The 70350-nt window shown below is 42.4% G+C and overlaps 6 protein-coding genes and 1 pseudogene across 8 annotated transcripts in view; 5 read left to right on the top strand and 2 right to left on the bottom strand.

Annotated features, from left to right (window-relative positions):
• rgs7bpb (regulator of G protein signaling 7 binding protein b) overlaps positions 1–1289 on the top strand; it is a 5319-nt gene extending 4030 nt beyond the window's left edge. For both annotated transcript variants that reach the window (XM_024382271.2, XM_024382270.2), the window contains exons 4-6: positions 1–84; positions 306–376; positions 477–1289. The exon at positions 1–84 is cut by the window's left edge and continues 61 nt beyond it. In XM_024382271.2, coding sequence (XP_024238039.1) covers positions 1–84; positions 306–376; positions 477–568 — 247 coding nt within the window. In that variant the 3' untranslated portion in view covers positions 569–1289. The remainder of the gene's footprint in view (positions 85–305; positions 377–476) is intronic.
• Positions 1290–5711: 4422 nt separating this feature from the next.
• Positions 5712–11301, bottom strand: c7b (complement component 7b). The gene is made up of 17 exons (XM_024382272.2): positions 11133–11301; positions 10986–11047; positions 10818–10893; positions 10568–10709; positions 10236–10383; positions 9889–10027; positions 9658–9786; positions 9312–9555; positions 9087–9200; positions 8701–8867; positions 8363–8591; positions 8009–8180; positions 7776–7863; positions 7525–7657; positions 6875–7063; positions 6642–6738; positions 5712–6521 (listed from the first exon to the last, which is right to left on the bottom strand). Exons 1-17 carry the CDS (start codon positions 11136–11138, stop codon positions 6218–6220), a joined length of 2439 nt encoding a protein of 812 aa, XP_024238040.1. The 5' UTR covers positions 11139–11301; the 3' UTR covers positions 5712–6217.
• A 2769-nt stretch (positions 11302–14070) lies between these two features.
• Positions 14071–39877, top strand: LOC112220395 (growth hormone receptor-like). Its single transcript, XM_042302364.1, has 9 exons — positions 14071–14355; positions 24568–24660; positions 32089–32230; positions 32459–32625; positions 33319–33497; positions 37430–37574; positions 37694–37784; positions 37903–37972; positions 38135–39877. The coding sequence occupies exons 2-9, from the start codon at positions 24579–24581 to the stop codon at positions 39038–39040; spliced, it is 1782 nt and encodes a 593-aa protein (XP_042158298.1). The 5' UTR covers positions 14071–14355; positions 24568–24578; the 3' UTR covers positions 39041–39877.
• Positions 39878–40056: 179 nt separating this feature from the next.
• LOC112219827 (coiled-coil domain-containing protein 152) lies at positions 40057–43047 on the top strand. Of its 2 annotated transcripts, none has more exons than XM_042302025.1 (7): positions 40057–40213; positions 41094–41162; positions 41297–41361; positions 41504–41639; positions 41982–42109; positions 42422–42517; positions 42680–43047. In XM_042302025.1, the coding sequence occupies exons 2-7, from the start codon at positions 41105–41107 to the stop codon at positions 42803–42805; spliced, it is 609 nt and encodes a 202-aa protein (XP_042157959.1). In that variant the 5' UTR covers positions 40057–40213; positions 41094–41104; the 3' UTR covers positions 42806–43047. The 2 variants fall into 2 exon arrangements, with proteins under 2 accessions (XP_042157959.1, XP_024237099.1); XM_024381331.2 differs by lacking the exon at positions 40057–40213 and adding an exon at positions 40524–40653.
• A 6429-nt stretch (positions 43048–49476) lies between these two features.
• LOC112219720 lies at positions 49477–51089 on the top strand (annotated as a pseudogene).
• Positions 51090–52621: 1532 nt separating this feature from the next.
• Positions 52622–54226, bottom strand: gadd45gb.1 (growth arrest and DNA-damage-inducible, gamma b, tandem duplicate 1). Its single transcript, XM_024381332.2, has 3 exons — positions 53996–54226; positions 53677–53884; positions 52622–53559 (listed from the first exon to the last, which is right to left on the bottom strand). Exons 1-3 carry the CDS (start codon positions 54136–54138, stop codon positions 53446–53448), a joined length of 465 nt encoding a protein of 154 aa, XP_024237100.1. The 5' UTR covers positions 54139–54226; the 3' UTR covers positions 52622–53445.
• Positions 54227–57026: 2800 nt separating this feature from the next.
• LOC112219829 (growth arrest and DNA damage-inducible protein GADD45 gamma-like) lies at positions 57027–59203 on the top strand. Its single transcript, XM_024381333.2, has 3 exons — positions 57027–57831; positions 57960–58167; positions 58285–59203. The coding sequence occupies exons 1-3, from the start codon at positions 57731–57733 to the stop codon at positions 58396–58398; spliced, it is 423 nt and encodes a 140-aa protein (XP_024237101.1). The 5' UTR covers positions 57027–57730; the 3' UTR covers positions 58399–59203.
• The last annotated feature ends 11147 nt before the right edge of the window (positions 59204–70350 follow it).

Below are 70350 nucleotides of genomic sequence, written 5' to 3'. Positions count from 1 at the left end.
CATCCTGGAGGAGCGCTCCTCCTCACCTGTGGACTACCAACACGAGTCCTGGCTGGTGTGCACCGATATTGAAAACATAGAGAGGTATAGTGTAATGCAATATGCTTACACACTCATGGTCTATCATGGTCAACAGAAAGCTCAGGCCACATAGTACTGTTTAAGCCATACATGAATAGGATTATCAACAGATTGGACATTACAAGTTACAGTAGACGTTCATGTTTCAGTTTGTGTGTAGGCTTCCTCTGTGACCATGTAGAGGTGGTAAATGGATTTACCCATGATTCACCCTGTCTCCTCAGGGACATGCGAGAGATGAGAAACCTACTCAGCAAACTTAGGGAGACCATGCCTTTACCACTAAAAAACCAAGGTAAGTAGCATGTGTACTGTAAGAGTGTGTTAAATCATGAAAGATACACAAGATGGAAGGCACGGCACTGTACTCAGGTTCCTCTGTCTGTGTTGTCTAGATGACAGCAGTCTGCTGAATCTCACTCAATACCCGCTAGTCAGGCAGAGGAAGAGGCGCTTCTCTGGGTTCTGCTGCCTGGTGTCTGGCTGAGTCAGTCGGGTCCTGCAGGCAGCAGCAAGGGCAGCACACCAACCCTACACAACACCTTACATGTTATTACTGCCATTTGGGGAAGGAACTTTCTGATCAGTCTGTCTTTATTTTGTAATATGATTATATGTAGAAAAAGCTATTCAAATATAATGTTACAAACTTGCATATTTTGCTATTATATTATTCAAGCTGTCTCTCTTTGTAGAAAAGGAGGACCCTTAGGTCTATAGACGAGCACAAACAGATGTGCCAAACTGATGCCATGAGAGATGCATTATGTTGGTAGACAGCTTTGCCTAATCTTTGCCTTCAGACATCTTCCTCAGAATGTCATTATATTTCTTCACTGTGCGATGCTTCTTTTGCAGTCTTCCATGAAAAGGAAATCTGTCTCCAACTTACTTTTTCCATCACAAGGGCTTTGCAATGCTCCATATCAAAAACACTTCTCATTTCATGTAAATACAGTATATAAATGGTGGTAAATGTTTTGTATGAAACTTTCTTTGAATAATGTAATTATAGATTATCTAAAGATTGAATGTCTAAATCGTTTGCATTGATTTATTTTGATGTCTTGGCCGAAAGTGTACAGCATGAATATTGCTATTTGTACTGTGGTAGATGTGTAGTGTATAGATGTTGTGCTATAGATTGTTGCACGGCTGACAGTATGTATAGGCCATTTTATAATGTGAATAAACTTTTTGTATTTAAATAATCCTTTTTGTCTGGTTTATAGAGAGGCTCTGATCGGTTGTTTCTTGTTGGTTTCAGAGCCCACACATGATGTCCGCTTAAAGTATACTTCACATGAAGGAGACAAATGGACCTATTCTTTGTAGTTGTGGGTACTTGCAAAGCTATAAACTTCATCAATCACAACATGAAACTTTTTTATATTTTATCAGCGTGACCGGAACTCAGTGTTCCACCCATGACCCCTATTTCCACACTCAAGGGAGTGTCAGGGGTCAGAGTTGTGGAGACAACTTACAGCTGGTGAATGTTACTGGAATCTGGAATTTCCAGACACTTCTTCCAGTAAGGGGACAGGATGGAAGGTTGGGAAAGGAGGGTTTGGAAGACTTGGGAACTTTGAACTTTGTGTTGTCATGGCTTACAGGCTGACTACACCGCTCACGTTGCGTGCGCGAGTGTTGCAAAATACATTTAGAAATCTATGTTATTCAATTATTGTACCCACACTGCTCGCGCGCACCAACGAGAGTCTGCGTTGCCAAGGGCTAAAATAGAAGTCAGTTCTACTTGTGATGCAGATAGCGCTGCAAGTCCTGCCTCTCCCATCTCCTCATTGGTAGGTACCCACGTTTCATCTCATTGGTTATACCCACATGGGTGACTGAAAGACGAACAAGGTCGGTGGCGGTAATGCACCTAATTTCTGAAAGTTGCCAATCGCAATATAAAGTCCAGAGAAGAAATAGCCTGGAAGGAGGAGAGATGACTAGAAATGATTCGGTTGACCGTTTTATGTGTGGATTAATTGTCGGAGTAGAGGACCTTGTGCATTTCAGGTAAAACAACAACTGAAATGTTTATATCCCAGGACAAATTAGCTATCAACAGCAATCTATCTAAATAGGACAAAATAGCTAGCAAGTGCAAGCTAGCTAGCTAAATTTCCATACATTTTTAATGCTTTTCGACCTGTCCCCAAATTAATGTAATTGGTTCAGAGTTTGTTTTGATATTTTAATCTGCGTGTTGTGATCGCGTTTGGTGTGGGGGGACAAAATGAATGTATGCACGATGGCGCATGATGGTGCACGCGCACAGCCGGTTTGGGTTCCGTGTTACAGTCTTCAGTCTTTTTTTGTCTTATCTATTAGGCTCGGTTTGTGGCTGATGCAGGAAGGGGGTGTCTTCTTTGACAGACAAGTTAAATAACCAATCATTTGTGAGGGATATATGAAGTCATACCCATAGACATACATTGCCGTTCAAAAGTTTGGGGTCACTTAGAAATGTCCTTGTTTTTGAAAGAAAAGCAAATTTTTTGTCCATTAAAATAACATCAAATTGGTCAGAAATACAGTGTAGACATTGTCTATGTTGTAGAAAGAGGAGTGGGAGGCCCCAGTGCACAACTTAGCAAGAGGACAAGTACATTAGAGTGTCTAGGTTGAAAAACAGACGCCTCACAAGTCCTCAACTGGCAGCTTCATTAAATAGTACCCGCAAAACACCAGTCTAAACGTCAACCGTGAAGATGCGACACCGGGATGCTGGACTTCCAGGCAGAGTTGCAAAGAAAAAGCCATATTTCAGACTGGCCAATAAAAAGAAAAGATTATGATGGGCAAAAGAACACAGACACTGGACAGAGGATCTAGAAGGCCAGCATCTCGGCGTGATAAAATATCTGCATTAAAAGGCACAAAGCAGTTATAAAGAATATGATATATTCAAGAAGTACTAAGCTGAGATCAAGATTATGGTTCAGGGGCCTGCAATTAAAAAAATATTGTTTTAGGATGGAATGTCTGCTCATCCCGGAGCTTTGGGGGTACTATTTAATGATGCTGCCAGTTCAGTCTGTTTCTTAAACTAGACACTCTAATGTACTTGTCCTCTTGCTCAGATGTGGACCGGGGCCTTCCTCTCCTCTTTCTATTCTGGTTCGAGCCAGTTTGCTCTGTTCTGTGAAGGGAGTGGTACACAGCGCTGTACAAGATCTTCAGTTTCTTGGCAATTTTTCTCATGCAATAGCCTTCATTTCTCAGAACAAGAATATACTGACGAATTTCAGAAGAAAGGCCTTCGTTTCTGGCCATTTTGAGCCTGTAAATACTGATGCTCCAGATACTCAACTAGTCTAAAGAAGGCCAGTTGCATTGCTTCTTTAATCAGACAAACAGTTTTAAGCTGTGCTGACATTATTGCAAAAGGGTTTTCTAATGATAGCCTTTTAAAATGATAAACTTGGATTAGCTAACACAACGTGCCATTGGAACACAGGAGTGATGGTTACTGATAATGGACTCTGTACGACGATGTAGATATTCCTGCCATTTCCAGCTACAACAGTCATTTACAACGTTAATGTATTTCTGATCAATTTGATGTTATTTTAATGGACAAAAAATATGCTATTCTTTCAAAAACAAGGACATTTCTAAGTGACCCCAAATTTTTGAACGGTAGTGTGTTTCATTTTCCAGCGAATCACAGGGATCTGGGCCTGGTCGGGTGTTCGTAGTATATATATTTGAGGTGAGTAATCCCAGTTCTGATGTCCAGAAGCTCTTTTCGGTCATAAGAGACTGTAGCAGCAACATTATGTACAAAACAAGTTACGAACAACGCGAAAAAACAAACAAAATACATGGTTGGTTAAGAGCCGACGGCAGCCCTACCCTCTGGCGCCATCATTCCAACTGGAATTCCATTCCAACATACACTTAGTATTACTTTCTTAGCTACAGTATACAGTGGGGAGAACAAGTATTTGATACACTGCCGATTTTGCAGGTTTTCCTACTTACAAAGCATGTAGAGGTCTGTAATTTTTTATCATAGGTACACTTCAACTGTGAGAGACAAAATCTAAAACAAAATCCAGAAAATCACATTGTATGATTTTTAAGTAATTAATATGCATTTTATTGCATGACATAAGTATTTGATACATCAGAAAAGCAGAACTTAATATTTGGTCCAATATTTGGTCCAATATTTGGTTTGCAATTACAGAGATCATACGTTTCCTGTAGTTCTTGACCAGGTTTGCACACACTGCAGCAGGGATTTTGGCCCACTCCTCCATACAGACCTTCTCCAGATCCTTCAGGTTTCGGGGCTGTTGCTGGGCAATACGGACGTTCAGCTCCCTCCAAAGATTTTCTATTGGGTTCGGGTCTGGAGACTGGCTAGGCCACTCCAGGACCTTGAGATGCTTCTTACGGAGCCACTCCTTAGTTGCCCTGGCTGTGTTTTTATTTATCGACAATTAAGTGAAGATCACATGATTGACAATAGGATTCAATTACATAATGACGTAATTGGATTTTTGTTCTGTCTATGTGTCTGTCCAGATAAGTTGTTTGTTTCTAACACTCAATGTGGGGGTGGAGAGAGGCATGATAGTTCCAAATGTATTTGCGTGGCGTGAGAGACTTTTATGTGAGTACTTTCATTTATCAATCTTCATTAAGTCATGAATAATGTAATATTAATGGGTTGTTAAGTGCCTTTTAATGTTAGCTCTACTTGGATTGATCTATGGTTTCCATATCTGTGTGTGCTCCACCTTTGTGTGCGTTGTGTGTATTGCAGCCCATACAAAAACGAGTTCTGCATCTTCAATGTTGAAGTTGGCAGTGGAATGATGATGTCCTATTGTGGTTTCCACCTGGGTTGTTGCCATGGTGACCAGCTCTTCTCCATGAATGTGGGTCCATGTGACAAGGATGTGGTCAGCCTGGACTGGGCCAAGTTCAGTGCCACCATGTCTGCCAAGAGCTCAGTCCAGGAGCCCTGCAACTCTGACATCTGTTACGAGTGTAAGAGCTGCACCGGCAACTCTGACTGGCCACACACTCCCTCTATGAGTCAAATAGCACTTGACCACGTTCAGCTGAAATACCCTTATCTGAAAATAGTTTTAACTAGTTAAGATGCAATACAATTAATTATTTGTCAAAGATAAATTTGTCGATAGAATTTCAACATAGCAAAATCATTCCATGTACATGTTGCTCTTACCCTTTGACTTTGTGCACCCAGAGTCCAAACAATGTCCGTGTGAAGTTCCCCAGGACTGTCCTGAGGGAGAACACATGTTCTGTGTGAAGCTGCTGAAGAACCAGAGCAAGAGGAGTATGGCCCTGTGCTCCATGGCTGCCATCAAGTGTAGAAAGATGGTGTTTGAGATTCTCAATGAAGGCCTGTGTGAATAGTCCACATAATCAGGTCCTGCTGTACCCATCCTCTTCCCATATTCTATCACTCTCTCCTTGTCCATAATACCATAGAGTACACACTACATTTAACTGTAAAGACTAACATTCAGAAGGAGCACGTTTTGTCCCGTTTCAGTTGTAGCTTGGTTCAACTTAATTTGCTAAAATTTAGATTGTTGTTAACTTGTTAAAAAATGTCACTTAATGCAATCAACTCTATTGTGTCACAACATAGCGTTTATTTGAAATTAACAAAAATGTAACCTTTTTTGTCTAATGATCTTTTATTTACAACTTGCAACAATCCCAGTCATCTTCCAGACATTTTCCAGACGTTGACATAACGTGCATTTCCGGTACTGAATGAAAGGTTATAATACATCTTATACAGACGTCAAAAATATGTATTTTCCGGACATTGAAATCAGGTGCATTATAGGTGCTGAATGAAAGATAAAATACACATTTTACGGAAGTTGACAACATTTACAGACGTTGAAATGTTTTTCGTTCATTGATTCTATGGCCAAATTTCAACCAATAAAGGAAGTCCAAAAAAGTTGTCTGAAGTCAAAAGCTTAGTGGCATAGTTCTCTCCATTACCATGTAGAGTAGAAAATGTATAGCTCTACCTTGATGCACACTTTATTAGAATATAAGGGGCTACTCTCTTATAAGTAAAAAAAAACAAACATTACAATTATGGGTTAAGAATCATGTTTTAAAGTGCAGAACAGGCCTTGATGCTGACCACATCAAACTGCTCCCCCTGGCACCTCCGAGCCCCCACCTCACATTCTGACATTGTCACAGCAACAGCACTGTCTGGTAGTTTGACACAGAGCTGTACAGAGGTGTCAAAGCACTCCTCTTGGCAGGAAGTGAGCCCCTGATCCGACCAATCACAATCACTGTCCTTCACCAGCTTGAAGCTCCGCCCCAGACACTGCAGAGCTCCAAGTTGACACATGCCAAATTTACTTGTTCTGCCTGTGTGGAGGGTGGCACATAACTGCAGGGAAGGCCTTTAAAGAGAAAAATAATCAGATTAAAATATCTTGTTTATTTCCAGGGTTGTATATACTTAGTTGTATTACACTGTCAAAAGTCAAGAAATGTGAAAAGACTGCAATTAAAATACTCACTGGCATTGGTATGGAAGCTTACACACACACTGACTCTTTCCTGGTGTTTCCCATAGTTTGCAGTTCAAGCCAAGTGGAGGGGTGGGGCCCTTTGGCACTGGCACACACAGAATAAACACATCAACATTAATATTTAATGGAATGGGATGCCTCCTCATTTAATTTCAGAGCAAAGATGGTAAGAATTTGCTTTCTTGATTCCCATGTAGCAGTTGAATCTCTGGATCTCTTACCTTCTCTGCACCTTATGCTGTCTGGGGACGGAGACCACTGCAGACTGGAGCTGCAGATGATCTCTGCCATGCCCTCTCTCATCATCTCCACAGGACAGGACAGGGACACACTGTCCCCAATTTGATACATCACTTTCCAAGGAGTGCCTGTGACATCATTCTCAAGGGACGGAACATCACATGTTGCACCTAGAATAGAGTTTGAGCAAAGACAGTACAGTATGAAGATAGGCTAAAACTGCTTCTCCAATAGAAATCCCCAATCAAACTTGTTGGCAATGTCATGGCGACGTTGGCTAGCTAAGCTCATGCATAGAAGCTGTGCATGTGCAGTCTCCCAAATCAACGGCACGAAAATGAAAATGGGTCAGCTTGTCACTTTTGCGAAGTCAGAGTAATAACATGTTCAACTACTTAAGACCTTGTCTCAAATCTAGGTTGTGCCTTTACATTTTGAGAAAATTAACATCTAAAGATGAATTGTTCACTTCTCTCATTGACTTCTCAAACCCCAAACTCCAGCCTGGTCTGCTTCGCAAGCGTTCCCGGGAAGTCTTGCGATGTTGCGCCTCTGGGTTTAGAAACTCTGTGGATTGAGTGAGTCAGATCCAATGTCAGTGTTTTAAAAAGTTAACCCTTTGAGTACCTACTCTTGCACTCCAATGGTCCTCTGGTCCAGCTGTTGTTGTCAGTGCACTCAGCCACAGTTTCTCCAGTGATGTAGTGGCCCTCTATGCAGGAGTACTCAATCTTACTGCCTACAAGGTATACATCTCTGGGGCTCTAGATGCAAATACACATTGATGCTTTTTCACAACATACAGTAGACAAATTCACACACACTTCCTTGAAGGTAATTGAATTCTGCAATAGATAACAGGAATGGAAAGGTGACCATTACCAGGACAAAGCCATTCCTCAAGGCTGGCGGGGCTCTACATGCCTTTGGTGTACTTATAGAGAGACCAAAACACTGAGGCTCCATCATCCTGCAGACAAACACACAGTCAACCCCCATACTCTGAAGCAGATGTGGCAACTTTTCAAGTCTACTGAGGTTATTGTAACTGTAGCTACTGTGCTAAGGTGTGCTGTTGTTCACAGCGTATTTGGTGAGAGGTTAAGTTTCCTCACTGTAAATGTTGTAGGTCTGACTCTTCACAGGAAGTATGTTCTGTGGGCAGCCCCACACAATCGAGGCCCCCTCGCCTGGGGGCAGGGTTAGTGCAGGTCCTAGACCTTGATATTTGACTTTGAGAACAAGATCCCCATGACGACCAGCAGCTCCAGCTCCCATGGATCACCCCTTATAAAAGACAAAGCCAAAATATCACATTTATAAGTCAATCATTATGAATAAATGTACAACACCATCATACATTGATCTTAAATCTTGCTGGCTCAGTGTCAGAGGCAAGGGGCCTGTAGGAACAATACAGTGTCAGTGGACAAGTCATTACAGGAAGTGAGCAATTTAGGTTGTTTTACCTGGCTGCTCCCCTATAACAGTGCCACTTTCACAGGCAGGGCCCGAGGTACCAGGCCTGCAGACACATTTACACTCTGTGCCAGTCAGCAGGGGCTGCCCGTTGTTGTGGCAGGGCCGGCAGTGGCAGGGATGCTCCTCTGCCAGGTACTCCTCTGTAGCTCTCTTCAGATGGAGCTTCCTCAGCCCGGCACACTGCACCTCCTTCACCAGCTCATACAGAGGCCGCAGCTACAATATGGATGGACTTGATACAGTATAACATGACGGCATCCCAAAAAATATGATAGAAATTGACTAAAAAGTTTATAGTTATATGAGATATATGTGATTATGCTACCTTCATGTTGATGACCTGAGGGAAGTCCTTGACAGAGCGGGCCCACTGGTCATACATGTGTCCATTGGCCTCGGGGTTCTCCAGGTCCAGGACACTCAGGCCAGCTATGAAGGATGGGTCTCCACCGATTACATTGGTCTTAATAGGCAGCTTGTTGTTGTTATACTCTGCAGACAGGATCATGGTTGACAGAGGTGATTACATACAGTACATTGCATCTGTTATTGTCACTTCAGACCTATTCAATTCTGTACCTTTCTATTCTTAACAATTCAGACTAGTTGATATTTTCTAATACTGTGTTGTTTTTGATTCATTGTAGCACTCGTGGTGCATACCGTGTATATAGGGTTTACTAAGGGTGACATAGAAACTTGTAGACCTACCTTTAGAGGTCTTGAGAGAGTCCACCAGTTTTTCACATGTGGTTTTGACCTTTTTCCTGAACAAGCGGCGCTTCTTCTTCGTAACACACCGTTGGTACTCTGTATCTGTTGTGCCTTCAATCAGAGAAAGAGGAAATCAAAAAGAACGTGTCATGTATTCAATGCAATGAATACCATATTTAACAGTTATGTGTCTCTATCTGGTGAGAAAGGGGTCCTACTCACTGGTCTCTTTGAGGGCCTCGTTGTCAAACTCCAGCAGGGCCTGGTACTGGCCCCCCAGGGCCCCCTCTGACAAGTAGTGGGTGCCATAGGTCTGTAGGAGGGAGCGGTAGGCTGGGTAACTGTACGTGGTTGGGAGGGAGGACAGCGCCTTCCAGAAGCCCTCAGCCAGAGTGACGTACTGGGGCACGGTGTTCTGGAACTGGGCTAGCTCCACCTGATTCTTTATGATCAGCAGCCTGTGAGACTGGCAGAAGAGAGGGACACACATATAAGACCTAACCATCATACTTTACATACTCACGCAGGGCTATATTGTCATCAACCAGCTATAGTCTCAGTGAGTCACCTTGTCTTTGTTGAGCTCTGTGTGAAAAGTGCGGCGATCATGTCCCCATAAGGCATTGTCCTGGATGTGCTTCATGTAGGACCAGGAGCTCTCATAGGCCTCATCGCTGAAGTCATTCTCAACCACCACCTAGGAAGAGATCTCACAGATTGTAGTTGTATTACTTCACCAGTAAGTTACTACCTGTTACTAAACCAAACCTGCAGTCCCATGTAGTATAGTATGGCTCACCTGGAAGGTGTACCTGAGGATACTCTGAGGCAATCTGTAGAAGGTCTTGTGGTCTCCACTGAAAACCTTCCTGCACTGCCCTCCGAAGCTTAGTGTGTTAATGACACCAGACCTGAACTTCCCTGTCAGCACATCATACCTACAGGGGACAATACAAACCTTAACTCGGATACCTATCTGCACATCTTCAACACTGGATTATCACATCAACGTGTTGGGAAATACAGTATAGCCAATGCAAAGTGACCATTAAGAAAAACACAAGCTAAACTCACCACATCAAATTTGCAAGATGTGTTGTACCGTACATGTCATATGATGTTAGTGGTAGAGGGGGGCCTGCCTACCCTTTGCCAGTGTGGTCAGAGTTGGGAGGAGTCTTGTCCAGGTCACACACATAGTGGCTATTGTCAGCATCACAGTGTCTCTCGTCTGTCCCGCCCTCCTCACAGTCCTGGTCTCCGTTACATACCAGAGAGAGGCTCACACACTGTCCTAAGATACACATACAGTACATATGTTGTTGTTGTTTATGAATCATATATGCACATACATACACATCGGTCGCCTGTATGAGATGAAAATACACATACTAAACAATACACTAATTCAGGACAAAGTGCACAAATAGACAAAAATTACTTATTTTTACTGGTTTCATGTGGATTTTAAAAAGTACCTGCAGAACAGCGGAACCTTTCTCCACAGCCTGTGCCCAAGGGACATCCTTTCTTGGGGACACACTCTTGACTCTGAGAAGCCTCCCCAGAGCATGGACTGCCCTGATACTGGGCAAACTCCTCAACAGTCCGTGTGCGGACCTGTAAATATTCAGAAAACATCAATATTAATACATGCAAGTTTTTAAAAAATACCTTCCTTTCTTGAAGTCCATGCAATTAAGTGTGTGTGTGATTGACTGTGTGTACCTGTGTTTTTGTGCAGCCATCGCATTCAGACCATTCCCCATAAAGTCCCCATCTGCAGTTCACAGGGCGCTCACAACTAAGTGGACGGATGGAAACAATCATGTTCAGCTTTTACGTAGAATGGTAAATGTCAACCATGAATGTCACATTCAGGTTCTCAGTACATACCGAATGTGAGGGAGAAGGGAGAGTAACAGAGTCAGACAGGACAGAGTTACATCCAAGTTCAGCTAGGAGAAATAATGACATTCACAAGGTCAGATTGAGTTATAGTAATCATCATTCATGTTGAGAGGATAAGTGAGAACTCCTTACCTTCATAATGTACACCACAGAGACAGACAGGTCTTTTCCTCTGGCCCAGCACAGTGAGCCCAGCTCATATAGCCAGTGAAGATAGAGCTTACTCAACAGCACCCAGAATTCAGGACATTCCACACTGGAGAAACACTCATGTTCTTTCCCCCAGCCAGACAACAATAAGGACCCATTTCCCCCCTCCCTTGCTTGATGCGTAATTAATGGGGGCCTTGTAGCCCTGTGCCAGCAACAAACCTAATCAGTATATTTCTATCCATTTTGCCATGGGCTTTTATTCATTTCTAGCAAAAGTATTGGTAGTGTCAAGGTTTTTGTGATGGTATTAGGTAATACTGCATGTACAATCATGAAATAAATGTGCTTTTCTTCAAACAGCACCTGAACTTTGTTTCTGAGTTGGGAGGGAGTTGCGCAATCATTGTTTTTCCAGGATGAGTCTCTCTGCTCCACACAACTGGTGCAAAGGTCACAAGCCTGTATTTACCCAAGTAAGTAGAGCCAAATTGTGTGAGTTTTTCTACTCCAGTTGCTCCCAAACAAATGTGTATGTAATGTATGACTGACTGTATGATATCAACCAGACACAATACAGCAGCTGACATACTGACATACATCATCCCATACTGAACAAAAACAATTGTATGTTTAAAAAAAAAAGAAGATAATTACCAATTTAACAACATGTCAATTTACACCTATAAGATCTGATCACAGTCAGACCACAATGTGTATTTTAATCATGTACACCTGTCTAAAAATGTACAGGACAAAGGAAACATGTTAAAACCTGGTATAAGTAAGGGCTTAAGTAACACAGCAACATGGATGGTGCTGAACACTTATCCCACAGGACACCAGTACAAGAAAGTATGAAAATGTATGCACTCCTTACTGTAAGTCACTCTGGATAAGAGCGTCTGCTAAATGACTAACATGAGAAATAGAAATATGAATAAAACATGTTTTTACAATATGCACAGTGTAATCACACATTTAGTCCACCAAGACATTTTTAAAAGTTTAAGCTAAAAAAGTGCAGCTAGGTCCAATAAACCCACATATCAGACATGGCATTGCAGTAGGCCTATTCTGAAGCTAGCCTACTGAGATTGCTGTTGTATTGCAGCAGGAGGACATGCTGTAGATGAGCATCAGACATCCTGTTTCGCTGAGAGGTAAATAGGTTTCCACCATAGCTGAAAATGCACTCAACTGGGGCACTGGAGGGCAGTGTAGTATTGCACTTCAGAAAACAGTTCCGAACTAAGGGGAACGATTTCAAAGAGTCCAAAGACTTGTCTTTTTCTTGTATTTCTTTTCTTTTATTATTGTTAACCCATCCACCCTCTTCACAGGACACGTATCTTGTTTGTTTTTACAGCTTTTCTGCTACACATACATTTTACATTGACATTTTACATTGACATTTTTGTACACATTTTGCATAGTCGCATTATATGGGCCTGCAAAGTGATGTGTAATTCCTATTGGAATCAAAGCAGACTTTTTTAATCACCCACAACCTGCATTCAGAATGACTGCCAGGGTAGGGAAGACCATCTCCTTAACAGATACAATAACTCCATCACGTTGGACTAGTTTAGAAAACTGTATGTTATTTATCTTTGTGTAGCATCAAATGTATCAACCAATCAATGTGATATTACAGCAAAACAAGCAATTCGGAGAATCTACCTGCAATAAGGCGTGCTGGGAAATATTCTATATGGTTCTATGTAGAACCTTTCTTGCCTGCCAAAGAATCATTCTCGCCTTCCAAAGAATCATCAACGAACCTTTTCTTCTAAAATGTGTTATTTGGATGTTAAAGGTTTTAGGTAGAACCCTTTGCCTTACAAAGTACCCTTGTCTACCAAAATGGGTTATTCTGATCCAATCGGTTCTTGGTAGAACCCTGTCCATCCACAAAGAACCGTTTTGGGACCCTTTTTTCTAAGTGTAAACAGTACATTTGACCTTTCAGCTTCCAGACAACCTAACAATGACAAATGGTTTGATGAAGAATGCAAAAACCTAAGAAAGAAATTGAGAAACTTATCCAAGCAAAAACAGAGACCGAGAAAACCTGTGCCTATGCCTTCAGCATGTCAGAAATCAACTCAATGGGATTGAAGAACCCATATAATCTAACCACTTCTGGGAAAATTGGAACACACTAAACGAACAACTATACAAAGAGTTATCTACCCAAAATGGAGATGGATAAACCATTTCTCCATTATTTTTGGCTCTATAACAAAGAACAAAGAACAAACAGCATAAACATAGACATGATCAATTACAAATCTTAGAATCAGACAATAAGAACCCACTGGATTCTCCACTTACATTGAATGAACTACAGGATAAAATACAAACTCTCCAACTCAGAAAGGCTTGTGGTGTTGATGGAATCCTAAATTAAATGATAACATACAGTGCCTTTAGAAAGTATTCACACCCCTTGACTTTTTCCACATTTTGTTGTTACAGACATCATTTTAAATTGATTGAATTGAGCTTTTGTGTCACTGGCATACACATATTAAACCCCATAATGTCAAAGTGGAATTGTGTTTTTAGACATTTAAAAAACATTAAAAAACAATGAAGAGCTGAAATGTCTTGAGTCAAGACATACTCAACACCTTTGTTATGGTAAGCCTAAAAAAGTTCAGGAGTGAAAATGGGGTTAACAAGTCAAATAATAAGTTGCATAGACTCACTCTGTGTGTAATAATAGTGTTTAACATGATTAATCACCTGACGAAGCTATGACAACGGTTTTTATTCATGTCTGAACTGCAGGCTATGTAATTTTGGTGCTTAAATGTGTAAATAACTATTTGTAGTCGTGTATATTAAATATTTACCAGCAGGTGGCGCTTTAATGTTGGCTCTGGCAGCTTGAGCGCGCCTAGGATAGACGACCAGACATCCCCCACCATCCTCCGCAGTCCACACTAAAAAAAGCAGCTGCCTGCCAGAGATTTTTAGAATCTCTGTGCAAGACAGAAAAAGCTATGTGTCTTGCTACAAGTTGCAACCTGTTCTCAACATTACATATGTCGAATATGGCCACGTTTAAATTGTGTGTTTTTTTTAAGCCATGAACGTTTTTGGTTGTGGTCTACCAAATGCAAGTATTCCCGTCTTCAGCCGAGACGAGCGTTTCGCCTTTGAAGAAAACAACAGCGATATACAACTTGCTGATACGGTGAGTAGTTTGCATAGATATTAAAACCAGGGTTAGGTAGTAGTATGCAGTACTTTGTTGTTCAAAGAAGTTTATTCAATCTAGTCTACTGCATATGCCCACTTTCGGTTAAATTGTGTGTGTATGGGGAGGTTAAAATGGAAATATTTTAAAGCTTTAAAGTCACTTTGTATATTTTAAAGTCTAAAACACATGACTGTGCTCATAAAATTAAGAATATGATGTTTGTTGATATCTTCTTCAACAATCTGTCTAAATGATAATGCTTCCTCAAATGTGTATGTATTAATGAACATACTAAAATGTCATTACGAATACGTATACATTTAAACACTGGTAATCAAATACACACTTTGGATTGAAATAATTACTTTTCTACTGAAAGGTCTTCTCCCCCTTTGAACAGATTTGACCATTTCCTTTAGTGTAGCTCAGTGGCGATTTTAGCATGTAAATCTTGGTGAGTCAACAACAACAACAAAAACCTGGGGTGCATGCCAGCAAAGCCACTACACAACACTAACCAATACATTAATTTCACTATAACGGTGACAAACGGAGTCCCAACAGCAGTCCCAACAGCAGTCCCAATACCTTAACACTGCTTCACCTGGCTATCAGCGGAGCCTTGTCTGGCAGTGAAACAGTTAATTCAGCCTCTTAGTGGCTGACTTGCTTAAACAAATGTGGTTTCTACTGACAATTGAGATGTACAAACTATGGCATACAGGGACAATGAGCGGATAAGAGGCAATCCGTAATTTCGATGAAGATATTAATGAGCGAGCTAGGGCGGATGTAGTCAATATAACTATTTGTTCAGCACTTTTGAAATGTACAGCTACAGAATTCAGACCATGGGCCGTTCTTACACTGTTCTCCCTGTACACCAAGTCAGAACCGTAGGATAAATAAATGGGGCATATGAAGCAGACAATGAAAGCTCTTACAATATTCAATGATTACATTTCTCAAAAACAGGTTATAGGCTACATGTGCACCACCAGGTCAGAACAGTAGGTGAAATTAAGAGATGAAAATAGACCAAATTATTAGGGTGAGGCACATGCGCTACTAACAGCTTACTACACAACATACACTTAGTATTACTTTCTTAGCTACAGTATACATATCTCCCTGGCATATTTCATCATTTATGCAGCAGCATCAAGACATTTTTGGACTCACCTTGTTGTGCTGTGCTCACTTGAACAGGAAGGTGGCGTGTGGCGGTCCTTCGTGGGCAAATTTTGTCATCAAACCTGTCATCAAAGTCTGGCACTCTCTGGATTTAGGGTGCTTTCAAGACAACTTTGAACTTGAAGAAGAAAAAACATTGAATCATGATGGCGTCAGTGATCTTCAGGTCAAAACTCTAGAAAGAGGCCCAAGTTCCGAATTTACAATTCAGAGTTGGTGAAAGTTCAAAATGTATTTTCCCAGTTGTAGCTTGTTTTTCCCGAGTTCCCAGCTGTCTTGAACTAACTAAAGGCAGATTTTGCAGTTCCAAGTTCAGAGCACAAATCATGCTTCATTGACAGTATGTCCAATGTTGAATGTTTATCATTTTAACTTCTTTACCGTCTCACCTGGCCAACATCCGGTGAAAATGAAGAGTGCGAAATTCAAACTGCAGAATTATAAATATTTTACTTTCATAAAATCACAATTGTAATACATCAAAATAAAGCTTAACTTGTTAATCCAGCCGCTGTGTCAGATTACAAAAAGGCTCTAAAAACTCAGTTTAGCTGGCACGCTTCAGTCAATAATCCACCCAGTTTCCCTCCATCAAAATGCATACAAAATGAATCCAAAACATTACTAATAAACTTTTCCAAACAAGTCAAAAAAAAAATATAATTAAACCTTAGGTACCCTTATACGTGAAATAAACTATACAATTTAAGACGGACAATCGTTATTGTCTTTACCGGAGAAAAATACCAAAGAACGCGCTCTCATTCACACGCTTGGAAACACTACACCCAAAATGGGAGCCACCTAGAAAAACTACAATTTCTGGCTCATTTTTCCAAAAAACATTCTGAAACTCTTTCTAAAGACTGTTGACATCTAGTGGAAGCCCTAGGAATTGCAATCTGGGAGATCTTCACATTATAATAACAGTGACAGCCATTGAAAATAGTGGTAGGCTGAAATTATTTTTGGGGGGGAGATGGTTTGTCCTCGGATTTTTGCCTGCCATAATCAGTTCTGTTATACTCACATACATCATTTGAACAGTTTTAGAAACTTTGGAGTGTCTTCTATCCAAATCTATCAATTGTATGCATATCCTAGCTTCTGGGCCTGAGTAACAGGCCGTTTACTTTGGGCACGCTTTTCATCCGGACGTAAAAATATTGCCCCCTACCCAAGAGAGGTTAAACTAGGAAAAGATATCCTTAATCTTAGATTTGGGACCCCACAGCCACTCCACTGAATAGCAGGCTAATGATTGCTTTGCAATGCTCGCAGTTAGCCTCTGATTCCTTCCAAACCACATTGTTGAATTTGTGATTTCCAACTGACTGTGTAATGTTTATGTCCAATGACTGATGAGCACCGATACGTTTTATCTATAATTTCTCTTCAGTATTTCTCTTCATATGTCAAGGATTAAAAACGATTTGCCAGTAGATTGTTGACTTGATTCATGATGATGACTGCTAGCTAATATTTTAAAAGTACAATGTTGACATGATCAATCCAATCAATGCTACTGTATATATAATGTGATTTGACGTTGTTTTATCTGTGGCTAATACAACTCTATGGCAGTACCCAAGAAACTTGAATTTTCGATCTCTACCCCTAGACTTGGCAGTGATGTAGTGTCCCCATGAGTGACAGAACACTGAGCCAATCATGGCACAACACTCCGTATTTTCTGCTGGCTTGCCCCACCACAGATTTGTGCATCAATATTGCATTTTATAAGCATGTTATATTAAATTAAGTGCCCTTTAATATAAAGCACATGGATAATTAAATACATCTTTAATATGAAGAAAGACTTGCAAAAGAAATGGCTAGAAATGTTTTAACTGTTTTTTGTGTGAAGCTTTCATTAAATTACCCCTCCCTATTGCACACAACAAGCTTCCATTCTCCTTGTCACAAGGAGATTCATTGTTGATTTAAAATGAAATCATCAACCCTGTTACGGTCAACCATGTTACTTTATTTGGTGCCTAATAGTTACTTACTATAGTCATTTTTTCTATCTAACCTCTTGAGATGGCAGTGTGTTTTTTATGAAGTTGAACATGTGCTCTTTATGACAGAATGCTATAATTGGGTGAAATCAAACATTTGTTTTTTTTACCAAGTTACATTTTTCAAAAGCACTGAATTGGTGGAACGACCTGCCTATATTTTTCATAGAGAGGGGAAAATAACTGGAATGGGGCCAGGATGTAGGAGGGATTGATTTCATAAACGCTGGACACAACTCAGCCCAGAGTTGTTGACTGCAGAACAAATGTCATGTTCAACAGTGGACTGTTGACTTTGTCAGGTTTCAAAATGTGGCCGAACAGTCAAATTCAATACCCCCCAGGAAAACCAGGAATAATGAACAAAGTAGACATCATTTTTATAATTAAAAAAAATTATTTTGTTTGAATTATTGTGTCATCCGGGTTTGTGAGGGCTTGGCAGGCAGGGATATCCTTGTCTGACCAGGTCGCCAGGTGTACGGTGTTTCCTCAGACACATTGGTGCGGCTGGGATCCAGGTTGGGTTGTGTTTCGGAGGACGCATGGCTCTCGACCTTCACCTCTTCCGAGTCCGTATGGGAGTTGCAGCGATGAGACAAGACAGTAACTACTACCAATTGGATACTATGAAAAAAGGGGGTAAAAAAATAAGTTATCCTTACTGTAATGTTCATAACCTGGATTTTGTTTATTATATGGGTCGTGGTGTCCGAAGGCCATTCATTTAACATAAAACGATAAATATTTATAAATATAATATTAAATCACTCAACACTCACTCAGCCTTCTTTTGACCCAGAAATATTTGTTTAGCAAACTATTAAATTAAGGGAGTTATTGATCTCTAAAGTGTAAAAAATATCCTTCAGTGTCACTGTCCGGGTTAAAATTCGAATGAAAAAAGGGATTTTAAATGTAGAAATTCATCTTAAAAATATAAATGAACACCCATGGCATAATTGTGTTAGTGCTTGCAACAATATATAGAATAAGGGGTGATATATTGTACCTAAAAAATATTTAAAAACTTGAATAACTTTTGTCTGGACTTTTGTGCTTCATCAATTACATTCAGTATAACAAAGGTAAAAAGCCATTTTAAAGCATATCACATGATGGTAATCATGTGACAGTGTGTGACATCACAAAGAAGACCCATTGAAGACCCTCTAGCAATGTGATGAGGTGAGTAAATCTCAGAAATATTTGATGATTTCACCTTTTCACCGTCTAGTAACATTTGTGACAAAAACGCATGTCCTTCAGTACAACACGGAAAATATACTTTTAATGTTATTTTATAAAATGCTATATATTAAATATGAAAAGTAAGGATAATCTTTATAGGTAAAGGTCATTACTTTATATAGGTGGCCAAGGAACTGCCTGTTAAATATGTTTATGTATGAAATCCGTCCTTCAGTATCATGCTGTTGTCCTTCAGCACAACAAAAGTTTCATGGTATACCACAATGTCACTCATTATGCTGAATGACAGTATCTTTGTTATCCCATGTTTTCACTAGTTACAACATTTAGTCATGCAATTCATATTTACTTGTATGAATACGGAATATTATAATTTTAAATAATTTTATGGCATTTTAAGGTATTTCAAGGCATTATCTTTATACTGTATATGCCGTTGTCTAATAAGAAGAGGGCTGCACAGCACAGACAAAATATTAATGCAGATCCAGTTACTAGGGTGGAAAGACTAGCCAGAAAAAAAGCAAGGTATTGTTTTCATGGTCTCATGCTACTGTCAGCAACAGAATAGGATGTAATAGGATATAAAGCTAGGTGGATAATACTTCATGTTAAGTTGCACTTTTGCACTGTAGTTAATGTTTAATTTCATTGCATTTAAGGTATAACTGATGGATTATATTAATTAATATAATATTACACACGCACACACAATTATGGATAAAAACTGGATTATGAATTATATTAGTTAATAGCTGCTTCACATTTGGGGCACTGAGCATGTACCAGTTTGATTTGAAGTAGTTTGATGGGCATTTTATGTAGCTATTTTGTGTAGGTATCTTGAAATTGCATTTGTGTACCTGCATTAAATAGACATTTACCCGTTACAGTGTAACAATGTATAATTACAACATTAACTATAATGTAATAATCGTGTAATAATGCAACTTAATGCAACGTAAAGTGTTGCCGCAGGCTCAAATTATAGTAAAGGGATTATTATTAACATTAGAAATAAAAATAGTAACAAAACATGTTTGGGAGAGAAAAGGAGATGGAGTTGATTTAACTTTTAAACTTTGATTAAGTGTTTTCATTGTATAGCCTATTATTAATAGACTACTAATAACATTTAATGGATGTGAATCCTATTCTGTGCCAGTGTCATAATGATTACATTTTCGTTTTTTAGCTATCATAGATGAAAGAAGGATGTCAATCCTGATCATCCACCGATCCATACAATGACGAAATCTGATGCTGAAAAAAAGAGAGAAAAGTGGAGATTGAATCAGAGGAAGCGCCGTGAAAAAAATCAAATAAATGAATGTTGTGATGAACTTAACTCCAGTATCAACTGAAGGAAACTCATTATTGTTATTGCTGAAGGAATCACATTTAATCAATATTTGTGGGCCTTCGCGATACGTGTCATTCAGGGTACAGAGACAGAGACAAAAACAAATCTCAAAGGAAGAAGTGAAAGATATTTTCAAATATTTTAGCATTTTTTTCAGTGTAAGGCGGAAAGTTTTTGTAAAAAATCTTCAACAAATTATGAGTTGTACCTGTGACACATCAAATGTGTGCTTATTCAAAATAAAATAATGTCATTTTTTCTGGGTAGTTACATTTCTGCCAGTCTAAGCATGAATATATAACCTTGTGATTATGATAAATGGGCATACAATGACATAAAAAAACACTTAGTGTTATACTGAATTACATTTTACTAGGGCACATTCATACAAATCACAATAAAAATGAATTATTGGCTTTATTCTTGAATATAACTAATGTAAGGGCATAGGTAACACTCCAATGAACATAAGAAAGCTTTTTAGGGAATTGTAATTGCTGTTTTATTTTTTTTCTACTTTGAAAACCTTTTGTCTTTGACCCATATATGTTTTAAACTATTATTAATATAAAAAGGTACATAAATATAAACAGCACATTTTATGCAAAGCTCAAATATTTAGTTTTCTGTCATATTATTCTAGGAATATTTTATCATTGATGATGCATTTCGGTCATCTACCATGTTATGGACCACATTACGGTAATGAGCAAATGAGCAAATGTTACTTCATCAAGAGCAAAAAATATAATTTTGAATCAGTTAACCATCTGAAGCGTTAAGAACAACAAATGAATCATTAACTTCCCACCAATGCCCAGCTCCAGCACATCCCATTCCCCCTCCCAGTACTTAATGTTTTTTGTGTTCTTTAGGAGTTAAGTCTGCCACAGACTTAAGAAGTCAAACCAAATTTGATTTTTCACCGAATACAACAAGTGTAGACCTTACTGTGAAATGCTTACTTACAAGCCCTTAACCTCTATGGGATAGGGGGATGCAAATGTCCCACTTGGCCAATTGCCAGGGAAAACGCAGAGCGCCCGATTCAAATAAAATAATATAAAATTAAAACTTTTATTAAATCACACATGCAAGATAGCAAATTAAAGCTACACTCGTTCTGAATCAGATTTCAAAAAGGCTTTTCACGAAAGCATAAGAAGCTATTATCTGATGATAGCACAGCAGTAAACAAAGAAATAAATAATATTTTAACCCTGCATGTGCTACACAAAACGCAGAAATAAAATATAATATATATACCTTTGACGAGCTTCTTTTGTTGGCACTCCAATATGTCCCATAAACATCACAAATGGTCCTTTTGTTTGATTAATTCCGTCCATATATATCCAAAATGTCCATTTATTTGGCGCGTTTGATCCAGAAAGAAACAGCTTCCAATTTGCGCAAAGTCACTACAAAATATCTCAAATATTACCTGTAAACTTTGCCAAAACATTTCAAAATACTTTTGTAATACAACTTTAGGTATTTTTAAACGTTAATAATCGATCAAATTGAAGATGGGTCTCTCTGTTTTCAATAGAGGACAAGAGGAAATGAACGCTACTTTTCAAGTCTTGCCCAACTCAACAGCGTTACCCTTTTCCAAGATGGCCGTACTTCTTCATTGCACAGGAATGAGGAATAAGGAATAACCTCAACCAAATTCCCAAGACTGGTGACATCCAGTGGAAGTGGTAGCAACTGCAAACAAGTGCCTAAGAAATATTGTTTCTCCATGAGAACCCATTGAACAGACAGTGACCTCAAAAATAAATAATTCTGAATGGTTAGTCCTCTGGGATTTGCCTGCTACATAAGTTCTGTTATACTCACAGACATGACTCAAACAGTTTTAGAAACTTCAGAGTGTTTTCTATCCAAATCTACTAATAATATGCATATCTTATGTTCCTGGCATGAGTAGCAGGAAGATGAAATTGGGCACTCTATTTATCCAAAAGTGAAAATACTGCCCCCTATCCCAAAGAGGTTTTAACCAACAGTGCAGTTCAAGAAGAGTTATGAATTTTGTAAAATATTTTTATAAAAAGTAACACAATAACATAACAATAACAAGGCTATGTACAAGGGGTACTGGTACCGAGTCAGTGTGCGAGGGTACAGGCTAGTTGAGGTCATTTGTACATGTAGGTAGGGGTGAAATGACTATGCATAGATAATAAACAGCGAGCAGCAGCAGTGTACAAAGCAAATGGAGGGGGTAGAGGGGGGGTCAATGTAATAGTCTGGTGGCCATTTGATGAATTGTTCAGCAGTCTTATGGCTTGGGGGAAGAAGCTGTTAAGGAGCCTTTTGGTCCTAGACTTGGCGCTCCGGTACAGCTTGCCGTGTAGTAGCAGAAAAAACAGTCTATGACTTGGGTGACTGGAGTCTCTGACAATTTTATGGGCTTTCCTCTGACACCGCCTATTATACAGTATATGTCCTGGGTGGCAGGAGGCTTGGCCCCAGGAATGTCCATTTCACTTTCACTTTTGATACCTGGAAATATGGAAATTAATTAAATCACATTTCATGATAGCCAAATCGCAATTAGATTTTTTGCCCATATCATGCAGCCTGGTAACTTTACCAGTATATGCAAACATTTGGTGGCACAGAAATACACAAAAGTTGATATCTTCTTCAGGAGATGTGCTTTAAAAATAAGTAGGTAGAATATACTATATTAAAAATAAGCTTTGTTTTTACAGCTTTTTCTTTTGTTTTTACATGTACATTCTACACACATTTTACATACATGCCACAAATATATATACATACAGTACCAGTCAAAGGTTTGGACACATCTACTCAAGGGTTTTTCTTAATTTTTACTATTTTCTATGGAATCATGTAATAACCAAAAAAAGAGTCCAACAAATCAAAAACATATTTTTTATTCAAAGTAGCCAACCTTTGCCTTGATGACGGCTTTGCACACTCTTGGCATTCTCTCAACCAGCTTCATGAGAAATGTTTTTACAACAGTCTTGAAGGAGTTCCCACGTATGCTGAGAACTTGTTGGTCTCCTTCTTGATCAAATAGCCCTTACACAGCCTGGAGGTGTGTTTTGGGTCATTGTCCTGTTGAAAAACAAATGATAGTCCCCTAAGCGCAAACCAGATGGGATGGCGTATCGCTGCAGAATGCTGTGGTAGCCATGCTGGATAAGTGTTCCTTGAATTCTAAATAAATCACAGACAGTGTCACCAGCAAAGAACCATCACACCTCCTCCTCCATGCTTCATGGTGGGAAGCACACATGCAGAGATCATCCGTTCACCACTCTTTGTCTCGTAAAGACACGGCAGTTGAAACCAAAATTTGGACTCCACAGACCAAAGGACAGATTTCCCCCATTGCTGGTGTTTCTTGTCCCAAGCAAGTCTCTTTTTCTTATTGGTGTCCATTAGTAGTGGTATCAGTCTCCTCTGAACAGTTGATGTTGAGATGTGTCTATTACTAGAGCTCTGTTAAGCTTTTATTTGGGCTATAATCTGAGGTGCAGTTAACTCTAATGAATTTATGCTGCTGAGGTAACTCTGGTTCTTCCTTTCCTGTGGCGGTCCCCATGAGAGCCAGTTTCATCATAGCACTTGATGGTTTTTGCAGCTGCACTTGAAAGACTTTAAAGTTCTTGACATTTTACAGATTGACTGACCTTCATGTCTTAAAGTAATGAGGGACTGTCATTTATCTTTGCTTATTTGAGCTGTTCTTGCCATAATATGGACTTTGTCTTTTACCAAATAGGTCTATCTTCTGTATACCACCCCTACCTTGTCACAACACAACTGATTGGCTCAAACGCATTAAGAAGGAAAGAAATTCCACAAAATAACTTTTAACAAGGTACACCTGTTAATTGAAATGCATTCCAAGTGACTACCTCATGAAGCTGGTTGAGAGAATGCCAAGAATGTGCAAATCTGTCTTCAAGGCAAAGGGTGGCTACTTTGAAAAATCTCAAATATATTTTGATTCGTTTAACACTTTTTTGGTTACTACATGATTCCATATGTGTTATATCATAGTTTTGATGTCTTCACTCTTATTCTACTATTTAAAACATCGTAAAAATGAAGAAAAGCCCTAAGTAGGTGTGTCCAAACTTTTGACTGGTACTGTATATATAATTTGATGTCTGATTCATCTCTTTTTATTACCCTTTTTGTAGTTAATAAATTCAATTTGAAAACTAAAATATCCTTAACTAGCATTGAAAAAGTGAAACATTATTCTATAATTAAACATCTCTCCCTAATTTCCAGACTGGACTTATATAAGGGTATGGCAGTACAGATACCTTTATCTGGTCCGTTTTAGGGTTATGGTTCAGTGGAAATGACACAGTGAAATAACTCATATAACTCAATAACTCTCCTGTCATGTTTTTCTAGGGTCAAACATCATGGCAATCTCCCACATTCTCTTCATCTGCCTCGTCCTCATCCTTCCAGTTTTATCGCAGGAGCCGCCCACCTCTAAACAAGGTACCTTTTGATCAATGATGAACAAGACCAAACTAGAAGGGCTTTCCTTTCACAGGACTATCAATACTGACCTAACATATTCCTATAAGTCAAGTACTTCCTTTGTATGTAGAATTCCTGCTAAGGACAGTATAGTATGTACACTATATAGTGCAGGATGATATACTGTATGACACTATGGGTACACGTTATGGGTACATGCCAGCGGGTATCATCACACTATGGGTACACGTTATGGGTACACACCAGGGGGTATCATCACACTATGAGTACATGTTATGGGTACACACCAGGGGGTATCATCACACTATGGGTACAGGTTATGGGTACACACCATGGGGGTATCATCACACTATGGTTACACACCAGGAGGTATCATCACACTTTAACTGTGTGGCACACATTTAAGTGAACTCTTAGAGGAATAGATTACTGATATACAATATGAATGATCTCATTACACACTCTGGTTTAAATGTTACATTAAAAATAAATAAATAAATATAATGGTTATTTGTGAAAACTCTGTAATATGCTTTATGATAATGCAATGGCACTGTGTAGTTTATTATACAGACTACTACAACCTCTTAGAACACGTGCTCTAAATAAGCATGCATGCATGGGCACATATCGAGTTCTTCCCAGGAACAGGATTTCCATGAATTCTGGAGGGGGCAGTGGGAGCAGTGAGTGGTGCACTGTGGGAAACGGTTTAGTTATTCAGACTCCCCCTCTCAACAGATGCAGCGTTGTAATGTACAAAGTTTGAGTGCAGGACGTTCTATTCCTAGGTGGTTCAGGCCTTTATGATGAAGTCACACTTCTCCTAAGTGTTTCTTCATGTTATGCAACATTATATACCTTATATAACTCTTTAGCGCTGACGAATAGAAGCTTTCACTCTACCGTAAGTCTCTTTTGTCTCAGATTTTAATAAGCTTTGGCAGTGGTGCTTTGACAGAGTCACTCTGTTTCCAGTAAGTGGTACTTCATACTGTCAGAATGGGTGAAAGGGTTTGAGCTCCCAGCAAAAAAATGTACTCGATTTTATTTTCTGAGAATCAGCAGTACCCAGCCAAAAAGGTTACTGTCTGAGTGAAACAGATGGACATAGAACAGTGCAGGAGGAGAGGACACTGCCAGCTCACGCACACAGACAGAAAATACACATTTTCAATACTTCCCATACTAGAGTAAACCAAGTTTTTTCCTCACAGAGCTTTAAAGATGTTCAATTGAAGGGGACAACCTTGGTTGCAGCTATTGCTTTAAAGTGTCTACTTAAGTAGCTACAATATTATATAACACCAGCTGTCCTTCACATAAGCATTTCTCTACCATAAATGGGAAAAATGTTACTTTGCACATGTAATTGCTTTTGATTTCTGGAACAAACAGAATAGGTAAAGACTCGATGTACATTTATGTTAGGTACATATTTATTTTTAAACACCATCTTGTGAATTACTCTCTCACAGTAGGACTGAAAAGTCAAAACATTCATCCTGACTTTAATCAAAGGGAAGGAGAGGGTTGTGTTTGTTCGGCTGCTGTGTAATAGGAGAGATGGAGGGAGGAAATGGGTGTTTTAATGCGCAGGGTGTTTTAATACACACGTTCCACAAACATCACTCCAAATGAGAAGAAACAACATCGAGAGGTTGGTAAGGCAATAGCACCATTCCTTTCATCTGTATAATTGTGTATGTGTATCTGGCATACGTCAGTGATGCACATAGGAGAGAGAAAATAGTGAATTAGATTCTATAAAGCACGTGTCAAACTCATTCCATGGAGTGCCGAGAGTCTGCGGGTTCTTGCTCCTCCCTTGTACTTGGTTGATGAATTAAGGTTACTAATTAGTAAGCAACTCCCCTCACCTGGTTGTCTAGGTCTTAATTGAAAGGAAAAACCAGCAGACTCTAGGCCACGGGTGGGCAAACCTTTTGGTCGAGGGCTACATCAGGATTATGAAATGTAATTCAACGGAGGGCCGCATTTTTGGGGGGACCAATTGTTTGTTAAAATCAATTTGCGGGGACCTCCCGAGTTGCGCAGCTGTCTAAGGCACCGCATCGCAGTGTTTGAGGCGTCACTACAGACCCGGGTTCGATCCCAGGCTGTGTCACAGCTTGCCGTGACTGGGAGACCCATGATTTGGCGCACAATTGGCCTAGCGTCATCCGGGTTAGGAGAGAGTTTGGCAGGCTGAGATTTCCTTGTCCCATCACACTCTAGCGACTCTTGTGGCGAGCCGAGCGTTTACACAGTCGCGAGGTGTATGGTGTTTCCTCCGAAACATTGGTGTGGCTGGCTTCCGGGTTAAGCAGGCATTGTGTCAAGAAGCAGTGCGGTTTGGCTGGGTCGTGTTTCGGGGGATGCAGGGCTCTAGACCTTCGCCTCTCCCGAATACGTACGGGAGTTGTAGCGATGGGACAAGACTGTAACTACCAATTGGATACTGCAAAATTGGGGAGAAAAATATATAGTAATAATCTCTTGCGGGCTGGATTGAAGTGCCCAGCGGGCCAGAAACGGCCCGCGGGCCCGTTTCTGCTCTAGGCCCTTCATGGAACGAGTGACACCCCTGCTATAAATCATCCAGTGCTAGCGCTCATCATCATGTGTACTCTACAGAGAATTACTTTATGCATTTAGAAACCCCTTGATTAAAACACCCATTTCCTCCCTCCATTCCTCCTAGTACACAGCAGCCAATCAAACAACCCTCTATTTCCCTTTCATTAAAGTCATAATGAATGTTTTGAATTTTCAGTCCTAATGTGAGAGATGAGTAGGCTAATTTACGAGATAGTAGAGGACATTTTGTATCAGAAGTGGGGGACATTTTGTAAAAGAGTTCACCTTCCAGCGTCTGGAACACTAGAATAACTGGAGCCCAAAATTATATTTTACCCTTGTTTTCTTGGAAATGTCTGTTTGAAATTTGAGATTCAACGTCCTGTTGGAGCCAGTGATATCTGCTGTGCACATGGTGTGAAAAAAAATGACCTCAACTTGGCAGACTGCACTTACTCACGTGGACATTCAAGAACATTCACAAGTACTCACATACATGTCCATATTTATATTTTGAAAGTATTAAGTCAAAATGGGGAGTCTGGATGTAGAGTCACAATTTGTGCACAGCACACACACACACACGCCACCTGTGCTGAATCCTCACCAGTCACGGGAAATTGAGCAAGTATGAAACACTTGAGCATTGCCAAGTGTTGGATTGATTTTTCCTTTTCATTCCGAGGAAGTTCCTGGTAGAAAAGGATCTGGTAAACAAGTTATTTTTAACCTTTGGCCACCCTGATGAGCTGCTAACCAAGCCAGTGGTATGCATCTCTCCTCAGAAGAGCCACACAGCTGTGAATTCTCCCTAGGCGCCAGAGCCATTCTACCTGCTATTGTGATGTCCCTCTCAGCGGTGTTGATGTGGCACATTATGGGAGATGGTACTAATTACTAAAGGACCTAAGTGCCTCTTCAAGGCTATGAACAAATAGGAGTGTTTACCGAAAGCTCCCCTCTCTCTGGGAACACATTCATATAATCATGTACTATAGTACAGACAGACCAGGACAGCGCTCGCCTGATACAGTGGGGCAAAAAAAATTGTGCAAGTTCTCCCACTTAAAAAGATGAGAGAGGCCTGTAATTTTCATCATAGGTACACTTCAATTATGACAGACAAAATTAGAAAAAAAATCCAGAAAATCACATTGTAGGATTTTTAATGAATTTATTTGCAAATTATGGTGGAAAATAAGTATTTGGTAAATAACAAAAGTTTATCCCAATACTTTGTTATGTACCCTTTGTTGGCAATGACGATGAGGTCAAACGTTTCCTGTAAGTCTTCACAAGGTTTTCACACACTGTTGCTGGTATTTTGGCCCATTCCTCCATGCAGATCTCCTCTAGAGCAGTGATGTTTTGGGGCTGTTGCTGGGCAACACGGACTTTTAACTCCCTCCAAAGATTTTCTATGGGGTTGAGATCTGGAGACTGGCTAGGCCACTCCAGGACCTTGAAATGCTTCTTACGAAACCACTCCTTTGTTGCCCGGGCAGTGTGTTTGGGATCATTGTCATGCTGAAAGACCCAGCCAAGTTTCATCTTCAATGCCCTTGTTGATGGTAGGCTTTGTTACTTTGGTCCCAGCTCTCTGCAGGTCATTCACTAGGTCCCCCCGTGTGGTTCTGGGATTTTTGCTCACCGTTCTTGTGATCATTTTGACCCCACGGGGTGAGATCTTGCGTGGAGCCCCAGGTCGAGGGAGATTATCAGTGGTCTTGTATGTCTTCCATTCCCTAATAATTGCTCCCACAGTTGATTTCCTCAAACCAAGCTGCTTACCTATTGCAGATTCAGTCTTCCCAGCCTGGTGCAGGTCTACAATTTTGTTTCTGGTGTCCTTTGACAGCTCTTTGGTCTTGGCCATAGTGGAGTTTGGAGTGTGACTGTTTGAGGTTGTGGACAGGTGTCTTTTATACTGATAACAAGTTCAAACGGGTGCCATTAATACAGGTAACAAGTGGAGGACAGAGGAGCCTCTTAAAGAAGAAGTTACAGGTCTGTGAGAGCCAGAAATCTTGCTTGTTTGTAGGTGACCAAATACTTATTTTCCACCATAATTTGCAAATAAATTCATTAAAAATCCTACAATGTGATTTTCTGGATTGTTTTCTCTCATTTTGTCTGTAATAGTTGAAGTGTACCTATGATGAAAATTACAGGCCTCTCTCATCTTTTTAAGTGGGAGAACTTGCACAATTGGTGGCTGACTAAATACTTTTTTGCCCCACTGTATGTCATATTGCTGTCATAAACATGATAGGAATGATAATTTATCTTTCCTACAGCTTATTTATAGTTTCCTTAATTGACCCCTAGGAGCAGAAGGTAATAAGATGCATCATATTACAGCGTTTCAGGTGTAGTAGTAATAGAAAATACTTCCAATTGCACTATTTTATTGCCAGCTGTCATTTTCCTGCAGATACAGCAGATCTCTGAACACTTACTATGAGTGTAGTTTTCATGCAGTGTACTATGTAAGTGCAGTTCTGAGAACATGACGGCAGATGCAGTGTACTATGTACGTGCAGTTCTGAGAACAGATGACGGCAGATGCAGTGTACAATGTAAGTGCAGTTCTGAGGACAGATGACGGCAGGGTTTTCCCCGATATTCCTGTGGGCGGTAAAGTCTGGCTGACAGATTTAGAGGTATGCGGATACTTCCAGGAAAACATAGCTGTCCGCCATGCGGCGTTATGTTACGAGGATGAGTTATGTTACGCTCAGTTTGTCTTACACTTGAAGAGCAACTCAGCCCTGTAAATGGTCTCAGCAACAGGCATAGATAGGTCGACTAGACTGGGTGTGTGTTCATGGTTAAGTTTGACTTTTGACTTTTTTGAAAGTCTATATAGAATGTGTGTGCTCACCTCCTCTCACGCTTGTCGTGGCTGGAAGAAGGTGAGGACCAATGCGCAGCGTGGTAAGTGTTCATATTCTTTAATAGAACTCAGAACACTAAAATACAAAACGAACAAGAGAACGAAATGAAACTGAAACAGTTCTGTCTGGTACAGAATACGAAAACAGAAAATAATCACCGACAACTCAAGGGTGAAAACAGGCTACCTAAGTATGGTTCTCAATCAGGGACAACGATTGACAGCTGCCTCTGATTGAGAACCATACCAGGCCAAACACAGAAATCCCAAATCATAGAAAAAAGAACATAGACTGCCCACCCCAACTCAGGCCCTGACCATACCTAAACAAAGACAAAACAAAGGAACTAAGGTCAGAACATGACAGTATCCCCCCCCCCCAAAGGTGCGGACTCCGGCCGCAAAAACCTGAACCTATAGGGGAGGGTCTGGGTGGGCGTCTGTCCGCGGTGGCGGCTCTGGCGCGGGACGTGGACCCCACTCCACCATAGTCCTTGTCCGCATCTTAACTCGCCTCCGTGGCCTCTTTAGAGCGGCGATCCTCGCCGCCGATCTCGGACTGGGGACCCTAGCAACGGGTCCCGAATGGATGGGAGATTCCGGCAGCACTGGACAGGCGGGAGACTCCGGCAGCTCCGGAGTGAAGGGCGATTCCGGCAGCACCAGAGTAACGGACAGCTCTGGCAGCTCCTGATTGACCGGCGTCTCTGGCAGCTCCTGACTGACCGGCAGCTCTGGCAGCTCCTGACTGGCAGGCGGCTCTGGCAGCTCCTGACTGGCGGGCGACTCTGGCAGCTCAGGACAGACTCTGGCAGCTCAGGACAGACGGGTGACTCTGGCAGCTCAGGACAGACGGGAGTCTCTGGCAGCTCAGGACAGACGGGAGCACCTGTAGGGAGGAGACGGAGAGACAGCCTGGTGCGGGGGGCTGCCACCGGAGGCCTGGTGTGTGGAGGAGGCACCGGATAGACCGGACCGTGGAGGCACACTGGAGCCTACACAACCCTACTCGAGCACCGAGCCTGCACAACGCTACCTGCCTGGATGCTCCCCGTAGCCAGGCCAGTGCGGCGAGGTGGAATCGACCGCACTGGGCTTTGCTGGTGAACCGGGGACACCATGCGTAGGGCTGGTGCCATGTACCCTGGCCCGCGGAGACGCACTGAAGACCAGATACGTTGAGCCGGCTTCATGGCACCTGGCTTGATGCCCACTCTAGCCGATACGAGGCGCTGCTATGTAACGCACCGGGCTATGCCTGCGCACCGTGCGCCTCACGGCATAACACGGTGCCTGCCCAGTCCACCTCTCTCCACGGTAAGCACGGGGAGTTGGCGCAGGTCTCCTACCTGACTTAGCCACACTCCCCGTGTCCCCCCCCAATACATTTTTGGGGCTGCCTCTCGTCCCAGCCGCGCTGCCGTGCTAGCTCCTCATAATGCCGCCTCTCGGCTTTCGCTGCCTCCAGCTCTGCCTTGGTGCGGCGATATTCTCCCGGCTGTACCCAGGGTCCCTTGCCATCCAAGATCTCATCCCAGGTCCAGGAGTCTTGAACCCGCTGCTCCTGGGTACCACGCTGCTTGGTCCTGTTGTGGTGGGTGATTCTGGCATGGTGGTCTTCGTCCTCCTCTGACTAGGAGTAAGAAATTTCAGACCGAAACATTTCTGTCTGGTACAGAATACGAAAACAGAAAATAATCACCCACAACTCAAGGGTGAAAACAGGCTACCTAAGTATGGTTCTCAATCAGGGACAACGATTGACAGCTGCCTCTGATTGAGAACCATACCAGGCCAAACACAGAAATCCCAAATCATAGAAAAAAGAACATAGACTGCCCACCCTAACTCATGCGCTGACCATACTAAAACAAAGACAAAACAAAGGAACTAAGGTCAGAACGTAACAATCCTTCTCTCTCTCCCTCCCTTCTCTGCCTCCCTCTCAGCCCTCTTCCAGATCCGCCCCCAGATCACTGGCTGTGTCTCCCATGACATGAACACATTCCGCTGCAGATGGAATGTCGGAGTTTTCCAGAACCTCACAGAACCCAGAGACCTGCGGATATTCTACTACATTAATGATAGGAAGTGAGAGAAAAAATCTTCCCTAATTAAGGGAGAGATAAACATTCTGGGGCTGTAATTAAATAAATTAAATATTTGAGAGCTAAATAGTTTTTCTTCTGAAATAATTTGTAGTTCTTAACTGTATGGGAGTCTCTCCCTCTTATCTAAATTATGTCAGGTGCATGATGTCAGTCTTTCCTGTCATCAGCACATGATTAAAACCTCTATGTTGTCTCCCCTTGCCTGCAGCATATCTCCCAAAGAGTGGGGTGAATGTCCTCGCTACGCTGACAGGGCAAACGAGTGCTTCTTCAATGAAAGCTACACGAAGGTCTGGATGACCTACAGTGTCCAGCTCCGCTCTGGCGATCAGGACATTCTCTATGACGAGGTCATCTTCACTGTGGAAGACATCGGTTAGCCTGGCCCCTGTATTCCTAAACCACAGTTATTCCTCCATTCATAGCTACCTATAACTACCCTACACTCACCTGTGTGTCCTCTGTCTGCCTCCACACATCTCCCATATTTTAAACCCTAATAACTTTTTTATCATTGGAAAATTAAATGTGGAAATACTGAATTTTATACACCGAACATTAGGAACACCCCCCCCCAAAAAAAAGCGTTCCACAGGGATGCTGGCCCATGTTGACTCCAATGCTTCCCACAGTTGTGTCAAGTTGGCTGGATGTCCTTTGGGTGGTGGACCGTTCTTGATACACACGGGAAGCTGTTGAGCGTGAAAACTCAGCAGCATTGCAGCTCTTGACACACTCAAACCGGTGTGCCTGCCACCTACCATAAATATTTTGTCTTTCCCATTAACCCTCGGAATGGCACACATACACAATCCATGTCTAAATTGTCTCAAGGCTGAAAAATTCCTTCTTTAACCTGTCTCCTGCCCTTCATCTACACTGATTGAAGTGGATTTAACAAGTGACATCAATAAGGGCTCCTAGCTTTCACCTGGATTCACCTGGTCAGTCTTTGTCATGGAAAGATCAGGTGTTCCTAATGTTTTCTATACTAGAATATGCTACATTTTTGATGTGCCATTCTGCATTTCAAGTGGTGAACCTAATGTGGTTTTAAATGTGTTCCAGTGGAACCAGACCCTCCTATAGCGCTGAACTGGACCCTGCTGAATGTGGGTCTAACCGGGAGCCACTTTGATATCATGTTGAGCTGGGAACCGCCACACTCTGCAGACGTGTCGATGGGCTGGATGACGCTGCAGTACGAGGTGCAGTATCGCGAGGTCAACTCAACACTGTGGAGGACGGTGAGTCTACACACCCTAAAACAGGGGAAAACTCCTAGCCCTGGCCTTTATGCATAGGGCTGGGTTAGGAGTTCTTCTTGACTCCGTGATTAGACCAGGAAATCTCCTGGCACCACCTATACCCATTCCATGAGGACTCTGTTTGACTATTTCGTTCACACTATTGCAGATCATTGGGTCATTTCAGAATCTTTACATTGGCAATAAAGATTAAATGCAGTTGTCATGCCCTGACCTTAGATAACTCTGTTTTCTATATATTTTGGTTAGGTCAGGGTGTGACTAGGGTGGGTACTCTAGGTTTTTGTATGTCTAGGGTTTTTGTATGTCTAGGGTTTTTGTATGTCTATGGGTTTTGTATGTTAGGGGTTTTGTATGTCTATGTTGGCCCGATATGGTTCCCAATCAGAGACAGCTGTTTATCGTTGTCTGATTGGGGATCATATTTAGGCAGCCCTTTTTCCCACTTTCTGGTGTGGGATCTTGTCTACAGTTAGGTGCCTGTGTGCACACTAGTAGCTTCACGGTTCATTTGGTTGGTTGGTTGGTTGCTTGGTTGGTTGCTTGGTTGGTTGGTTGGTTGGTTGGTTGGTTGCTTGGTTGGTTCAGTGAGTTTCAGTTCATTAAAAATATGTGGAAGTCTATTCACGCTGCACCTTGCTCTAATCATTACGACAATTGTGACAGCAGTGTTCCAGTGTTCACATAAACCTTTCTCTGGAAATACAGTATTTGATTTGATTTGATTTGATTTGATTTGATTTGACAGTACCTACTGAGACTATGCAGCCCAGATAATTTTGACCTGACTCAGGTTTACTGTATTTGTTTTTGCGTGGATTCCGCGATGCGTTTAGCTTTTAACAGCTAGGAAACACCTCTAACCAAACAACAGTGCTAGGTGGCTGTACTACAGGCACCGGCCATCGTCGTGGGAAAGACACATTTTGAAAAACTTTTGAAAAACAACTAGTTGCAGTAATGAGCCAACCTGGATACTAAGGAGATCCTGAGGGTAATCGACGAGTACCAATAGCTTTACGCTATGGAGGAACAACATACTCCGTCATGGAACGATCCGACCACCTCACAAAAGAACACTAACCCGACAAAAAAAAAGAAAAACAGATTAATCTACAGACACGGACAATTGACTTGCCGTTGAAGTAGAGGCTAGTGTTCTGGCTGGAATACATGCAACACTGGAAAAGTTGTGTGAGGAGGTATTAGGGCTGAGGGGGAGTTTGGAGTTTAGCCAGAGGGAAATTCTCACGCTCCAAGGAGAGAACAAGGCACTCAAAGCCAAGGTGAAAATCCACGATTCTAAAATGGATTGTCTACTCAGGGAAAACAGGGTGTTGAAGGAGTCGCTGCTAGACATACAAAGTCGTAGAATGCGTGAAAATGTCATATTTTCTGGGATTCCTGAGGACGCAACCAAAATTCAGAGGGTGCGACCAGAGAATTCATGCAATCCGCCTTGACATTTCCTCTAGAGACTGTAAACCAGGTGGCTTTCCACCGTGTACACAGACTTGGAGCTCAAAGAGACAAGACCAAGGGTCCCTGGCCAATCATCGCAGAATTGCTGATCAAAAGCAGGGGAAGGGAGCTTAAAGAGACCAAACTCGGTCTCAATGACCAATTTCCATGTGAGATAAACGAACGTCGCAAGAGACTGTATCCTGTACAGAGGAAACAGAGAGAGAGGGGTAACCGTGCCTTTCTCATTGTGGACAAACTCTTTATAGATGGACAGCTATTCCGAGACAGCTCCATAACTCCATGGCTGTACCAAATTCTACAGCGACTTCAAGTTACGAAAAAAAGAAAGTATGGGAACGGTAAAAAATATCTGAACACTATAAAGTGGATATGAACACACACGTACTCAATTACATGTTCACTTATACATATGGACTAATATACAGTACCTGTCTATTTATGGAAAAATGGCCCTGATTAACTCCTTAGTCATATCTCAGTTTACTCACTTACTTATTTATGGCGCTGCCTACTCCTGATGATTCGTTTTTTCAAATCATATGAGCAAAAAATATTTTGGTTTATCTGGGATGCTAAACCAGACAAAATAAAGAGTGCCTATCTATATAATGAATATGAATTTGGTGGGTTGAAATGATTAAATATAAAATAAACCTCTCCCTAAAAGCTTCACTCCATTCAAAAGTTTTACTTGAACCCTAAATGGTTCTCAAGTAGATTACTAAGAAAAGCTCATCCATTGTTTAAAAATGGCCTTTTTGCCTTTGTGCAGATTGCCATGTCGCATTTTCAATTATTTTCAATATCTCTCTTTTTCAAATGAGCATTGCAGAGCTGGTTACAATTTCAATTTCACCCCCCTGAAAAGATAGAACAAATATTACAACAAATATTATGGCTGAACTCAAATGTGCTGGTTGATAAAATACCTGTATTCATGGGAAAGATGTTTGAAAAGGGTATTTTGTTCTTAAATGATATTGTAAATTGGAATGGTAGAGTTATGTCTTTCATGGAGTTATCAGAATTGTACAGGAAGGTCTGCTCAATCCAAGAGTACAACCAATTACAGCATTACCCCAAAAATGGAGATGGCAGGTGGCAGCAGGAGGAGGTAGGGAACTGGTCTGTCTGCCAAATATAAAGGATCAAAACTGGCGGAGGAATAAAAATAGCATAAATAGGAAAGTATACCAGTTTAATTTGAGGACTAGTATGTTGACAACTGTGACAAACAGATTGCAAAATAGTTGGGAAGAGATTTGTGATGTAATGATTCCATGGTACCATGGTATGAGTTGATATATAAAACAACGCAAGATTCAAGACTTCATGCTTTTCAGCTAAAATGATTCTATAGAATTCTTGCCACCAACAAAATGTTGAATATTTGGGGCATAAAATCATCGAAGCTCTGCAGATTTTGTTGTGAGGATTCAGAATCAATAGACCATTTATTTTGGTATTGCCCTCAGGTAGCCTGTTTCTGGTCTCAGGTTCAGGAATGGCTGAAAATGCATAACATTGATCTAAAATTGACCCTAGAAATAGTAATGTTAGGAGATCTGGAGAGTCAATTATTAATATAATTATACTCTTAGTAAAAGTATTTATCTTTAACTCGCAATCTGTGGAGTCTATTCGATTAGATAGATTGAAATCTTACATTAAACATCACAGCATAGTTGAAGGATATATGTTGTGTAGAAATCCGAAGAGGGTGGCCAGCAGAGAAAGATGGGATGGGCTGAAGGAAGCTGAGGGTTCGGTTGTGGAATTGGAGACAAGTGGGAGTGGAGTTGCTGGGTGGAAGATAGAATGATGGTCAAAGATAAAGTATAACAAGTATAAAAAATAAGTAAAAATAAAACATAATTATAATAAGAAGTAAGATCTGTTGACGTGCCCCTGAGCAAGGCGTTGACCCTGGATGCTTTTGTGTGTCGCTCTGAATGGGAGTCTGTTTGATGACTGGTGTGGTGTAGTTGTTAAAATAAAATAAATAATAAATGAATAGATTTTCTGCATTATTTTAAGATAATTTCAGTGAATAATAAAATGACCTAATAATCAAGACTTATGCCTCCTCCCACATTGTAATTTAGAACAAACTGCCGCTTTCCAAGGGCAGTTTGCCCTCTCATTCTCCCTCTTTCATGTTAACTCCTTCCATGCAAGGGAACATGAATCTTTGGGGTAATCTACCAAGGTGACATACCAAGGCTCTATTGCTTTTAAGTTGATTCATGTCTTTATATGACATTATATATTTCTCAAGGTGACTTATCCTCAGTTAAACTCTAAGTAGTGTGTCCCTTAAACCAAATCATTAAACCTGCAGGTGTAAGTTATGTTTCCTCCTATCGTGTGGGTGATATTTACTAACTAACTGGTATGAAACCTCTCTGTTTTGACTGCAACCCTAGGTGGACCTTGAAAAGGGAATGCAGCGATCGCTATACGGGCTGCGCTCCAACACAGATAATGAGGTCAGGGTGAGGTGCAAGACGCTAGCATCCCGTAACTTTGGGGAATTCAGCGACTCCATATTCATACACATCCCTACTAAAGGTACTGATGTATTGTTTTTTAAATACTGTCATATAAAATGTTTGCTGTTGTAATATGTATGATGTCTCTGTTTTGAATCGTATTAATTGCTTTCTATATATTGCTTTCTATGTGCTCAGAGTCGAGACTTCCAGTTACTGTCCTGCTTGTCTTTGCTGCTTTGGGTTTGGCAGTCATCCTAATGCTGGTGATCTATTCCCAGCAACAGAAGTAAGAAACATTTACGTTTTACCTTTCACTTTGTCTCAAAATACCAAACCCCTTCATAAAAAATGTAAAGTCTAATGCTACATGTCTTTTAATAACGCTTCCGCTATCTTTCTTCAAGGTTGATGGTGATTCTCCTGCCTCCAATTCCTGGTCCCAAAATCAAAGGCATAGACCCAGAGCTTTTTAAGGTATTAACTTAAATGAAAAATACCATGAATTCTTTACTTGTACCATTAAAACCATTGCCACTAGAGTTTTATGGGGAGGCAATATGAATTACCAGCAAGGTTGTAATATCTGTATGTTGCCCCTTAAAGTAACTCTAAGGTATTATCTGTTGTTTACCATAGAAAGGTAAGTTGGCTGAGCTGACCTCCATCCTGGGCGGCATCCCTGACTTGAGGCCAGACCTGTACAGCGATGACCCCTGGGTGGAGTTCATAGAGCTGGACATGGAGGAGCCCAACGACAGGCTGACTGTGCTGGACACCCAGTGCTTGATGGACCACTGTGCCTCCTCAGACTGTCCCCCTATCACCATTGGCTTCAGGGATGATGACTCGGGCCGGGCCAGCTGCTGTGACCCTGATCTGCATGACCCAGAGGCCCCCTTCCACTCCCTCCTCCCCAACACCAGCCGCGCCCTGGAGCCCTCTTGCCTGGCCAGCACTAAGGCCAGCTCCCCAGTCCAGACCCCCACCACTGAGGATTCTCCCTGGGCCGCACCTGGCAGGGAAGACCTCTACACCCAGGTGAATGAGGTGAGACCAACTGGTGAAGTGCTGCTGACAAATGAGGAGCAGAGGAATGTGGAGGAGAATTCAGAGAAGGATGAGAAGGAAAATGAGAAAGAGAAGAAGAGGAAAGCGTTTCAGCTGCTGGTGGTGAATGCTGATGTGGGAGGGTACACCTCAGAGTTAGATGCTGGGAAGATGAGTGCCAGACTCCCCACTGGGAGAGCCAGCCAGCCTGCTCCAACAGAGGACAGTAGTCTTGTGCAGGGACAGCCCTTCGGAGAGTACCAGAGCCTGTACTTTGAGGCTGAAATGCCCCCCATTCCACCTGCCTCTCCTGTCTCTCCACTGCCCCCTGTCTCTGCCTACACCATGGTGGAGGGAGTAGACAGGCAGAACAGCCTCCTTCTGAAGCCTGGACCCACACCTGCACCCCAGCCAGTTCTAACCAAGCTTCCCCTGCTCACACCTACACCAGAGGGGTACCTGACCCCTGACCTACTGGGCAACATTACACCATAACAGAGGTGTAGGGACTATGCCAGTCATTTGTGATTGGACACAGATCAGAGGGGGCATGAGAATTCAGTGCCTGAGTGACTAAACATCAAAAGAGTAGGGTCCCAAATGTCATACCTACAAAAAGGAGAGGGTTCCCTGCCTGCCCCCCCTCTTCCCGTTCCTTCTCCCAACATGACAGCTGTAGACATTTTGAGGTTTGGTAAGATGTATGGTGAGTACAGGAGAGGGGTCTGTTCTTCAAGGTGCCACACCTGTCTGCAAAAACTTAAACAAAAACTGAGTGAACAAAGGAAATAGGGAAAGGACAAGAAGGAATTATGGTCTCTCACAGGAACTGGCCATATGAACCTCTTCACATATTATGAATGTGAAATAAAAATATATATTTTGAAGAACATCGCCTACATGTGACTTTAAATGCCATCACAAGGAAAAATACTTACCTTAGTGTTGTTGTTGATAATGTTGTTTACAATAATCCCAATAATTGGTCTTTACAACTATGAAAAGTATTTACAGATCTCAATATTGTGTCAAAATTGAAGTATTTGGTGACCAAGTGGGAATCTATCTGTGTTCTGCTGATTGACTGTGGCTTTTCAACAAGTCTAAAATAGTAGGACATTGTGCTTACTGGATGTTTGCTGTTATTTTGCATATATACAAAATGTGTGATTATTAAAACAAGAATAAAGAATTCTGCTTACTATGTTGTACGCTACCACTTACAAAAAGGGAACTGTCAAATGTCCGATTATCCTTCTGGAGATCTCTAAATGCTAATGGTTCTTTATTGTACAGCTATAATGTTATTCATAAACATCTTTCACATTTAAACTGTACTGAGTCCATTCATTTGATATAGTACTAATGCTTTTAAATTGTTTCCATAGGACTACATTTGATTTTATAGCGTCAAGAAATAGCAACCGTTCGATTGGTGGACATCTTGAGCGCACGTACCTGCAATACTGAACACGTGACACGTGCAGACAAGAGTTCCCGCTGTAGTTTAAAATAGACGTTTAAACCGTTGTGATGTATATGGTATACACCTGCCAGGTAGCTAGCTAGCTTAGCATATTGAAGAATAAAACACTGAACCTAGAGATGAAGAAATGTACAGTAGTAAATCTGGACAAGTTTATTGATGATTTCACTCATCTGGAACAGGTAACTTTAACATAAAGTAGGAGGACAGCTAGTTCTTCAGGTAGGTAAGTTAACGTTAGCCCGCTAGCTAGCCAGTAACTAATCTAGCTAGCTAGCTAAATAACTCTTAAAATAGCCTATGAGCAGGCTATGCTGAATTTGCCTTAAATTAATCCTGTCATGAAAGTGGCAGTAACAACAGTTCCCCCACTGCCTGAGGATTTCAATGTAAGTTATAGGGCCACAATTAACGTTACCCTTCACTACCTTCATCAATTCTTCATGAAATCTGTTTAAAAAGCCAGGGGCATATTTATTCAGTCCTTTTATAATTTATATTTATTTGTTTTAAAAGAAAATTACAGAGCTCAAGGGTAAAAACAACATATTGGAGATCAAGTTGGATGAGACCAACAGAGTTCTGAAATTTTCTCAGACCAAAGAGAAGTGCTTGATTGAGGGTGAGGATTCTTATGCATTCAAACTCTTTTGTCTGTGATCTTTAGCCAGCAGGTAGCCTAGTTTAAGAGCAGTGGGCCAGTAACCTACTAGGTGTAAAATCTGTCTTTGTCCTTGAGCAAGGCACTTAACCATAATCGCTCTGCTAAATGACTGAGATGTTAAATGTAATTTAAATTGATTTTACAGTAACCACGCATCTGGATTGTGTTATCTTTAGTGATGGGTAGCACTTTGGTCTGGTTTGAAATGCCAACAAAGTGACCAATAGGAACTTTTACAAATGTCCAATTCCAATCGAAAATTTAAAGAATTGGATCTTCTCAAGGTCTGGTGAAGAGGCCTAAAATTCTAATTTGAAAACTATATTTATAGTGTGTGTCTCCCTCTAGTGGTCCTATAATATAACATTAGTGCACCTGATTACGTCATTGTCCCACAGAGCGAGATGGGATGTTGGGGACAGTGAAGGGACTCCAGCAGACTCTACTGCAGCAGTGTGACCTCAGAGGTAATAATCTCCTCTGCAAGGCACTCTGGTCAACGCATCTTTAGTGTACACTATTTCTATTGTCTGAATCCAAGATGTAAACTGTTGTAATAAACTTATAATTTAATTGTAATGAACACCCTTTTATCTTACAGTGGAGAATGAAAAGTTGAAAAGCACTGTGTCAGACCTGAAAAGGCTGAGTGATAGGACAGTAGAGGTGAGGGCAGAATGATTGAATAAACTGAATTTGAACATTTCATTCTTGCACAATAAAATAGTTTGGATTCAAAATTGACATAATAGAACAGAGAAACGGAATATGTTGCCATTGCTTCCACCTTGTGGTTGGTTGTGGTCAGGAGCGGGAAGCTGAGATTCAGAGGCTGGTGGCAGAGATGAGAGCTGTGGGAGAGAGATATCAGAAGGAGTTGGAATCTCTGAGAGACCAGTGCAGGAGAGGGGTGGAGGACACTCACAGAGAAACACAGAGCAAACGTAAGAACACATTACACAAACCCTTCCTTTGAGTGACCGGCAGTGATCATCAAACCTGCTCATAGAGCTGCAGTGTTGCAGGTTTGTATCCCAGATTAGTGCAACCTCACCTGATTCAATGTATCAACTGATCTTCAACACACCTAAAGCTGAAGCATGTGTCTCACTACTGAGCTGGGACAAAAACTTGCAGTATTGCAGCTCTGTAGTAGTATTGAGGATCACTGGACTGTGGCATTCCATCTCTGAAACAGAATGACCTACCACAAAATGTCACACATATATCATAATATTACATATTTAGGGCTGCCTGTTTGTCTTATGTTGTGTTTTTGTAAGCAGTTGAGGCGAAAGATGCAGAACTGAAAGAGGCCCTGGAGAGGAAGGAGTCAGATATGGCAGAGATGAGAAGGAGATTGAGGGACCAGGAGAGAGAGAGGCAAAGTGAAATATTAAAGTTACAAATGGAGGTATACAGACTGGCAACACTGCTAAAGAATTATGTGTGTAACATGTTTTTGATTGACAGATCAGCAGATATATATTTGTAACTGGTTTTATAGTAATAGGCAAAGCTACTCTGTGTAAAGATGACTGCTATTTTAGTCATCTGATACATACTGTAGGTAGACCAGCTTGCAGTCACAGTGATTTATTTCTGTTTTTTACAGGCAGGATAGTGCAAAGGTACATGTGGTTTTCATTTGCCGCTTGGGGTAAAGATGTACATGACGTGAGTTTGATGGACAGATCAATCCTAACACTGTTTCTTCTGCTGTCAGTTTGGTGCTAAGCTTGCCAGGGTGCAGAGTACCACACAGAGGATCCAGCAGCAGCCCCAGGGCTCAGGTCTTTTACCTCAGAACATCTTCAAACGGGTGAGGAGCCTCTGACCACATACTAAGCCAACACTTCACACAGAAATGCGAGTTTGAAGCAACCTGTGCCCCCTTGTGCACACTTGTTTGTTGATGTTGCATGTGTTTATCCTGTGTTTCTGTATTGATGGCCTACCTGTGTGTTTGTTGGTGTGCTCCCAGAAGTTCCAGTTCCTTCAGGAGGAGAAGAACAGAGAGGTCGAGGCCCTGCGCCAGAGAATCAAGGAATTGGAGAACCAGCACACCAGCGGATTCAGTGACTCCCGTCTAAAGAGAAAGAAGATTTAGCATATTTAAAATATTCAGGAGTGAAATTCATCTACAGTAGTGCCTTTGTATTCTTTTTGGTATAGTGTTCCTGGTGTTTGCTCTCAAACAGTAGTTGGGTCATTCTACGAAATGAGTGCTTTTTCATTGTTTAAATAGAAATTGTGCACCAATATTGAATTTTAAAAGCCTGTTATATTAATTGAAGTGCCCTTTAATATAGACCACATGGAGAATTCAATAAATCCGATTTTTTTATATGAGTAAAGACTTGCACCCTCTGTGACTTCTAGGAAAATTTTAAATCCACTTAATCTCAACATTTCGGCACATTTTCACCATCATTGTAAAGCCCTAGTTATTATGTTGCTTTGACAAAGTAATTTCTGAAGAGTATTATTTATATAATGTGATTGGTGATTAATTTACATCTGTCCCTCATTTTATGGTCAACACTTACGTGAACTGAACTCTTGTTTTAATGTGGTGAAACTTTTTACATTTTTATTTTCAAAAGAAACTGAACATCTAATAGTTCAACCATAGTGTAAAAGCAGGTGAGTTGGTGCTGCAGACAGATATATTTGTAAGCTAATGCAGGACTATTAAAGGTCCCGTGCACTACCTATCGTGAAAAAAATATTCTGATTTTTCAGAGGATGCTGCAGCACGCATACTTCCCGTGACTATGCACAGGGGCAGTACACCTGAAAACCAGGGGCTGCAGCTGGGCAACCTATTAGATTTACTGTTATCTTTTTATATGTGGTGTGCTGTGTCTGAAGGGAGCAGGCTGAGCTAATCTCCCTCTGGGAACATCCCCCTGATCCTCACGTCTCTCGCTACAATCAAGAGGTAAACTATGTGTGACACGGACGGCGCTTTGGTTGGTTACATAGAACTGGTGTTCTCTAACCTACAGTCAAGGCCAAAGGGTCCAAAAATGCACATTTCTTTACCTTTCTAAAACCCTAGTGCAAGGTCTTGTTAAGGTCTGGTGATTGTGGAGGCTAGGTCATCTGATGCAGCACCATTACTCTCCTTGGTCAAATAGCCCTTGCACAGCCTAGTGTTGTGTTTTGGGTCATTGTCCTGTTGAAAAACAAATGATAGTTCCACTAAGCGCAAACCAGATGGGATTGCGTATTGCTGCAGAATACTGTGGTAGCCATGCTGGTTAAGTTTACCTTGAATTCTAAATAAATCACAGACAGGGTCACCAGCAAAGCACCATCACACCTCCTCCATGCTTCACAGTGGGAACCACACATGAAGAGATCATCCGTTCACCACTCTTTGTCTCACAAAGACACGGCGGTTGGAACTAAAATTTGGACACATCAGACCAAAGTAATGATGGACTGTTGTTCCTCTTTGCATATTTGAGCTGTTCTTGCCATAATATGGACCAAATAGGGTTATCATTTGTATACTATCCCTACCTTGTCACAGCACAGCTGATTGGCTCAAACACATTAAGATGGAAAGAAATTCCACAAATTAACTTTTAACAAGGCACCCCTGTTCATTGAAATTGCATTCCAGGTGAATTCTTCATGAAGCTGGTTGAGAGAAGGCCAAGAGTGTGCAAATCTGTCATCAAGGCAAAGGGTGGCAACTTTGAAGAATCTGAAATATATTTTGATTTGTTTAACACGTTTTTGGTTACTATATGACTCCATATGTGTTATTTCATAGTTTTGATGTCTTCACTATTATTCTATAATGTAGAAAATATTACAAATAAACAAAAGCCCTTGAATGAGTAGGTGTGTCCAAACTTTTGACTGGTACTGTATGCGTTATGATCCCTTTTACCCCTCTCCTTGTTCTGGCGACGTTCGGCGGTCGACATCACCGATCTTCTAGCCATCGCAGATCCACCTTTCATTTTCCATTTGTCTTGTCTTCCCACACACCTGGTTTCAATTCCATCAATTACATGTTGTGCATTTAACCCTCTGTTCCCCATATGTCCTTGTCCGGTATTGTTTATTGTAAGTGCTTGTGCACGTTATGTCTGGGGTTTTTGTCCCATTGTATATATTGTTTTTGTTCACGGTGATTTTTATCATTAAACTGCTGTAACCGTTGTAACACAGTCTTTGCTCTCCTGCGCCTGACTTCTCTACCGCCAGTACACACGCCTTACAGAATACCGAACCCAACTTATGGAGTCAGCAAGAACAGGTACCCTGGGTATAGGTGTGGAAGAGCGCGTCCGGGAGCACGCAGCAATGCTCCACCATCTTGGCACTGCCATGGACCGCGTTGTCCAGACAATGGACTGCTGGGAGAGACAGGGAGTTCTCCCAGCGCCTCCACCAGCACAACCGGGGTCTCCACTACGTGCCCCTCCTGGTCCCAGTGGGATTCGTCTCTCCCTTCCCCAGGAATATGATGGGACGGCTGCGAACTGCCAGGGGTTCCTACTACAACTAGACCTATACCTGGCAACCGTCCATCCGGTTCCTTCAGGCCGTGAGAGGGTGTCCGCCCTCATCTCGTGCCTCACCGGGAAAGCTCTGGAGTGGGCCAACGCCGTGTGGAGAGAGGGAGATGGGGCATTGGACCAGTTTGAGGAGTACACCCGCCGTTTCCGGGCAGCGGCAAGTGAGCGCCTCTTCCATCTGAGGCAGGGGACGAGGAGTGCTCAGGAGTTTGCCCTGGAGTTTCGGACCCTGGCTGCCGGCGCGGGATGGAACGACAGGGCCCTGATCGACCATTATCGTTGCAGTCTGCGCGAGGACGTCCATCGCGAGTTGGCCTGCAGAGACACCACCCTCACGTTCAACCAACTGGTGGACCTGTCCATCCGGCTGGTTAACCTTTTGGCTACCCGTGGACGTTCAAATCAGGGTCTGTTGGTTCCATCCCCTTGCACCCCCTCTCCAATACCCATGGAGCTGTGAGGGGCGGTGCGCAGGGAGACCAGAGGGGGTTCCAGCTCGTGCACCATCTGTGGCCGCAGAGGTCACACTGCCGGTCGGTGTCGGGTTGGTACCTCTGGGTTTCGAGGCAGCAGGCAGGGCACTCTGGCGCCACCCCAGGTGAGCCGGTACCATTCTCACCCAGAGTCCTCTGTTGCATATATGTTTGTGTATGTCACTTTCCCTGAGTTTTCCTCGCATTCCCAGCATAAGGCGCTCGTCGATTCAGGCACGGCTGGGAATCGTTCGCTCATAGTTTAGGGATCCCTGTTGTTCCCGTGGCTGTGCCGTTCCCCGTTCACGCCTTAGATAGTTGACCATTAGGGTCAGGGTTGATCAGGGATGCCACCACTCCTCTGAGCATGGTGACACAGGGGGGTCACAAGGAGAGAATTAGTCTCTTTCTTATTGACTCTCCTGCGTTTCCAGTGGTGCTAGGTCTACCCTGGTTAGTTTGTCATGACCCCACTGTTTCTTGGCCACAGAGGGCTCTCACGGGGTGGTCGAGAGAGTGCTCGGGGAGGGTTTTAGGGGTTTCCTTTGGTGCTACTACGTGGAAAGTCCAGACCAGGTCTTCTCCAAAAACAAGGCGACTCAATTACCACCCCATCAAAGGGGCGTTTGCGCGATAAATCTCCTGGTAGACGCTGCACTTCCCAGGAGTCACGTGTATCCCCTCTCACAGGCGGAGACGGAGGCTATGGAAATATATGTCTCTGAATCCCTGCATCAGGGGTACATTCGGTCATCCACTTCACCCGCCTCCTCGAGTTTCTTTTTTGTGAAGAAGAAAGAGGGAGGTCTGCGCACGTGTATTGACTATCGGGGTCTGAACCAGATCACTGTGAGGTATAGTTACCACAGCAATTGAGTCAATGCACGGGGCACGCTTCTTCACCAAACTAGATCTCAGGAGCGCTTACAACCTGGTGTGTATCCGGGAGGGAGACGAGTGGAAGACTGCTTTCAGTACCACCTCAGGGCACTATGAGTACCTCGTCATGCCGTACAGGTTGATGAATGCGTCATCAGTCTTCCAGGCCTTTGTAGACGAGATTTTCAGGGACCTGCATGGGAAGGGTGTAATGGTGTATATTGATGACATTCTCATATACTCCGCTACACGCACCGAGCATGTGTCCCTGGTCTCCTGTTGGAGCATGACCTGTACATCAAGGCTGAGGAGTGCCTGTTCTTTCAGCAGTCCGTCTCCTTCTTAAGGTACCGCATTTCCACCTCAGGGGTGGAGATGGAGAGTGACCTAATTTCAGCCGTGTGTAGTTGGCCGACTCCCACCACGGTAAAGAAGGTGCAGTGGTTCTTAGGGTTTGCCAACTACTACCGGAGGTTTATCCGGGGTTTTGGTCAGGTAGCGGCTCCCCTTACCTCACTGCTGAAGGGGGCCCCGGTGCGTTTGCAGTGGTCGGCTGAGGCGGACAGGGCTTTTGGTCACCTGAGGGCTCTGTTTACCTCTGCTCCCTTTTGGTCACCTGAGTGCTCTGTTTACCTCTGCTCCGGTGCTGGCCCATCCGGATCCCTCTTTGGCGTTCATAGTGGAGGTGGATGCGTCCGAGGCTGGGATACGAGCTGTGCTCTCTCAGAGCTGGGTAAGCCACCGAAGCTCCACCGAAGCTCCGCCCCTGTGCCTTCATCTCGAAGAAGCTCAGGTCGGCGGATGTGGGGGACCAGGAGCTGTTGGCTGTTGTCAAGGCTTTGAAGGCATGGAGACATTGGCTTGAGGGGGCTAAACACCCTTTTCTCATCTGGACTGACCACCGCAATCTGGAGTACATTCGGGCAGCGAGGAGATTGATCCCTCGACAGGCAAGGTGGGCCATGTTTTTCACCTGTTTTGTGTTTACCCTTTCCTACAGACCAGGCTCCCAGAACGTGAAGGCAGACGCATTGTCCCAGCTGTATGACACAGAGGAGTGGCCCATGGATCCCACTCCCATACTCCCTGCCTACTGCCTGGTGGCGCCGGTAGTGTGGTAGCTGGACGTGGACATTGAGCATGCGTTACGTGTAGAGCCGGTCCCGTCCAGTGTCCAGCTGGACGTCTGTACATCCCGTCTGCTGTTCGTGACCGGTTGATCTATTGGGCCCACACGTCACCCTCATCTGGTCATCCTGGGATCGGTCGGACAGTGCGCTGTTTGAGCAGGAAGTACTGGTGGCCTACCTTGGCTAAGGACGTGAGGGTTTATGTTTCCTCCTGCTCGGTGTGCGCCCAGTGTAAGGCTCCTAGGCACCTGCCCAGAGGGAAGCTACACCCCTTACCCGTTCCACAGCGGCCTTGGTCGCACCTGTCGGTGGATAACACCGCGATCCTGGTCTTTGTGGATCGGTTCTCGAAGTCCTGCCATCTCCTCCCTCTGCCCGGTCTCCCTACGGCCCTACAGACTGCGGAGGCCTTGTTTACACACTTCTTCCGGCTCTACGGGGTGCCTGAGGATATAGTGTCTGATCGAGGTCCCCAATTCACGTCGAGGGTCTGGAAGGCGTTCATGGAACGTCTGGGGGTCTCGATCAGCCTTACTTCGGGTTTTCACCCCGAGAGTAATGGGCAGGTGGAGAGAGTAAACCAGGATGTGGGCAGGTTTCTGCAGTACTATTTCCGGGACCTGCCGGGGTAGTGGGCGGCGTTCGTGCCCTGGGCCGAGATGGCACAGAACTCGCTTCGCCTCTCCTCCACTAACCTCTCTCCCTCCAGTGCGTACTGGGGTACCAGTACCTGGAGCCGCACATCAAGGGGGGGATACTGTCACGACTTCCTCCGGAGTCAGTCCCTCTCCTGTCCCTCTCCTTGTTCGGGCGACATTCGGTGGTCGATGTCACCGGTCTTCTAGCCATCTTCTAGCCTCTTTAGGGGATTGAGATACATCTAAATAAAGTTTGGGGATTAGACTGCATGACACCATCTTGATTCCTAATCTGCAAGGGGAGGGGTGAGTAGACAGTGTCAGAGACAGGGGTGAGAACACTTTGTGCTATGAGTTCATTTAACTTTTACTCTGCAATTTGAGTAGGATGATGCTTCACATGACCATAACCATGGGTACAGCTCAGAGCTGTGGAGACCACAGAGAATGGCGATAGACATATTTTGAGGCAGTTAGTGGAAATCTAAGGCTACAAGCTAAATGGAGTTAGATATTTGCATTTCAGGGTTGACCAGACATTGAGGAGGACTGGGATCTTTTTCGAACTCAATCAGCATGACAGAGTGATCTCCAGCCTTGTCCTCGTCAACACTCACACCTGTGTTAACGAGAGAATCACTGACATGATGTCAGCTGGTCCTTTTGTGGCAGGGCTGAAATGCAGTGGAAATGTTTTTGGGGGATTCAGTTCATTTGCATGGCAAAGAGGGACTTTGCAATTAATTGCAATTCATCTGATCACTCTTCATAACATTCTGGAGTATATCCAAATTGCCATCATACAAACTGAGGCAGCAGACTTTGTGAAAATTTATATTTGTGTCATTCTCAAAACTTTTGGCCACTACTGTAGATCTTACAGTGAGTGAAATGCTTAAACTTAAACTTTCTTTGTAATACATCAAATGTTGAGCAACTATTATAATAGTATAATTCAGTTATGTCATCATACTATTGACTATTGGGTTCTCAAGGTGACTTGATACAGTATTATATTTCCTTTCCACAGTCAGTTCCTTTCCATTACCTGCCATGCCCTGAGTAGCAGTAAGGATGCCAGGGGGCCGGTACCAGATGTCCTCCAGGAGGCCGGTACCAGATGTCCTCCAGGAGGCCGTGCCCCAGCCTCTATAGCCTGTCAGTCAGCTCAGAAGGTGGGCAGGACGAGGAGGGGGCCGACCCTCCCCAACGCCTCACCCCCCTGGAAAGGCTCACCACCGAAATGTGTCAGGATGAGTGGACCATCAAGGAGCTGATCGTGGGCCGTAGGATTGGCTTCTACAAGTTCCGTGGTGAGATCGGATATGGAACCTTTTCCCGCGTCAAAATGGCCTTCCCCGTCCTCACCAAAGGTAAAGGTCACACTGCTGACCATACAGAACTTCATCAACATCTTGGATGAATGTATCATCCATGTAATGATGATAACAGCAAAGCAATTCATTAGTGTGACTGTGAAACCACCACAGTAAAGCATGTTGAAACTGAATTGAGGAAAACACCTTTCTCAAGTTATCCAACATCTGACTCTCTCCTTCTCACCCCCAGACAAGGTGGCCATCAAGGTGCTGGATAAGACGCGGCTGGATGTTTAGGTCCAGAGGCTACTCTCCAGGGAGATCTCCTGTCTGGAGGCCCTGCAGCATTCCAATGTTGTGCGTCTTTACGAGGTGGTGGAGTCACACAGCCGCCTCTACCTGGTGATGGAGTACTCTGGGGGAGGGGACCTCCATACACACATCTGCTCCGATGGTAGGCTGTCAGAAGCAGAGGCCAAGATCACCTTCGCACAAATCCTGTCGCCATCAAACACATGGTCAGTAATATTCAATTTAATTCACATATAGAATCAGCAATATGATCACAGGTCTTAATAAAGTCCAGTACAGAATTAATATAAAATATATTATTTCAGTCAATGTGAATAGTCAAATTATTTCATATAGTATGTCAATTGTTTGTCTTTGCAGCATGACAAAAACATCATCCACCGGGACCTGAAGGCAGAAAATGTACTGTCCACCTGTAATGGTTGTGTGAAGGTGGCTGACTTTGGCTTCAGCACCAGCGACACCCTGGACACCTCATGTGGTTCTCCCCCTTATGCCGCTCCTGAACTCTTCAGGAACGAGTGCTACACGGGGCCACCAGTGGACGTGTGGGCCATGGCCGTCCTGCTCTTCTTCATGGTAACCGGCACCATGCCCTTCCAGGCTGACACCATGGGCAAGCTGAGGCTCGCCGATATTATAAGGGGTCTACACCCTCCCGCCCTGGGTACCAGGCCCGTGCCAGTGGCTGATTCGAGGCATCCTGAAGCCTGTGCCAGCGGATCGCTATGCGGTGGAGCAGATGTTGGGCTGTGACTGGCTGCTCCCTGTGGAGTACCCGTGGACAGTGGTGACACCGGTCCCCCTCAACCCTCTGCGCCTGGCAGATGCAGAGCCTGGAGAGCTGGATGATGATGAGGCGGAGATCAGAGCCTCCCTGGAGGAGCTGGGTGTCAACATGGAACACATACGCAACAACCAGGGCAAGGGCAGCCGCAGCCCCATCACCGGGCTTTACCGCATCCTATTACACCGCGCCCAGAAGAGGCGTGGCACAGAGACTGTGCCTGTGATCAGAGGGTTTGTCCAGGATCCTAAGAAAGAGGGCCGCCTAGCCTACAGAGGTCTGATGCACTTCTCCAAGTTATGTGTCCTTCAGTAAGTGACCAGCCTGGACATGGGTCCTTATATAAGCCTGCTTTAATCCATTGAAGATTCACTCAGCATCATACAGCCACAAATGTTCTATTGAACTTGAATATGGACATTTGTGGTAACACACAGGTACTGAAACATTGGCCTGAAGGACTAATGTCTTTAACAGGTATTTGTGTTATTTTGTTATCTATTGTTTTATATCAACTCAGCATTGCTTATTCTGTTTTTCTATGATCTACTATTGTCTACTGTACACTGCTGTGTTATATTTCTTACATTGCTATTGCACTGTTGCTGAAGAGTTTGCAAGTAGAGCATTTCACTGTTTTGTTTACATCTACTGTGTTCTGTGCACATGACGAATACGCTTTGATTTGAAGTAAGATTGTTATAATACAATAATATATGCCGTTTAGCACACACTTTATCCAAAGCAACTTACAGTCATGCGTGCATATATTTTTCACGTAAGCCTATGGGTTGTCCCGGGAATCAAACCCACTATCCTGGTGTTGCAAGCCCCGTGTAAGATATGAAATAGGGGTATAAATGTTCCTGATGAAATGAGCCCCATCAAAGTGAATTTAAAAAGCAACCTTATGTGATATGTATACTTTTATTCATATCACAATAGACCGCATGAAATATGAAGAATGTGCTGAAATAGTATTGCTTAAAGACACTCCTTGGTTGTTTGCTGAGATCATAGATAGTCTCTGAAATCCAGATGATTTTTTTGTCATTGTGATTTTTTGTTTAATCTGAGAGAAGATTGATTTTACACAGGTGCTTATCTCTGTATTATATTTGACCACCAAATTGACCTTCTACCATTGTGAATGTATTAATCCTTGAATACCTAAATATTTTCGAAATATAGTGCTATAAAGACGCAATTAACATTCACGCAGGCTTGTTTTGTTAATCTGAAACAGGTGTGTTTCAAATATAGGATAATGCCTATGCAATCAAATTTAGGGCTACTATCAAGTCTCTTTGTATGAAGTGCTTCCAAAAGCCAATGTCCTGCTCGACCCCATGTAAACAAAAGCCCACACCATCTGGCAGAGCAGCAGATGATATCCAGATCCTATCCAAGCACCCAAACCAGTCTATACCGGCCCCCTTTGCACTCAAACTACCCTCGACTCCTCCTCCGTCCGACCCCCAACTGCAAAGAGCAGCAGATGGCGCAGCGTGGCTATGGAGACATCTGCCGGTCCAGCGACGTTCATACAAAAGACCCTCTGTGTGGACCGCTGGATGTGACAGCAGAGCGCGCGCAGCTATTGTGCGCCCCCTATACACATGCAGATCAGCCGAGAGGAGGCGGATGGAATACAGAATTTTCCTGAAGGGATAACAGTGAGCAGATGATAGACTTTAGCGCTTGCTATGCAAATTTTCCCAAAACCTTTGTCAACCCAATAACCTCCCCACATTCTGCCCTCATAAGTAGGCCTACCGTCCAAACTTAATGAAGAAATTGAAAACACATGACAAAAAATATAATATGCAGTTTTATTAGGTTATTGTTTTTTTCATAAACATTTCTCAAGTTAAACATTGAAAGAATTATAAATCAATGTCTTCTTTTTTTATTTTAAACATAATGAAATGTTCTTAAGTATAAACAGTGAGAACATTATAAGTTAATATCTTGTTTTCTTTTTTCTTTTACAAAGTGAATAAACACATTCTAAAGTGAAACCCTTAGGGCATTATAAGTTGCCCAATTTATTAAATGTGCATTGGTTTTGACAGCGTTAAACGTTCTAAAGTCAAAACTTCAGAGCATTAGGCCTAGGAGTTAATACCTTTTCTTATATTTTTAAAAGGCTATTCTTTTTTTGCCATGATTACATTTCTAAAGTGAAACCTTTAGAGAATTAAGACAATTCTGGAAAGTGGGAAACATTTCGCTGAATGCAACGGTTGTTATTGCTGCTCAGCAAGAAGACATTTTAAAAAGTCCCTTTTTAAGAACGCTTCTTCTTGGCACCGCTTCTTCTCCTACTGCGCGTGCTTCAACGTGAGACGTTTGCTCTTTGGACCACAAAATGCAGAACTCGCTTCTCCTTTCTCTCCAAACCTCATCCGCACAATGAATGAGGGCCATCTTTGTCGCTCTCGTGGCATACCTGACCTCATTCACATAAAGAATGGAAGTCATCTTGGTATGGACCGGACAAGAGACAACGAATCGCGGGGGCCACTCGGGCCGGCCTCGCGCTGCCTGGATCGGAATCCTCCTCAGGAGTATCCAGGGATGAGAAACAGTGTCATCCTGTAAACGGATGAGTATTTCCTTATAGGTTGAAGGTTTACAGCATCTCAAGAGAGAAGAGTCAAGTCCCAGATCAGCGCTCAAGAAGGGTGATCTCTGGAACCCAGTCGTTCAGACTGTGGCTCTCCTCACAGAACAGGTGCAGCTTCTCCAGAGCAGCGTCCTCCCAAGAACCATCAGCTGGGTTCTGTTGACAAACAAAAGGGGAAAGGAACATTAGTCACATGGACACAATGAGCAGTTCATAACATTCTATATTATTCAATGTTTGAATTAAATCACTTGGAGTTGTAATATAACATACAGTGATAAGACAGCAGTGGGCATCTTCAAGCTGGCCAGTCTTGTCCCCAACAATTTCGGCCAGGCGCTGCATGTCGTTCACTCTGACGATGCTGATGTCGTTGTCAAAACAGAAAGACTGGATGAGGGTGAAGTGGATCTGGAGAGCAATGTCACACTCCCACTCCTCATCGGTGGCCAGAACGCAGAAAGACACGCTGTCTGGGTCACTGAAAGAAAAAACAGAAGTACCATAAGTATGTGCAAAATGACTTCAAAATTATTAAAACATAGATAGAAATTATAAGTTTACATTAGCATTTCAAGAAACTCATACTTACACATTCATAACTTTAGCAGACTCGTAGACACCAACCGTCAGGCAGTCATTTTCTTTAGCAGAGAGCAAAACTTCCTCTAGTGCATTGCCGGTGCACTGGGCACGCTCAGCGAACTTCTGGATCAGAACTTCCTCAAGAGTCATGATGATGCAGAATATTTCAAAAGGAACTTCGTACGTGAGAGGTAGTGTAGTCGGAGGATAAATCCGAAAAGATTGGTGAGTCTGAAGAGACTGTGCTGCGTTTTAATACCCTTGGGCTCGTGGCCCCTGTAAATACACAGCGCTCTGATTGGTTGACCTGAATGGTGCATTGGTATGCTAATGTCATTGTCCCAATCTAGCTCATGGCAGATTGATAGGGGTCATTACGGCACGTCTTTTCTGTGCAAGGCATGCTCTCCAACCGAAAATAAACAATGTTGCATTACGTTCATATGCATTTATAATATTTCTAATGTTATACATGTTTAAAAAATAGAGATTTGGGCTGTCGTATTTTGCATTGCAAGTTTCCTTGAGTTTTTATAGTTTCAAATGCCGCACTGATGCCAATGGCCTCGAAAGATGCTTTAGGGGTATGCAATTGATCATTTATCAAATCAGTCTATTCCCTACTGAAACTAATCATCCAAAGAAGGGCAATTGAATAATAAAACTGCGTAAAGTGCTTTAAAGTGCCCGAATTGTCTCTGATTAAGATTATGTAGGCTGATTTCAGTTTTAGGTGAAGGTGTCCGAACACCAACAATAGCATAACATGGTGAAAATAAAGTGTGCATAAGACGCACCATCCCCCCTTTGGAGAAGGCAGGTGGCAATCCGTAGAACCTGATCAAAAACGGCCCCTATTGTGTCTGCAGCAACTCATATTATCACGCTCTCCTTACAAATGCAAATTAACCGCGCGTGCCAGGACACCGTGTGTGCCTCACAATATGCACTGCTGGCCTATACTGACCACGTGATCGTCATCAGCGGTCGGAACTCTTGCATGGTTTTATTTATTTACTTTTGACACATGGGCCAATGAAGAGCCATGCTTTTCCATAAAAGTAATTCTAAAAGTTGAGCAAGCCTATGCCCAAATCCAGATATTGCACAATTTATGAATTATCCTTTATTAGAATATAACTGTCAACAGGTAGCCTACGTTTAAAGAAACACATATACCTTACAGACATATTTCAAGCCACTGCATTTGGACATGGGCACAGTTTGGCCCACTTTTATCCCATTTGGTGACATTTAAAGTGCATAAAATAATCTAGAATTGTCTTGAGTAATTCTATAATTCTAGAGGGTCAGTGATTGACTCAGCGCCATTGTTTGATGGATAGCAGCGCAGCAGATGGAGGATTGCTATGAGGACACCCTCTGTCACCCTGACTGACCCCGACCCCGAGGCGCGCTGCTCCTGTTGTCGGCGAGTCTTTACATTCACTGGACGAAAAAATCTGTTGTCTGAGTTTTGATCCAATTTAAATGTGAATAAAGCGAGCGTATGGTCAAAAAAGAGGCCACGAGCCTAAATTGCAGCACAGGGTTGAATCCTTCCGAAATGTTTGGAATAAAAACAAAATATGCTGTTTTGATCAAACAAGGTTATTTTGCTACAAAACAAACTAATTGATTGTGGCAATCATTGGTTTATTATCAGGCAATCATTAGTTGAGAAGTTTAAATGGCTGATGCACGACAACAACCCATAGCTTGCATAGGTTAGTGCACAACAGTTTACAAACATAACAGATTGAGTTCCTTGAATCAGAGTTTGATTCATCTGATAGCAGCTCAAAGACTAGGCTCTTTTTTTTGGAAGGATCAACTCAGCATGGCAACAGGGCAGGCGCGTGGAAGTCGATATGCAACGCATTGTTCTTGAAGTAGCACATCTGTCGGACGGGGTCCCCCTCCCCAGTAGCGCTTGACAGGTGTTCCTGGCTCAAGTCATGGCTTGCTGGGGCGAATTACATGCTGCACGTTGAGCCATGACTCAAAACGTATTTGTGCAGATGCAAATTAGCCAAAGCACACAACCAGACAAACCATACTTTCCATTAGCAAATAGCAAACAACGTTCTATTAATTTAGTAGTGGCTGACTGCTGGTAGCAATCATGTTGGTTCTTAGTAGCCTATACTAAATAATCAAATGGGGCATGCAAGATTAAGTTGGGTTTGTAACTTGCATGTTGAAACACTGTGGTCACAATGTAGGATGCTTTGTGTATACAATGCAATACAATAATATAGGGGAAGCTGTGAGACTATATTACAATCTCCAAGCTATTGTGTTTGCCTCTGTGCTTTTTAAAATAAAATCATAATCAAATCTAGTTGCATTGGTCCATACACATATTTATCAGCGAAATGCTTGTGTTCCTAGCTCCAACAGTGCAGTAATATCTAACAACACACACTAATCTAAAAAAGAATGGAATTAAGAAATATATACATTTTAGGACACACAATGTGGAGTCCCGAGTATAAATATATATAGCCTACATGTGATATAATGTATAGACATTGTGGACCGTATGTGGTTAGAATATGTCTGTATAGCCTATCTGAAGAATATGTAGAACAGAACTGTATATGTACAGCAATAGTTGAATAGGATGTCATTGACTAGAAAACAGTAGACCTATATACATCAGAAATGGGTGAAACAGTATGAAACATTATTAAAGTGACCAGTGTTCAATTATTAAAGTGTATATGTATGCAGGACAGCAGGCTCTACGGTGTAGGATTGAGTAACCAGGTGGTAGCCGGCTAGTGACAGTGACTAAGTTCAGGACAGGGTACTGCGTGGAGGCCGGATAGCGGTGGCTATTTATCAGTCTGATTATCTATTTAGTAACGCGCTCTAACAATTTCTTATTCTGAGACAAACTTTTTATGCTGTCTATGCATAATTGCAGCAGCAAGTCATTGTCCATTATGCATTGCGGGTGCAGAATTACCTCTGCTTTTATCATGCAGCAGTAGTTTTCTTTGTTGACCCCTCACCTTCCCCCACAGACAGATGGTATCGTGTTGCTATGGAGAGAGATACAGGCATCTGCAGATGCCACGCGCCTGAAGTGAGCCCTGCAAAGCAGCGACGCATGCCATAATCGGATGCAAATAGAAACGTTGGGCCAATTCTGTTCTCCAATAAATGCCTATTCAGTTATCTGGATATTAAAGTAAGTAACACAATAATATTTTACGTCTAAATAAATTTAGATTTCCAGAAATCTTTCTGACTACATAAAGTTGGTATATATACATACTCTATTTGAATCATGAAGGGTGCATCAGAAAAATGGAACAAATGTAACGCTGTAGCGATATCTTTATGTAGTTTGGAAGCCCTTAGTGTTACACTTGGATATGGTTGTGGATTTTACAGTAGGTTAATAACCTCATCATTCAAACCGACCCTGCACGAGTCTGAATTCATTAATCCAGTACATCGGATGAGGTTCAGGGAGTTTCGTATTTGATCCATTCAATCCAAGGATCCATTGATCCTTTCTTCAGTAGTTTTGTCTATAGACACGCGCCTGCTAGGGCGTGTCACTCGTGCATTGTCGCCCAGCAGCCAATCACAGAACGCGTGTGTGCCGCGGTCTTGCCTATAAATATGATCTGTTTCTCACAAACAGTACAAACATACTGTACTTCTGTTTTATCCTCATCAACATCTTCTCAATTGAGCTCTACAAACGTAACTATCTATCTTCAAGATGGAAGCTATTGGCAAATCTCTGAAGGAAGCTCTCAAGTCTGCCCAGTGTGAGGATCGCCTCACTGTTGGTGTATATGAGAGTGCCAAAATAATGAATGAGTAAGTATTTTATCTACTAAACGTGTGCTTTATTTATACCTTTCTTGACATTTACTCATTTACTGACACAATTGTGTTATTTTATGATAATATTGACCAATGAAAGTAAATTTTTTCTATCTCAACAGTGACCCAGACAGCGTGTCTCTCTGTGTTCTGGCCACCGATGAGGAGTGGGAGTGTGAAATTGCTCTCCAGATCCACTTCACCCTCATCCAGTCTTTCTGTTTTGACAACGACATCAGCATCGTCAGAGTGAACGACATGCAGCGCCTGGCCGAGATTGTTGGGGACAAGACTGGCCAGCTTGAAGATGCCCACTGCTGTCTTATCACTGTATGTTATATTACAACTCCAAGTGATTTAATTCAAACATTGAATAATATAGAATGTTATGAACTGCTCATTGTGTCCATGTGACTAATGTTCCTTTCCCCTTTTGTTTGTCAATAGAACCCAGCTGATGGTTCTTGGGAGGACGCTGCTCTGGAGAAGCTGCACCTGTTCTGTGAGGAGAGCCACAGTCTGAACGACTGGGTTCCAGAGATCACCCTTCTTGAGCGCTGATCTGGGACTTGACTCTTCTCTCTTGAGATGCTGTAAACCTTCAACCTATAAGGAAATACTCATCCGTTTACAGGATGACACTGTTTCTCATCCCTGGATACTCCTGAGGAGGATTCTATTCCAGGCAGCGCGAGGCCGGCCCGAGTGGCCCCCGCGATTCGTTGTCTCTTGTCCCGTCCATACCAAGATGACTTCCATTCTTTATGTGAATGGGGTCAGGTATGCCACGAGAGCGACAAAGATGGCCCTCATTCTTTGTGCGGATGAGGTTTGGAGAGAAAGGAGAAGTGAGTTCTGCATCTTGTGGTCCAAAGAGCAAACGTCTCACGTTGAAGCACGCGCAGTAGGAGAAGAAGCGGTGCCAAGAAGAAGCGTTCTTAAAAAGGGATTTTTTAAAATGTCTTCTTGCTGAGCAGGATAACGCCGTTGCATTCAGCGATATACTTCCCACTTTCCAGAATTGTCTTCATTCTCTAAAGGTTTCACTTTAGATGATTTAAATATGACAAAAACAAAAAACAGAAATACATTTTTTTAAATGTACTTAGACTATTCTAAAGGTTTAACTTTAGACCTTTTAACATGAGATTTATTAAAAATTTTATGAAAGATTATTTCAGTTGTTATTATCAAAAATGTTACAATATTGAACTCCTGATTATGTCAACAACTAAAAAGAAAGATATATTACATTTGTTGTTCTCTAAAATGTTTTGCTGTTGAATTCTTGATTATGTCGAAAAATAAGAAAGAAGATACATGAATAAATACATTTGTTATTTTCTAAAGGTTTCGCTTTAGACATTTCTTGTACGACAAAAATATGAATAAAAAGTTGAATGTAAATCTTGGGTCTTGAATGTTCTACACATACTACACACACATTTAAGTGTGGTAACAAATCAGTCTCCCATCCAGCATTTGTAAATAAACATTAGCTCTTACACACTGTTTGGTGCTCTTACCAGTACCCAACACTTGTACATCCCATAGGCCTGATGTACTGTGGTCTATCCTAATTGCCACCTGTCATCATGGCCTGTCATAGCCATGTGTGTGCAGTGTCGTTGTTTACAAACTACTGCCCCTGCAGGCCCATGTCTATTCTAACCTCTTGAAGCATCTACCTGTGAGAGGCATATCACTGTGTTTACAGCATCCCAGGTTCAGTTGAAGGGATCCCTATATGTTAGCCCTAACTTTCAGACCTCTCCTCCACCAACATACAGAGCTTCAGTGATGGGAAGCAGTGAACTACATGGTGTTCAACTAGTCGTTGAATTACATTTGGCTGTAGCTTGGTGGTAGTTGAACTAAATTGAAATCTTGGTAGTGTTTTCAGTAGTTCATTACTTTGTGCCAATGTAGCGGTGTAGCTAACTACCTGAACTACCTGAACTACCTTATACTTTTATTTTCAAAAAGTACAGAAAATATGGGTAAAGTAGGCAAGATTTACGTTCTTTTTCGGCATCCGACCTGCCTAATTCTCACTTGAAACAGTTTTTGTGTTTAATAAGCTAAATGACAGATTTTGTTAACATCTGACTCCAGAGTGAGCTGCTCTTGCGTTTTGTAGTCTGCCATTTCAGATTTAAATCAAAATGTTCACAAAGTAGTTTGGATTTAGTGAACTACTTTTACAAATACACTTTAGTTAAGTAAACTATATGTTTGTTAAGGGTAGCTTTAGTGTAGCGTATCTTGTTCCAGTGTGAAGTAAACTATATGTTCAGAGTAGCTTCCCCAACACTAAAGAGCTTGAGTCTGTCCCTTAAGACCCACTACCACACACAGCTTAGTAGCATATACAGTATAGCAGTACAGGAGAACAATTAGAGTTTCTATCCACTAATCAAATGGCAGGTAACCAGAGTGATTGATCATTAATACATTGATTATATATTGTCACTTGATGTCCTTAGCCACTTAAGAGTTGAGATATGGTTGAATGCCTTAATCATTGTCTCATATGGTAATTAGGAACATCTATTTACATTGAATTCATCATCAAATTTCCTGACAGTGTTTAATGATGATGGTGCATAGCATTCACACCTACTTCCAATTGCATGTTGCAGCAGGATTAGGATTATAGTTATTTTGGTGCTGTGAACTAGAGTTTGCACCTGATTCTAACTTCTATGGTCAAGGTGTGTTTAGGTGTTGTGCCTCAAATCAGTCCTGTGTGTAGACTGCTGCATGTGGTAGCTTTCAATTTTTGGGGAAGCTACTCTTGAAATAAAGTTTACCAAGTGTAACAGTATAACTTTAGTCCGTCCCCTCGCCATTTCACATCGGCACCCCCCTTTTGACCTCCTCCTTTTCCGCAGCAAGCAGTGATCCGGGTCAACAGCATCAATGTAACAGTATAACTTTAGACCGTCCCCTCGCCCATACCCGGGCGCGAACCAGGGACCCTCTGCACACATCAACAACAGTCACCCACGAAGCATCGTTACCCATCGCTCCACAAAAGCCACGGCCCTTGCAGAGCAAGGGGAACCATTACTTCAAGGTCTCAGAGCAAGTGACGTCACCAATTGAAACGCAATTAGCGCATACCACCGCTAACTAGCTAGCCATTTCACATCGATTACACAAGCTACCAATTTCTTAACGTTGGAAGTAATTTAGCCTATTAAACTCAAAAACTGTTTCAAGTGAGAATTAGGCAGGTCTGAGGCCGAAAAAGAAAGGAAATCTTGCCTACTTTATACGTTTTTTCTGTTATTTTTGCAAAAAAAAAATGTAGACTGTAGTTCCAGTAGTTAGCTACACTGCTACCTGGCAACAACTACTGAAAACACTACCAAGATTTCAGTTTAGTTCAACTACTACCAAGCTACAGCCAAATGTAATTACATGTAGTTCACTACTCTCCATCACTGGTAGATTTAGAGGCAGTGGGGGTGTTGCTAAATGTCTTTTGAAGATTCATCCAGATCAAGGGTTCTACTTTTTTTGTGCGCTGCCTCATGAGTCTCCCAGCCATAGCTGTGACACTTCCTGGGATTCAAACCAGGGTTGTAGTGACACCTCACATACTGTGATGCAGTGCTTTAGACTGCTGCACCACTCAGGAGGCCAGGTTATACTTTTGTACTGGAGTGTTGATGTGTGGTAGAGGAACCTTTGGTTGTTATTAGCTGACTTATCTATTAAGTTCACTCCTGACCTATGTGTCAGTGTGCTGCCAAATTCCTGCACCACAAAAAGACATGTGCAGTCCATGTGGTGTGTCTGCTTGAAACATTCAGCTGTCACTCTCAAATAAGGAGCAACATATCCTACGGGTGTTTTATGCAATAGTATAAGAGTGATTGAGTAGCTTACGGAAACACCTGAAGATGACATAGAATTACAAAACCACTCCTATATAGTCATTACTCCATGCACAGGTTTGTATGTCACAGCTGAACAAAAGAAACAAGAAATATATCAAGCTTTTCACTGTGCTCTTTTGCTCCTGCCACAAGCCATTTGTGAATAGCTGTCTTTCATTGGAAGTTCAGAACATTCTGTGGCTTTTTGCTATTGGAAATAAACTGTGAAGTCATTCTGACCTAGCATGCTTCATGTCATTCTTAAGCATTGTGCCTCTCTGTTGTAGTCAACAGTTGCCCCAGCCCTCATGCCCCAACTCTGACCCTCCAGATCTGAATACCCCTCCTCTCCATCTCCTCCCCCTTCAGTAGCACTCCAATCTGACCTCCAGATCTGCGGCCCTGCACTGAGCTGCCAAGTGCAGCCATGAAATCAGCCCCCCAGAATGGTTTGTTTAATTAGTGACCAAGCGCAGTGTGTGTCAGTGTGCAGCAGGCGCTATTGTTCCCCTTCAGACTGCGAACGCCTGCAGACTACAAACCCAACCGAACCCCCCAAAACCTACTACCAATACCACAAATATGCCCGGCAATCAGACCACAAACACTGATTCCATCTGCTTCCCCACATAATGAGACAGAAGAGGGAGGAGAGAGGAAAGACGAGGAGAATAAAGAGGGGTAGGGCACTGTGCCTGGCACAAGCCAGCTCTCATTCATCCATTCAACCCCTTCCCCTATCTTTACCACTAACCCCCCCATTGAAGAAACAATACAGAGGGTGTCCTTGCAGGAGAAAATCAGAACATAGCTGTAGTAGGAATAGTAGGCTGCTTTATCCACATATCTGCATGGAGAGAGAGATTGAAGCCCAATGCAATGTTAATAGCAATATCCCCATGAGGTTCATGCACTCATATGAAAGCATGTGCTCTGCAGCTATTCATCCCAACAAGGCTGGTGCTCTCTCCATCTTTCTATCTCTGCACTCCACAGCTGCTCTGATATGTGCAGTGTATATGTGTGGAGGGGGGTGGCAGAGGATACATTAATTGCCCTGTGTCACAATATTTCCTTATCTGTCCCCCTTCCACCCAACCTCACATACTGTGATGCAGTGCTTTAGACTGCTGCACCACTCAGGAGGCCAGGTTATACTTTTGTACTGGAGTGTTGATGTGTGGTAGAGGAACCTTTGGTTGTTATTAGCTGACTTATCTATTAAGTTCACTCCTGACCTATGTGTCAGTGTGCTGCCAAATTCCTGCACCACAAAAAGACATGTGCAGTCCATGTGGTGTGTCTGCTTGAAACATTCAGCTGTCACTCTCAAATAAGGAGCAACATATCCTACGGGTGTTTTATGCAATAGTATAAGAGTGATTGAGTAGCTTACGGAAACACCTGAAGATGACATAGAATTACAAAACCACTCCTATATAGTCATTACTCCATGCACAGGTTTGTATGTCACAGCTGAACAAAAGAAACAAGAAATATATCAAGCTTTTCACTGTGCTCTTTTGCTCCTGCCACAAGCCATTTGTGAATAGCTGTCTTTCATTGGAAGTTCAGAACATTCTGTGGCTTTTTGCTATTGGAAATAAACTGTGAAGTCATTCTGACCTAGCATGCTTCATGTCATTCTTAAGCATTGTGCCTCTCTGTTGTAGTCAACAGTTGCCCCAGCCCTCATGCCCCAACTCTGACCCTCCAGATCTGAATACCCCTCCTCTCCATCTCCTCCCCCTTCAGTAGCACTCCAATCTGACCCTCCAGATCTGAATACCCCTCCTCTCCATCTCCTCGCCCTTCAGTAGCACTCCAATCTGACCTCCAGATCTGCGGCCCTGCACTGAGCTGCCAAGTGCAGCCATGAAATCAGCCCCCCAGAATGGTTTGTTTAATTAGTGACCAAGCGCAGTGTGTGTCAGTGTGCAGCAGGCGCTATTGTTCCCCTTCAGACTGCGAACGCCTGCAGACTACAAACCCAACCGAACCCCCCAAAACCTACTACCAATACCACAAATATGCCCGGCAATCAGACCACAAACACTGATTCCATCTGCTTCCCCACATAATGAGACAGAAGAGGGAGGAGAGAGGAAAGACGAGGAGAATAAAGAGGGGTAGGGCACTGTGCCTGGCACAAGCCAGCTCTCATTCATCCATTCAACCCCTTCCCCTATCTTTACCACTAACCCCCCCATTGAAGAAACAATACAGAGGGTGTCCTTGCAGGAGAAAATCAGAACATAGCTGTAGTAGGAATAGTAGGCTGCTTTATCCACATATCTGCATGGAGAGAGAGATTGAAGCCCAATGCAATGTTAATAGCAATATCCCCATGAGGTTCATGCACTCATATGAAAGCATGTGCTCTGCAGCTATTCATCCCAACAAGGCTGGTGCTCTCTCCATCTTTCTATCTCTGCACTCCACAGCTGCTCTGATATGTGCAGTGTATATGTGTGGAGGGGGGTGGCAGAGGATACATTAATTGCCCTGTGTCACAATATTTCCTTATCTGTCCCCCTTCCACCCAACCCCGGTTGCCCCCCGTCTCTGCCCGTTTTACAAGGGCTCTGTTCCAACCACATGGCTCTTCTCAAGTGTCTTTTCAACACTAACGGCCCCCTCTCTCTCTTCATAGTGAGCTGAAGATGCCCCAGGAGCAGCAGATGGTGCTGAGGGAGGAGGATGTGACATCTTCCACTACCCCTAGTCTGCAGTACCAGTGAGTTTCTGTTTGGTTCTATTTTTAGGGACAGTCAATTAAATGATTCGATTGGAATTATTAAATGGTCAATGAATGACTACCTTTTAATTTGATAATCTTAATCCCATGGACTACAGCTCTCTCATTGCACATGGTGCATTACTCAGGGGCTCCCGAGTGGCGCAGTGGTCTAAGGTACTGCATCTCAATGCATAGAGGCATCACTACAGTCCCTGGTTTGAATCCAGGCTGAATCACATCCAGCTGTGAATGGGAGTCCCATAAGGCGGTGCCCAGCATTGCCGGGGTAGGCTGTCACTGTAAATAAGAATTTGTTCTTAACTGACTTGCCTAGTTAAATAAAGGTGAAAATATTTTTGGCTTGCCTTGTGCATTTAGAGCATCACAACAAAGTGTAAACATTGCATCCTCTTGCCAAGTTGTTCATCCTGATTTGAACGATGTGGGTAAAGCTTCCCATAGAATCCAAAGTGTGTGGGGGAAGTATCAAAGGAATAATCCTGTTCCTGAAGTGTTACCTTGGTACTCAATGTGTTTTTACTGCGGTGGTTGTGATGAAACTAGTTGTGTCTGGAGGGATGTTCGGTGCAGCTGGCTTTTTCTGTAGTGATATGTTGTCCTGTAGTCTGCTGGCTATGCTAATATCACTCCTTACGAACCTGCTGCTGGGGTCAGAGGACCAGAGGTCAGGACCCTAACCAATAAACGTGTGCACACACAAGTACACACACACACTCTCGCATATGCGCATGTACACACACACATACACACATATGCACACAGACACTTTTCCCTGCCTACTCAGCTATTCATATGCAAATCACCAGTGGTTGGCTTTATCTCATATCGTCTTTGAATTCATGATTAATCTGATCATTAATTTTCATATTTCACAACATAAAGATATGCTAAATCCTCTAATTATGTACTGTGTATAATACTGGTCAGCTGCATGACTGCATCACTATCATTTTTATACAAACAATTTATCCTTATCTTGCTTGCCTGTGCTTGAAATTCTTCCTAATTTACTGGGTTGTACTATATATCCAAACACCACTATCTCCCAGACAGAGCAGAATGGCAGCAGGTGGCAGGTGAATGCATTGGTTAAGTGAGTATGTGTGTATGTTACAGTGTATTCAGTACCGATATCAGTGTACGGGTGTGTTTATGAGTGTGTGATGCCGGTGTGCGTGTTTATGTGGTGGGGTTTCTAGTTTGGTCATGTCTAGTGCTGTAACCATGGAGCCCAGTGCTGACATGTTGTCAACTGTTGCCAAAACATGGCTCCTCAACCAGACAATCCTGAGCAAATCTGAAGCCCCACACACACACACGCGCGTGCGTACACTCACTCCTGAACCCCTATCCACTCTTGTAACTCTCCTCAGCTCTATATCATTGCTGTGTGTGTGTGTGTGTGTGTGTGTGTGTGTGTGTGTGTGTGTGTGTGTGTGTGTGTGTGTGTGTGTGTGTGTGTGTGTGTGTGTGTGTGTGTGTGTGTGTGTGTGTGTGTGCAGTGTTCGGAGGGGAGGGGTCTGTAAGGATTTGCTGAGGAGGCTGGGCTTGCCAGCTGTGCTCTGAGTGCTGCCTGAGGGGCTCCCGGAGGGGAGGGGTTGGTCTTGGCCCACATTAGATGGCTAATGTGGTTGTAGGCCCACCCCCCAAAAAAAACAAAAACAAAGATCAGCCACCACTCTTACACCCTCGTCAAAGGGTAGGGTGCGGAAGAGGGGCATTGCACAAAGGTGCATTGATACCCACCTTTTGTTTCAGCTCTGAAAGAATGGTGAGGTCCAGGAGCAGCTGCCGTGGCTGCAGAGATTTGAGACGGTCCTTTTCACAAACACAAAGTCTAGACCAGAGTGTGCAGGGTGGAGGGGTGCAGGGAAGGAGGAAGAGGGGGGTAGAGTAGAGGGCGGGTGGGGGATGTATGTACAAAACGAAAGGCACACTTTGCCAGGACAATGTGGGCTCTCCATTGAAAGGAGAGAGGGGGAGCAGAGGGATGGGTGGAGCTGCTAGTATGGGTTGGGTTGGAAGAGAAAGAGCCTTTAAGGATGGTAGGCATTAAGGGGAGCCCATCAGTCACAGCACAAAGGATTCCCAGAGGACAGCCATATGGGAGCAGGCATCTCATCTGTTCAAGGATCACTATCACTAGTCTAGTAGAGGCAGGCCTTTACTAACCAACAGCAGCTCAGCCCCTGCACCCATTGCACTCCTCAACCATAACCAATACCACTGGTTCTGATTGGAAATGGATGAAGTGTTTCTCTGCTCTTAGTAAAGCTCCTCTTCAATTAGTTGAGCTATCATGTACCTTTAGTTGGTGATTCATTGTTTTAATTGCCTCCCTTCATTTTAAGTCTTGTAGTATTCTTAAAAAGTAATGAAAGTCAGTTGTAATTTTTCCTCTTTTGATATTTAAAGTGTTGTACCCCATGCAGATCTATATGGATACAGTAGACAGTTAACTGTCCCTGAGCTTAGCGACATTGATTTGGATCTTTAGATAAATGAAATGTAAAATGTGTACTAACCTGTATATTTTACACTATTAGGAATACATTGAGGAATGACCTATCTGTTTTCTGAGTATATAAAAGTTGTTTTGTTTTCAGTATACTGCTCAAACAAACTCAATAATATCCAGGAGAATGTTGAAAACACAGTTCTATTTTCTAAATCAAATCAAATCACTCAGTGCACATTAAACGTTAACAAACTGGTCACGCACTGTAAGTTCAGACTCAAGAAAATGCACCACCATTCAATGATTATACACCTGCCTTCCTGACTAGCTCTGAGATGTGTGTGATCTGCCATCTGGTGAAAATAATCAAGTACTGCAGATATTGCTATTGCCAAATCCACTTTGCTGCTTCCCTCTTGTGTTGAATCAGAGAACTGTCATTGGCTACAACTGACTACAGGGCAAAAGCGCCATCTAGTGGACAAAAACAACACCTAATTTAATTTAGAATTAAATTACTGCTCAGCTAAACCGCTATACTGTATTCATTGCATTTACACAGCTTCAGTTCGTTTACAGAACACTGACGTCAAAATAAAAGCTAAGCATTTTTATGCCATTCCATTAACCATGATAATTTACATAGATTTTTCTGTTGTGTTATTGACTGTACGTTTGCTTATATGTAACTCTGTGTTATTGTTTTTGTCGCACTGCTTGGCTTTATCTTAGCCAGGTCGCAGTTGTAAATGAGAACTTGTTCTCAACTGGCCTACCTGGTTAAATAAAGGTGAAAAAAATAAAATAAATAAATGTAAGGACCAATTATCATATTGTATATAGTAGATCGAGTCAGGGTCATTTCAATGTGACCCTGACACATTTGGTTATATGATGAGCTCAGAGATGGTAAGGAGAAGAAGAGTGATTTCTCATGTCAACAGCTCATTAGTAAGCTATAAAAATAAGTAAAGTAAAAATATTCCAAGTCATTTATTGTGTAAAACACCAACGTTTCGCCTTCACTGTGCCTTCTTCAGGGTGATGTCATGATTGCTTGAACCAGGTTGTGTAGACAAACAGTGCAATTAGTGCAACCAATGACAGTAGTGAGGGGTGTGTCATTATTAGGTTGATTAGAATTAATTGAGTGAAACTGTTAAAAGACAATAGTTTACAGCATATACAGTGGGGCAAAAAAAGTATTTAGTCAGCCACCAATTGTGCAAGTTCTCCCACTTAAAAAGATGAGAGAGGCCTGTAATTTTCATCATAGGTACACTTCAACTATGACAGACAAAATTAGAAAAAAAATCCAGAAAATCACATTGTAGGATTTTTAATGAATTTATTTGCAAATTATGGTGGAAAATAAGTATTTGGTCACCTACAAACAAGCAAGATTTCTGGCTCTCACAGACTTGTAACTCCTTCTTTAAGAGGCTCCTCTGTCCTCCACTCGTTACCTGTATTAATGGCACCTGTTTGAACTTGTTATCAGTATAAAAGACACCTGTCCACAACCTCAAACAGTCACACTCCAAACTCCACCATGGCCAAGACCAAAGAGCTGTCAAAGGACACCAGAAACAAAATTGTAGACCTGCACCAGGCTGGGAAGACTGAATCTGCAATAGGTAAGCAGCTTGGTTTGAAGAAATCAACTGTGGGAGCAATTATTAGGAAATGGAAGACATACAAGACCACTGATAATCTCCCTCGATCTGGGGCTCCACGCAAGATCTCACCCCGTGTGGTCAAAATGATCACAAGAACGGTGAGCAAAAATCCCAGAACCACACGGGGGGACCTAGTGAATGACCTGCAGAGAGCTGGGACCAAAGTAACAAAGCCTACCATCAGTAACACACTACGCCGCCAGGGACTCAAATCCTGCAGTGCCAGACGTGTCCCCCTGCTTAAGCCAGTACATGTCTAGGCCCATCTGAAGTTTGCTAGAGAGCATTTGGATGATCCAGAAGAAGATTGGGAGAATGTCATATTGTCAGATGAAACCAAAATAGAACTTTTTGGTAAAAACTCAACTTGTCGTGTTTGGAGGACAAAGAATGCTGAGTTGCATCCAAAGAACACCATACCTACTGTGAAGCATGGGGGTGGAAACATCATGCTTGGGGCTGGTTTTCTGCAAAGGGACCAGGACGACTGATCCGTGTAAAGGATAGAATGAATGGGGCCATGTATTGTGAGATTTTGAGTGAAAACCTCCTTCCATCAGCAAGGGCATTGAAGATGAAACGTGGCTGGGTCTTTCAGCATGACAATGATCCCAAACACACCGCCCAGGCAACGAAGGAGTGGCTTCGTAAGAAGCATTTCAAGGTCCTGGAGTGGCCTAGCCTGGAGTGGCCTAGCCAGTCCCCAGATCTCAACCCCATAGAAAATCTTTGGAGGGAGTTGAAAGTCCGTGTTGCCCAGCAACAGCCCCAAAACATCACTGCTCTAGAGGAGATCTGCATGGAGGAATGGGCCAAAATACCCGCAACAGTGTGTGAAAACCTTGTGAAGACTTTGTTTGACCAACAAAGGGTATATAACAAAGTATTGAAATAAACTTTTGTTATTGACCAAATACTTATTTTCCACCATAATTTGCAAATAAATTCATAAAAAATCATACAATGTGATTTTCTGGAATTTTTTTCTCATTTTGTCTGTCATAGTTGAAGTGTACCTATGATGAAAATTACAGGCCTCTCATCTTTTTAAGTGGGAGAACTTGCACAATTGGTGGCTGACTAAATACTTTTTTGCCCCACTGTAGAATATATTAGGCTATTGTTATTATATGGAAACATAATTATATATTGTACATAATATTAGCATCAACATACATTGTTTAATTTAATTTCACACAAATATGTAATTGTTTCCAATTTCATAAAATTGTTCTTGTATGGAATCTTCTGGTTCAACCATAATGCATAATAAGCATCATCAACAGGGGAAACATATTGGGTGTACTCTGATAAGCTGTAGAAATCATATATTGTTCATAAAGAAGAGAGTAGAAAGAAGGATTGTTTGTTCATTAGAAGGACCTGAGATCAAAGTCAATATTCAGACCACTAGGCGTCAATGTTTTTAAATATACAGTAGGCTTCCCTCTGTATTAGTAGGATCTCGATGTTACCCCCTCTCCTTGGTAAACATGCTCAATTCATGTGTATTTGATGGAGGAGATTGGATGGTTAGCTTCAACAAAGTGAGCTGCTACTGGATAGTCAGTGTTCTTCCACCTGATTGAGCTGTTGTGTTCAAATCAAATCAAAGTTCATTTGTCACGTGTGCCGAATACAACAGGTGTAGGCCTTACAGTGAAATGCTTACTTACAGGCTCTAACCAATAGTGCAAAAAAAGTATTAAGGGAACAATAGATGAGTAA

Source organism: Oncorhynchus tshawytscha, linkage group LG20, assembly GCF_018296145.1.
Source record: "Oncorhynchus tshawytscha isolate Ot180627B linkage group LG20, Otsh_v2.0, whole genome shotgun sequence".
NCBI classification, from domain to species: Eukaryota; Metazoa; Chordata; class Actinopteri; order Salmoniformes; family Salmonidae; genus Oncorhynchus; species Oncorhynchus tshawytscha.
The sequence above is the reverse complement of the archived record's forward strand: the minus strand, read 5'-3'. Positions and strand labels throughout refer to the sequence as shown.

Coding starts and splice junctions, on each gene's coding strand:
- gadd45gb.1 (XM_024381332.2), bottom strand. CDS start 54,138: ATGACTCTTGAGGAAGTTCTGATCCAGAAGTTCGCTGAGCGTGCCCAG. Junction 53,885..53,995: donor TCTGCTAAAGTTATGAATGT/GTAAGTATGAGT, acceptor TTTTTCTTTCAG/TGACCCAGACAGCGTGTCTT. Junction 53,560..53,676: donor CCCACTGCTGTCTTATCACT/GTATGTTATATT, acceptor GTTTGTCAACAG/AACCCAGCTGATGGTTCTTG.
- LOC112219829 (XM_024381333.2), top strand. CDS start 57,731: ATGGAAGCTATTGGCAAATCTCTGAAGGAAGCTCTCAAGTCTGCCCAG. Junction 57,832..57,959: donor AGTGCCAAAATAATGAATGA/GTAAGTATTTTA, acceptor CTATCTCAACAG/TGACCCAGACAGCGTGTCTC. Junction 58,168..58,284: donor CCCACTGCTGTCTTATCACT/GTATGTTATATT, acceptor GTTTGTCAATAG/AACCCAGCTGATGGTTCTTG.
- LOC112219827 (XM_042302025.1), top strand. CDS start 41,105: ATGTTGGGGACAGTGAAGGGACTCCAGCAGACTCTACTGCAGCAGTGT. Junction 41,640..41,981: donor CAGAGAAACACAGAGCAAAC/GTAAGAACACAT, acceptor TTTTGTAAGCAG/TTGAGGCGAAAGATGCAGAA. Junction 42,518..42,679: donor CTCAGAACATCTTCAAACGG/GTGAGGAGCCTC, acceptor GTGTGCTCCCAG/AAGTTCCAGTTCCTTCAGGA.
- LOC112220395 (XM_042302364.1), top strand. CDS start 24,579: ATGGCAATCTCCCACATTCTCTTCATCTGCCTCGTCCTCATCCTTCCA. Junction 33,498..37,429: donor ACTCAACACTGTGGAGGACG/GTGAGTCTACAC, acceptor CTGCAACCCTAG/GTGGACCTTGAAAAGGGAAT. Junction 37,575..37,693: donor CATACACATCCCTACTAAAG/GTACTGATGTAT, acceptor CTATGTGCTCAG/AGTCGAGACTTCCAGTTACT.
- c7b (XM_024382272.2), bottom strand. Junction 9,787..9,888: donor TCCTCAGGTACACCTTCCAG/GTGAGCCATACT, acceptor ATCTCTTCCTAG/GTGGTGGTTGAGAATGACTT. Junction 8,868..9,086: donor CTCTCTCAAGACCTCTAAAG/GTAGGTCTACAA, acceptor TCCTGTCTGCAG/AGTATAACAACAACAAGCTG.